Consider the following 72,089-nt stretch of genomic DNA (forward strand, 5'->3'; position numbering starts at 1 on the left):
TGGTAATCTACAATCTCTGGGTGGTGTCTCAGCCTTTCTTTAGCAGGTATCCTAGGTTGCTTGTTATGCCGATGACTTCTATTGATTTTTGGAGATTATAGGATGGTGGTCACGAGTCAACACTAGGGTCACAAGTCAACACCAAAGCTTGATAGTTTCAAAAAGGGAATATAGAAATCAATCACTATGTGGAGTCTCTATTTGGAATCATTTGATTGGTTTGAGAAAGTTTCATGGAGTCTAGTAGTATGGAAAGCATTAAATATCACATATTTTGACTTGTATGATTGTAAGATTGCTTCATTTTTGTGTAATTTAAGCAATAATATTTTCACCTACTAATACTTTCCAACTTGGTTGAAAGTACTCTCAAAAGTGTGGCATTATTGTATTGAAGATTTTGGTGAAGATAGATCTCAATTCCAACCTCTATGGATTGACTTGTGCTTAGAAAACTATAAACACATGGTCAAATTTGGATTATAATAAGGAGGACGTATAATGTGAAATTGATGGCCTTTGGGATCATAAAAGTTCTAAAAATACAAATTTTGTGTGTGTGAATTTGAGAATAATTTGGTGTCTAAATGACCAAGACATGACCTCTGCAAGTTGGGTCAAGTTTGCATCCAATCTCCAAAAAAGAATACCTTGGGGAATAAACCTAACTACAATCGGGTTACTAAATGACAAATACGTTTGGTCAAGGTTAGGTTTTGGGTTTGGTCATTTTGGAATAAGAGGAGTTAGGTAGGGGAAAGGGGAAAAGTTGCCATCTGCCCCCCCTACCCCCATTTCCTTCCATCACTAGTAGAGTGAAGGGGGACAGGGAGGAGAATGTGATGAGGAGGCCAAAAGGAAGACCACAGAGGAATGTGTGAGGGGTGGGTGAGGAAAATATGTGGGGAAAGGAAAGGAGCTATGAAGGGGAGGGCAGAAGCTATCACCACAAAGGAGTGTGTGAGGGACGGGTGAGGAAAGGAGCTATAAAGAGGAGGTAGGTAGAGTCTAGTATCAAAGAAGTCAGTAGTAGTAAAGGAGTAACAAGGAGGAGTGTGGGGTGGTATGATGGTGATAGCATAAGGGAGTGAATGGAGGGAGGAAAATGTGAAGGGGAGAGGGACGAGCTGCCCCTACCCTATGATGTTCACTCTATTTAACATGTACCAAAGTAGACTCATTAATGGAAGGGGATTTTTTATTTTAGGGGACTTATGGGCCACTTATTGGCAAGAAAGGTTTAAAAAATACTTATGGAATATAATTATGGTATGTAGATATAAGGAGTGGATTTTGGAAATCAAATTTACAAACATGTATATGCATGGAAGAGGGAAAAACAAATATTAAAAATTTTTAAATATTTATATATAAGGGGTATAGTAAATGTGTGCTTGTTTGTACAAGTTGCATAGTTTTTAATGGAGTGGCCACCCTTGGGAAGTTGCAACAAGAACGAGAGTAGAGTTTGTCATTGATAACAACGAAAATGGGGGAGTCAAGGGGGAGGAGGAGAGGTGGCAACAATGCAAGTGAAGAGAGGCAGACGAAAATGCGAGAGGAAGGACAGGAAGTTTGCCACCATCTCCACAGTTTGTGTGGAAGTGAAATCGATGTGGGGAGAATGCAAAATGGGGGGTTGTGTGTGTTGGGGGTGGTTTGGGGGGAGTGGGAGGAATGATAGGAGGTCTTGAAGGGAGGGGGAGGAGATGGAAGGGGTTGGAGGTGGAGTTTGGTATTGACTTAATTCACAGATTGATAGGTTCAACATAAGTCCCACATTGCTTGTCGAGTATAAAAATCCCTAGAGTGGCAAGTGTCCTGCAGTGTTCTCATGGGTAGACTCTCTACATGGGTATGACTCTAGCATAGAGGACTCACCTTTGGCATGGATTCACATCACAGTTCATGACACACTAATCATAACTCTTAATGAGATCAGTAAGTGGAAAGAGAACCTTCTCCGACTATTCATTGCAAACTTGGGTCGACATACGAATCTAACTTGGAGCTCATTGGTCTTGAGAATTGTACACATATGCATCATATGCTAGAATGGATGAGCCCACAATTTCTAATTAGTAATCATGCACACTTGACAATAAGATATTACCGAGCTATTCACATCACACAGTTGATGATGCACACTAGTCATGACTCCTGATGAGATTCGTAAGTAGAAAGAGAACCTTCTTTGGGTCAAAAGTTTGTACAAAATGATGAGGTGGCATGTGGGTGATGTGAAGGCTTGTGCATTGATTGAAGCAAGGGCCTACGCCTTAACAAGTAAGGGATTTCACTCTCTCACAGTGGATTGAGCATGGGTGGCTCTAATACCATGTTGATGGATCAAAAGAAGACAGTGGATTGCACAATATAGGAAACTCTACACTACATTGTATTGATCATAAACATGAATAGATACATGAGAACCCCTTAGGATTAGGGTGAGGTTTTCCCCCTATGCCCTTTTGTCAATGGTGCAATTTACACCGTATAGAACAAGGATATAAATTCCATTTCCTTAGAGATGGATACCAACAATAACGTAACTGTGAGGTGGGGGGGATAAGATTACAAAGATCTCCTCGCTATTTAAGGATCTATGTGGGTGTTTTGATAAGCTAAGAAAATTTAAGGCCGTGTTACTATTGTGAGTGAGAAGAAACTGAACGTAGTGTTGCTTCAAGAGCTCAAGTGTAGGGATGGGTTAGTCTTTGGTCCTCCTTTAGCGGTGTTGCTGTATTGCCCTATCGCGGGAAGGGCCCCCAAGCCATTCTAGTCACAAGCCTCCTAGATGTCAAGGAGGTATTTCGAAGGCCGATATATTGTTGCGACTATTTCAGTTGATGGCTTTGAGTTCAATGTAGCTATTGTTTACACTCCAAACAGCCCTTAAGAGAATAGGGAGAGTTGGAGACAATAGAGTTCCAAGTTGATTGGTAACAACTGGTTTCCAAAACACGATTGGAAAATGACACATGTGATTGGAATATGATGGAGAGCCTTGAGGATAGATTCTACCCAAGAGAAATCCTTGTCGAGGTTGGAGCTAGAAGCACGAGAAGAGCTAAGCCAGATCGGGCACTAATAGACTGTGTTGTTTATCCAAAGGGGTTTGGGGGTTTTCTTTGGAGCAATCAAAGAAAGGGGGATAGCTTTAGAGTGGATAGGATTGATAGGTTTTACTCCTCAAATGAGTGGTGGTGGATGCATGCTTTGATTGGAGGAGAATATGTGATGAAGACTAGTCTTTCTAATCATACCCCATTGGTGTGGAGATTCTATGTGCCACTTGGGGTCAGTAGGGCTTTGGATGTCCTGTTTAAATTCAATAAGAAATACCTGGTGTGTGAAATTCCCTGCAGGGTGATTTGATATTCGTGGAAGGAGTACAATGCAAGCCTTGAGGATGCTTGTTTGAGGTGGGATGCACACATTCTAGGGGTATTGGAGAAGGCAAGGATGTGGGATACTTAGAGCAAGGGTCATAGACCAAAGGTGGATGGCCTGCTTTCTCATGTGAGGGTTACCTGAGGGCAGTGCTGGAATTGACTCCAAGTGACCCAATTCTTTCAATGCTATTGGTGGAAGTAGAGATAGCCATGCAAACTATTGGAATAGAGGATGCTGAGCATACACACATTAAGAGTAGGTAGTTATGGCTTGTGGTTGGGGACTACCCATCCAAGATTATTTTTCAAGCTATTAAAAGGAAGCAACTTCAAGGAGTAGATCCATTGATGAATACATGGTGATTGAATACTGGCATGTGGCAAAGGTTTTAGATTAGAGTTGAGTGAGATGGTAATAAGAATGGTGCAGGATGCGGATCGTCAACAAGAAAATATTGATGCATTGCTTGTGGGTGTTGATGATAGGGTGTTGTTTGTGCAAAGACTCATCGGTCTAGACTGGCCTTTCATGAGTAAAGAGACGCAGTGAGTGTCATGGAAGGGATAGATCATTGCATCTTGATGGACTCATAGTAGAGTTCTTTATGGCATTTTGGGATGTCCTTAAGCAAGATCTAGTGGTAATGGCCAATGCAGCAGCAAACACCTGGGGTATTTGTTAAAAAATGTGAATGCAGGGTTGGTTAAGCTATTTCCAAAGCGTTGGAATAGCTTAAGGTGGGCAATTGGAGGACCATAACTATGCGTAAACTTCCTACAAGATCATTATAAAAGCTTTGGCACTTAGGATTTGAGAGATGTACATCAATCGTTGATCTCGAGGTGAATGGGTCGATTAAGGCACGGGATATCTACGAAAATATTCTCAATTATCTACTGTGTTGGATCATGCATGTTCTACTAGGCAGCAATGCCTCCTCTATGGGTTTGATTTGAATAAAATGTATGATAGGATTAGGTGAGATTCCAATTTGGTAGTATTGGATCGGTGTTGGGGTTTTGTAGGATGGTGTTGGCATTTTGGTAATACATTTGCAATTTTCTGTTTGAATGGTGTAGTAGTTGGCAGATTCGAGTTGAGGCCTTCAGTTCGTCGGCAAGACTATCCTATTGCTCCACTGCTTTTTGCCTATGCTTTATGCCATCAAACAATTGTATACATATAAGTTATTTTGTTGTCATCATGCAAGGTTATGTTGAAAGCATACTCTTTGAGCTACCCTTTGGAAGCTCCTCCCTTCTTTTTTGATTAGTGTGCTTAATGCTCAACACCTTGACTCAACCTTGGATGCTAAGCTAGCTCATTGCTAAGATATGCTCAATCACTATGCTTTGGTAGGATTGGGCTACAAGCCGAAGTTACTAAGCCCATCTCGTATGATTTGATATGCTTCGATTCCAAAATAAAACATGTGCTAGGTGGCATGATAATCACAAGTTCAAACTAGGTCAAGAGAAAGTATTTTTATGCCAAATGTTATGTCTAATAGGCCAACAAAATCATGCACTGTATCCCTTAGTTTAAATCATGCTCTGTATCCGTTAGTTTAATCATGCCCTTTCCCTCTTCCTTTGTCACTCCTCTTCTCTTCTCCACAACTAATTAATGGTGGGAATTTCCCATTGTTCAATGTACGAGTGCTGAACCCGTGCTTTGCACGGGCAAAGATGCATGACCACGTCCTCAACCACTCCCCATCTGAAAGTGGATCTTTGATTCTTAAATTGCTAATCAATTCACCTTGCATACTTGCATTGGATTTTGAAATTTGGCTAAGTCTTAATCCATGGCTCTGAGACCTTCCATCTCCTCCTTTCATTCCATTAACCTTCCATCTCCTCCTTTCTCCCGAAGGTGACCTTCCATCTCCTCCATTCCATTGACCTTCTATCTCCTCCTTGCCCCTAAAGCTACCTCTTGTCTTTCCACCTCCTCCCCAAAGCGTGCCTCTTGTCTTTCCACCTCCTACCCCCTCCAAGCCTCCATCCAAAAGCTCCTTCTTTGTGACATGTGGAAGGCTCTTCTCCTCCAAGCTGCCACATGTCCTCTCTTTTTTTTTTGGGTGTCCGTGATTAAGAGGTTAAAGAAAGATGGGGGGAAATAATCTGTAGCAACATGTGATTGCTCGAGACAACCAAAAGCACCTCATCTAACTAAGGATATCAAAGAAAAGTGTTCTTTGTGTGGTTGATTACGTCCATTCCAAAAGCTAATGGACATGAGATCTAGAAAAGGGTGACGTGGCAAAACACGTGATTATACAGAGGTTGTCTTTTCCAGTGTTTCTTGCGATGGTTCGTGGTTGTCTGTTGGCGATGGCGATGGCGATGGCGATGCCTCCTCTCTGATCCTCTCATCTCTTCAGATTTCTCCCCTCTCCTTTATCCACTCCTCGATTTCCAACTTGTCATGGGACGCCGCAGATCTCACCATCGGGTCTGTTCTCTCTCCTCCCTCTTTGCTTTATGTCTCTACCACCGCGTTGGACGTTTCTTTGGCGTGTCTTTTGATATGCCCAATTTCCAGACGACGGATGTTCTTCTCTCTGCCATTACGTAAGGCCATTCTAGCATCGGAAGATGACTAATGTCCAAAGTTTTGTGAGAATCGTTTATTGAAACCATGCTTTCGCTCCGCCTTTACCGAAAGGCTAATCCTCCTCTGTATGTCTTCCGTGTTATTATTTTACCCCAGTGCTTGAAGTCTACCCTCTGTTTTTATTTCATGGAGGCATTCTGCGTTGCTTGTCGTGTTCTGATCGAAGGCAGCCCCTTGGTTCAGGAACTTTTCCATCTGTGACAAGCAGCGGAATATAATTAGAGAATTATGGGCTCTTGGTTTGGGCCGCCCTGGTACGCCGAGGAGATGGGCCGACCAGCTTGGGTAGCCGACCTACGATGTTAGGCTAGTCGACAAGCCTTGAGGTCTCCAAATTCCAGGAGATGCCGAGTCAATATTATTCGTCACACTATCGCCTCACATGGAAGTTAATGATTGTCCAGGTCGAATCCCCTAAAAAACAGAAGCTGTGAGAATCACAGTTTAAGGGCACTCATGCACCTTCCAGGGGTGATCTACAGGCAGCTATTGACCTGTTTATTGGAAAATTTAGTGGTGAATTTCGTCAGTCAAATATGCCAGGGGCAAATCAAGGCTGAAACAGGGGAATGCATTTCTGATGGACATTCATGAGTCTTCGGACTTTTATGAAGCTATTCATCATTGTCAAAATGATGAACTCTGCTAAGTCAGCTAAGTGAGATGCGGGGCAGATCATAAGATGCTTATTGGCAACGACCTATTACAGTCCATCAAGTCGGTGCACCACCTATGCATCTACTTGTCTACACCCTTCACTTAATTGTACAACATTTCACGAGCGTCAATGCTAAGTATGCCGTTGATACTATTGTCTTTGCCAAAACTGTAAGAGGTTTTAATGAAGAGCGTTCATATAAGACAGCTTCTAGGCTACCAGAAAATAATTATTAAATTATCAACAAGAGGACGTTCCCCTTTAAACTGCTCGAGTGTTATTTTTTCTTTAAAACGCTATATCCCTTTCTTGACTTAATCATTTTCTTTGGAGTGTGGGGTCTGGGCCATACTTTGAAAGGAAGGATCTCAAGCTTTGCAGTCCACTCAATGCATTGTCTGAGGCTCAGGAGACTCTCCTCGTAGAATGACCTTATGACATTTTGAGGATATAAAATTATTCGTGAAGGGATCGCTATATCGAATAGGAAAATAGGATAAGTTAGTGGGGTCAGCACTAATTGTCATTTTTACAAGGAAGGGCGAATTGGAGATGTGAGGGAGCCTCAGACCCTACTTATTGTGGGCATGATATGATTTGGCACCTCACTCCCTCTTAATGTGCTACCCTTTCAGTCTCTACCCCTCTCTCTCCCCCTCTCTCTCCCCCCCCTGCGCCCCTTTCCTCCTCCTCCTCTTCCTCTCTCTCTGTCTCTTTCTCCCCATCTCTCCACACGTCCCCTTCTGCGACTCTATTCTCTTCTTCCCTCTAGCTCATGGCTTTCCCACACTTTATTTATATTTTAAATACATAATGTCCATCATGAGCGATAATTTGCTGCAAAAAAAGCAGTATATATCTATTATCATGACTAGCAATATCCAATTTGTAGGTAGATACCACATAGGGAAGGCCAAGGCCTCAAGAGGAGGATAGTTTGAGATAGAGTGACAAGTCAGTACACTATTGTGTAGGTAACTTAAAACTTGTTTCTTTTTCGGGGGGGTAGTCTGTGTCTGTGGAGCTGGCTGGCTGGCTGCTGCACGCACTTAATGTTTCAAAATGATTAAATATTTCATTGCAACACTGGCTAACAAATATCGTCATTCAAGTAGATTCATTCAAATTGCTGTATCTGTATACGCACATTTGTGTATTGATGCATTTTTGAGCAATATTTTCTGTACGAGTGTGTTTGATGCTGCACTGGCAATCACTTCTAATATCTGTATTTTCTGTTGATAAGCTTTTGTTTGCTTTTTCAGGTTTCTGATGAGACAGGTAGTCAGGAAGGTGGCCATAAGGCGTCTCACAGGAAATTGTTCAAATCCAAGTGTGTGCATGCTGGTGACAAGGATGATGATCGTGATGCTGAGGTGCATGAGAGGAGCAAGGAAGTAAAGAGGGAGCATAAAAGGAAGAGAGAAGACAGGAATGGTGTATCCAGGAAGCGGCATAAAGAACGATCGAAATCAAAAGATCTACCTGGTAGCACCAAAATTTCAAACAAGTGTAAAACTAAACAAAGGTTTAGCAGGTGGAAGAGTTCTAGGGACCCTGAAAATGATCATTCTAGTTGTCGTGGCAGTGATAAAAGCATGTGTTTTACAAGCGTCAACAACAGTAGTTGCTACAGCAGCGGCGATGACAGTAGTGGCATTAATCGAAAGATTAGGGGACACAGCAGAAAGAAATCTAAAGGGTATCCCTCTGAAAATGCCCAAGTTGTTGAGACTATTATCAAAGGTTACAGAGGGAGCACGAATTGTTCTGAAGAAATAAGTGATGTTTTCAGATTAAAATCCTTATTGGGAGATGAGCATCAAGAACATTGTGAAAATAACTCAAAAATAACGTGTGAGAATTTGGTGGAGGGAAACGACTGCTTTAAAGAAGGGCGAAATAGTGAGTTTATAGATGGCCAGGGGCACAAGGCTAGCATATCAAGAGCCGTTGAACAAGAAAAAGGGCAGCTGAATATTGATATGATTGGAGAGGAAGCAGGGTTGAACAATAGTGCAATAAAAGCAGAACTTTTGGAAATCGAGCTGCGACAAAAGGCCTTGGCAAATCTTATGAGACACCAGGATGCTATTGGCGTAAGGAATGAGTGTAAGGAAATTGACAATCCAACTTTGTCTGTCAAAGATAAAAATGAGGGACATGGTACTGTAGAAGAGGTCACTGTAAGGAAGAATCAACTAGGCAACATGGATGCCGGAAAGGAGATGGATTTTCCTGGGACGAGCCATTTGCCAACTTTCAGTGATGTGGTGGGTGTAGATGACATTAGTGTAGATGGAGATCGCTGGCCACTTTTAACTGACGTACAAATTACAGATAGCCTAGAGCCACACAAAAACATTCTAGAGGAAAGCGCTTCACAAAGTTGTATGGCTATAAAACTAGAGCATGCCGTGGATTCAGAAGTAGGGATAGAATATAACATCGAGGAAGGAGAGATTAGTAGAGAGAGTACAGGTGAGCATCCTGGAATTAGGGATAGTGAACTTAAGAGCTCTCACTTATCAGAAGATGAAGTTCAATTTGAAGTAAATGACAATTCTGAAAACAGGGATTCACACGCAGTTCCTCCTGGGGAAGAAAAAAACCTACCAATGTCTCATTCCATATCTCTGATCAAACCTGGGGATTCAAAAACGGAAACAGGAACTTCCAACTTGAGGAAGACAAATGCTGTTGAGGATTCTGTAAGTAAGGATTTGCACCATGAGGAGTTGCACTCACACGTAGAACAAACAAACAAAGTGGTAACTGATACAATCAAGTCTCTTGAGAGCAAAAAAATGCATGCCGGCCTTTGTGGAGAGAAGAATGCCACTGATGATTCATTTAAAGCTGGTTCAAGTGTGGAGTTGCAGAGTGGAATAATGTTATCTGATTCCTCCAAAGATTGTGCAAAAGTTAACTCCCAGTGCGCTTCAAAACCTGAAGTAGATCCTGGCAAGGAGGAGAATGGTTCATCCATGTTCGAGCAGAAAACCATGTCTGTTATGCGTGGGGGGGAACGTGTGCAGGTAACAATATATAACATTTATTTGATTCTGACATTTATCTCCTTTACCTCCTTACATGCTAAGGGGTTGCTCAATAGCATGGGAACAGATTGATACTTTGGAAATTAGAAATTATACAAATTGGTAGGTTGCCGTTTCTTTTTTTATAAAGTTAAACAATCACCTGAAGGTTTGACTAGGAAACCTTTTGTTTTCCAAATAATTTGTATTGGCTTAGTGTATCTAATGTTAATTGTTACCTACATGAAAGCCGGCCCCTAGAGAGAAGACCAAGAACGAGCAGGTTGAAGAGGTAAGGAATATGAGATTTCATGGATGAGTTTGGGGGGGAGAGGAACAGAGAGAAAGAGTTGTACAAGTGATATGAAAGACGAGAAATATGAACTTTTAACACATGTAAGCATAGCCTTAAGGCAATGACTTTCTATGACCACAATGTTGCTAACGTGTCGTTGGATGAGGTGTGTTAGGGTGTTGAGATGTATGAGGCCTTGTTCCATAAACTATCTTTCTTTTTCCCCTTCTCATTGGGGTGTGTTGTTTTTTGGGGAAGGGGGGGGTCTGGATCCTCCACTCCAACTGCTTTGGATATGTCACTATGACACAAGGCTCTATGTCATTTGCATGGACCGTATCTGACGTGTGCTTTAGGCAAACAAGACTAGCTCCGGTAGCCTGGGGAGGCTAGGGGCTAGGCAGGCGATTCTCAGGTTGAGTTGCAAGAGCAACGAATGAGTTAGGGCTTCTGCTATTTTTGGCAGCACTGGGCTTGAGCCTATATAAGGAGCCCAGGGGTTTAGTTTCCAGTCATTCAAGTCAGATCAAGCTTAGCTCTTCCTTGCAGGTCTGGATCTTGGATCATGTTGTGGACGTGTACTTGCTTTCTAGAGTAGCCTGAGGCCCAGCAGTAGATCTAGGGCCCTTGTGGCACCACCTGGTGGTATGGGACACCAGGCTGGTTGGGATCTAGTTGGAGATGTGCCAGTGTGCCAGCAGCTCAGCCTGTGGCTCGGAGGGGACATCCGGGACCTGGATATTGTGGTTGGGTGGTGAGCATGCCTACGATTTCCATTGTCGTTCTATGGTTGCTTTTCTGTGTTTGTTTGCAGGTCCGGGTTCTCAGGAGCGCTGGGGTCGTGTCAGTTGGTATCAGAGCCAACACATGAGGTATGAATCTGTGTAGAGAGAAGGTGTGAACAGAATTTTCTCCAGGTATGGCTCAAATTCGAGATTTGTTTTGGATCCCGGAATCAGCTTGCCTCTGTCTCGATCATCTACCTTGCTGATTCATCTCTTTTCTCTTCTCTTTGGCAGTTCTCCTAACTTGCTCACTCAATAGCTTAGCTGATTTTGCTTCTCTATGCTGAAATTTCGTTTCATTTTCAGCCTCCTACACTCAGCCTCTTCTTTTCTCTGCCACGACACCCTCATAGCAGATATGACTAATCCCAAGCTTCCCGAGGGGGAGGATGATATGGATTTTCAAGGAGGGGACGACCAGGGTCTTTATGATGATCTGGTTACAAAGGAAGCTTTCAGGACTGCTCTCAATGCGAAGTTTGATCTGGTTAATGCGAATCACTCGGAGTTGACATGGCAACTTCAAGCGATTCAGACTTTTGTTACTCTTTTGACCAGCACCATTCAAGTACTCACTCACGTGGATGCTTTAGCTTGAGTGTTGGGTCCGAATATTACACCAGATCCCTATCCTGGAGATAAAAAATCCAGGACGAAGGAATTGGTTGACACTAGGTTGGCAAGTGCTCTTCCAGTTCCATCCTTATTCTGACGATAAGAAAATTCAACTCGCAGCAGGGTATTTATCTGGAAAAGCTTACTTTGGTGGAAGGACTTGACGTCAAAACTCTCCACCTGGACCAAATTTGAAGAAGTCTGCAGGAAAGAGTTCCTAAAAAAAGAGGAGGGTGATGATATTGTAGGGAAATTCAAAGCCCTAGATATGTCCAAACAGAATCTCACCTTCGAACAACAAAAATTCTAAATTTGTATGATTGGACTTATTCTAGTCTTACAAAGGTATATAGAATCTCACCTTCGAAATCCATCTTCATAAATTCAGGGATTTGTAGACTAGAGCCACAAAGATGGATCCAGTGACTATTGGGTTTCTTTGTGGACGGGTTACCTAATTCATGTAAATTGCAGGTCAAGAACAACAAATGCACTTCTTTGCAAGAGGCCATGAATTACGTGCGTATCTATGATGGCACAATGGCCACAACAAAGGGTGCATCCGCCACAGAGACTAGTGGGAAGAACAAGCGAAAGTTCTTCCAATCTTCTACTGGCATCAGGGAGAAGTCTTCGGACAACATCTTCAAGAAGAAACTGAATTCGACTCAGATTGGCAAAGCACGCTTCCTCCGTACCTTGAAGCTGAAAAAGGAAGGTCGCTGTTTCATTTGTGAGGAGCGTGGCCACACGAAGGCAGATTGTACTAAGCGCAAGAACCCTACAGCTGCTCTAGGACCACAGCTTGCTTAACTAAAGCCAAAGGGTCTACCGAGACGATGATGACATGTATTTTTGTGAATGTAGCCCTCTTTCTTGTAATTGCACTTTTAATAACTTATCATTTGGAACCTGTGACCTTTTCCCAGCTTACGGGAAGGTCAGGGATACCCAGATTCACATTCTCTTTGACCCAGGCAGCTCTCAGAGCTTTATCAACTATAAACTTTTGTAGAAGCTGGACCTACCTGCGACACCTAGCGATCACACCAATGAGGTGCAGCTCCCTGCTGGGAAGCAGTTTTGGTATCGCAAGGTCGAGAATCTTCGACTGTAGCTTCAAGGCTACACGGACATTTTGACATGCTACCTAGACCATGTAGACTTTTTGTTAGGAATAGAGTGGTTTAAAACCCACGATGTTCATGTAGGGTGGAAGGATCATACTCTTTCTTTTTTGGACAAAGGCACTCCTATTTGTATTCATTGTGATGCTATTCTCTCTTCTCAAGGACCTATTGTATTTGCGATGCAGCTTCAGAATATATTAAAAACATCTTCTTATGATGTGTATTAGTCATTTGTTGTTTAAAGATGACTTAGTGTGTATGAACACCAAGAATTAAAGTAGTTGTTGAATGAATTTCCTAACCAACTACCTGAGGGGTTACCTCCCGAAAGGGCCGTAGATCATTGAATTGACTTAGTCCCTGGAGCTCAACCCATTAGTATTCCACCTTAGAGGATGAGCCAGTTCGAGGAGGATGAGTTCGCCAGACAACTTCAGGATTACCTGAAGATGAGCTATATATGTCCGAGTAAATCACCTTGGGTTGCACCTGTCCTTTTGAGAAAGAAAAAGGAAGGTTCATGGAGAATGTGTAGACTATAAACATTTGAATAAAGTGACAATTAAGAATAGAGACCATCTTTCCCACTCATATGATCTGATAGACAGATTGGCAGGAGCGAAGAATCTTACAAAGATTGATTTGCGTACCGATTATCATGAAATAGGCATCTATGTCAAACACATAGAATGAATTGTTTTTGCACTAGGTATGGCCATTACTAGTTTCTCGTATTACCTTCGGTTTGACCAATGCTCCGGTTGCAAATGATGAACGACTTGTTTCCAGATTATTTGGGTAAGTTTGTTGTTGTGTTCTTAAATGACATCTTAATATATAGCAAGACGTTAGAGGATCATGTTGGCCACCTCAGGATTGTCTTAATTCTATGAAGACAGCATAAGCTATATGCCAAGATGAGTAAACATGAAGGAGGTCATTTACTTAGGACACAAGATTTCTAGGGAAGGTATTAGCATTGATCTCAATCGTATTTAAAAGGTTTTAGGCGGGCTAGTACCTGTGAGACAACTGTTGGAAAGATCACCTCCCCATCTGTAAGCCCCCATATGAGGAGAGCATGGGGGAGGGAAACCTAGGGCAGAACCCAACAGAAAAAGAGAGAAAGGGGCTGCCACATAGACAGCATCATGGCTGTCATGTGGGCAGCACATCTAGGACTGTTATGTGCAGGACAGAGGGCCAGAAAAGTACAGAAGCATGGCTGGGACAGATTGCGATGGATCTAGACAGGAGGCGCACTGTCTGCAGTAGGTTTTGGGGGGGCTGGACCCTGTATTTATAGGGCATCTGCCCTTGAAAGGTGGGCCAAGGGCCCTTGTAATGAGTGCCCCAAAAGGGCAGCCCACAGTCCCATAAATGGGGAATTGTGGGGTCGGTTTTTTGTACAGACTGAGTCGGTTTTCATACAGACTGAGTCGGTTTTTTTGGCCGGGCCCTTGAGGGCTATATAAGGGGGCCATTCAGGTCTCATTTCAATATCACTTGCAGCAGCAGATCCAGAGCAGAAAGGAGCAGCAGGTAGCCACCTTCTGGACCTACATTCAGGAGGATAGAGAGGTGCTAGCAGGGCTGCAGACTTAGCCAGGAAGCTGCCCACCTAGACTGGTTTCCAGACAGCAAGGTGGAGAGGATCATTCTGGACGGAAAGTCTACTTACGCTCGAGGTGGAGCACGTGGACTCTAGTCTAGAGATAGCCAGCAGATAGGAGGAGGACTTTGTGGTAAGATCAGAGGACCACACCATTGGTGGGACTCTGGATCTGTCTCTCTTGTATTGTGTCCATAGTTGTGGACGGAAATATATTTTATGGTGGTTTCTCTATCTAGTTTGGTTCATTGTCTATTGATGAGTCTGCACACCTATTGAATGCACATAAGTAAAGAAGTTTGTGATTCCACACCCACACTGCACACTGTGTGAGCTCGTGGGCATTATTTCCGCTGCGTGTACCCTCTGTTGGGTCATTTCTAACAACAACTTCGTTCTTTCCTAGGATTTACTGTCTTTCTCAAGAAGTTCGTCCGAGATTATTTCAAGATCATAGTCCCTCTGACCAACATATTGAAAGGTTGTGGACGTAAGTCCAACCAGCCTATCTCGTAGATGACGATTTGAACAAGGCTTTTGACACATTAAAACTCGTGTCCAGGAAGCACCTGTTCTTGCACTGCTTGAGCCTACCTGGCCTTATGTTTAGAGGCTAATGCAAATGATTATGCGATTGGGGGAGCATTATTCCAAGAGGGTTGATGTGTAGCTTTTGAGAGCAAAAAGTTGGATGATACTCAATACCGTGGGCCCATGATGGAAAAAGAACTTTATGTTGTAGTGTATGCTCTCAAGGTTTGGAGACACTATCTCTATGGCTCTAAGTTTGTCACCTGTCAATTAAGTATGTCTATGATTGTTCGGACTTGAAGTGAAGTAAGGCTAGATGGGTTGAGCTAATGCAAGATTTTGACTTTGAAGTACGTTATCGTAAAGGTTCCTTGAATAGCATGGCTGATGTGTTAAGTCGAATCAAGTTTGTAAATGCTTTGTTATTTATTGAGATATCCTCCGACCTATTCCAATCCTTGAGAGGGCTTTTCCCGACTAATAGTCATTTCAGTCAATATTGGTAGAAGGTCCAGGATGGGAGCTCAATGATTGACCAAGACTCGTGGATTATGTCCATCGCCACCTACTATACATGTGGTAGAGGGTCAATGGATGATTCGAAATGGCGTGTTGTTCCGAAATGGTAAAATTTGTATACCAGATCTGTCGGATCTTTGATCCAAGTTTCGCAGAAAGTGTCATGATGCACCTAGTGCAGGTCATCGTGGAGTACGTAGGACTCTGTCTCTTGTGGAACATACCTTTTATTGGCCTAAGATGTGAGAATTTGTTCAAAGCTATGTAGTAGGTTACCCAACTTGTCAAGTGACGAAGTTTGAACGCCTTTGAAGCGCGGGGTTATTACAACCCTCAAGAACTGATGGAGGTTGAAGATTTAACCTTTGTACCACACGAACCCGAATTGGATTTCGTGAACATCAAGTTAGAAATAGGATGATCACCAAATACAAGATTAAGTGGAAGGATTGTGTGGAGGAGGATTTCACATGGGTGATATTGACTAACCTTCAGAGAGAGTTTCCGGACTTTCTTATGAACTAAGGATTGAATTCTTAGAGAAAAGGGAGCCTGTCATGTGCATGGACCGTATTTGACGTGTGCTTTAGGCACACAAGACTAGCTCAGGTAGCCTGGGGAGGCTAGGGCTAGGCGGGCGATTCTCAAGTTGAGTTGCAAGGCAACGAACGAGTTAGGGTTTTTGCTATTTTCAGCAGAATTGGACTCGTGCCTATATAAGGAGCCTAGGGGTTGAGTTTTCAATCATGCAAGTTAGAGCAAGCTTAGCTCTTCCTTGTAGGTCTGGTTCTTGGATTGTGTTGAGGACTCGCATTTGCTTTCTAGATCCAGGGCCCCTGCGGGCGCCAGGCTGGTTGGGATCTAGTTGGGAGAGCAGTTGAGCCTATGGCTTGGCAGTGACATCCTGGACCTAGGTGTGGTGGTTGGATGGTTGTGTCACTCTATGTAGCTTAAATGAACGATCAATTGGTGAAGACATCTAATGCATGCTTTCATTCTCTTGAGATTTACGGAATTTGTGATCCAAAAATGATTCCATGTTGAGAAATGAACTTTTGAATGTTGATCATGTGCCGTACTTCTAGCCTGTTTGGTGTCTTCAGGTTTTTTAATTAATCTAATTTAAAATACTCCCAATAACACTTTGATTGAGCCACAAAGCCATTATTCTTAACTCCACTACTGGACCATCTAGACCTGGATTTTACTTTTAGGCATCCTCAAATTGGAATTCTTTTTCTTAGGAAGGATCTTTTACACCTCACTCACTTTAGGAGTTGTTGTATCAACAACAAAAGAGCTAAGCTCTTATGCATCCTAAATTTGGGCACTTGTGAGTGGCTTGGATATCTCACAAAGATAGGTCAAGGTGGTGTAGCCAAGTTTACAAGTTCCCAATTTGGTGGAGTGAATAGTTACAAAGACTCCAGTTGGGTTCACACAAGAGGGTTTTCTACTACAAGACTGCTAGCTTTATAAGGAGTTAGAGAAGCCATAAGATGGACATGTGCTAATCAGAGAAAATTCATCCAATAGGTGCCCACAACGTTGGAAAAATGGGTATTTGTATTAGTAGGAGGGATGCAATGCTGGATTAACATAAGGTTTCTAAGAGATTTAGCTCGATGCCCGATTAAGCTAGAGAGAATGAGGCAGACTAATCGAAGCTTCTGGGTGCCTCTCGACTCTATTGCCTCTGCACGCTTATACATCCCCCTCCTCTCTCCCTTGCTTTGCGTCCCTCCCGAGTAGCAGGATCCGGGTGGACAGATGAGATCATGAGTACCATCGGGGTCAAACAAGGGTGTCCTTTGTCGCCTACCTTGTTTGGCCTCTACATTGACGAGCTTGAGACAGTAATGCAAACACAGGGGGGTGTAGGTTGCTCTCTTGTGGGCAAGCTGATCTAGATTTTGCTCTATGCAGATGATGTGGCTCTCTTGTCTTCCTCAACAGAGGGGCTTCAGAGACACCTAGACGCACTATAGTCCTTTTGTGAGTCTCATGATTTGAAGGTCAACCTGGGTAAAACCAAGGTCACGATCTTCAATACATCTCGAGCCATCATGCATCAGGAGCAGTTCACATTTGCGGGGTCATCTGTTGAGATAGTTTCATCATACACTCATCTTGGGTTTATCTTCTCTGGACCGAGCTTCACTATGAGACTTTGATGCAGGCACGCTTGAGTAGAGGGTATGTCTCATTGGCCAAGCTAGAGAGGCAGTGCTTCCGCTCACACTTTCAAGATCCATGCACCAAGGGGTTGCTTTTTGAATCCTTGGCTTGTGAGCGGGGATGTACGGCAGCCCTTGTTGGGGGCCAGACTTGTCGGATACAAAGTGGGCCCGTGTGGAGCAGCTACAGGTTCTCATGCTATCACGGATGATTCGTGGTAAGCCATCCCTTCCTCATTAGATCATTCAGGCTGAGTTTGGGTCACCCCCTTTACAGCTAGATGCTGCATTTCAGGTCATCACATATTTGTAACGAGTTAGGGAATATGGGGATTATACCTCGGGGCGAAGCAGGCTACCATGGATAGCTCTATCCTCTTCTATGGCACTTGCAGCAAGAGGAGATCAGAGGTGCTGGTATGCACGTACAGAGAGATGGTTTGAGCGACTGGGGCTCCACATGGATAGACTACCTCCCTTCCAGTATAGCATGGATGCTCCATTCTCTCCCCTCTTATCACACGAGGTCAACGAGGTTATCCGTGAGGATCTACTACAGCTACACACTTTTCGGACCTGGTTGGAACCGAGTGAACTCCCAGTGAAGCTTAGCTTCTACAGAGATCGCTTTTACAGAGATCGCTTCTTACATATCACAGCGGAGGGTTTCATTGACCCACCAAGATACACACAGATTCACCTACCCCACTCGATGAGGATCTCTCTTGGGCAGTTCCGGGTCTCTTCACACAGACTTCGCATCGAGAGCGGCAGAGCATAGTGACTACCCAGGGAGCGGCGCATATGCACACTATGTGACATACAGGAGGTTGAGACAGAGGAGCGTTTCATCTTCAGGTGTCCTGTGTACTATGAGATCCGAGGACGTTTCCACTGCCTCTTCAGGGATAGTTATGGGATTTTAGCCCGTTTCCTCTCCTACCCAGACCAGCGGTGTTTGGCAGGTTTCATTCATGAGGCACTTAGACAATACGAGAGGATACTCCGAGCGCGGAGACAGGAGCAGACTTCTTCCTCGGTTGATCCCCCTCAGAGCTCTATCACAGAGTTCTTTTAGCTAGATCACATGGATCCCAACGAGACGAGGCCTCGACATGACCGTGACCTGGAGCCCGTGACCCGACAACTCAGACAGAGGGTCGACACACAGATCACACTTGGAGACATCCCCTCCTTGTTTAGAGTTGGAGCCCGACCGACGGGGATCACAGTAGCCCTGGTTAGACGTAGAGCTATGACCAGGAGACGTGCCAGGACCGCACCTCTGAGTGGCCGACAGCACTCTATTGCCGACTTCATGCCTCTATTGCCTCATCCATCCTGATATCTTGCTGTTGCTGGGGATGATGATGATATTGATGATGATGCTGAGATTGATATATAGTCGACCATCGACATGACTATGTTGTACTTAGGACTTAGTACTGCCATTCTGCATTTTTGCATTTTTTGCATTTTGCATTTTGCATTGGTATGGATGCTCGTTTAGTAGCTCCACTACCACAGCTCGTTGTATCAGGATTTTCACAGTCTCATGGACCCATCGGTCTTTCGAAGACTTTAATAAACTTTCTTTCTTTCTTTCTTTCTCTCTCTCTCCAAGCTTCTTTCTCCAGGCTGCTTTCTCACACACTCTCTCTCTTTCTCTCTTGCATCATCTACCGTAGCCCTGTTAGAGACTCACTGTTCCCACCTGTGAGCCCCCGTTTTGTGGCGACAAGGGGCAGTGAGGGTAAGATGGGATGGGAAAGAGAGACTCAGCAAACAGCAGCATTTTGGGGGGGGCTCCATGCCTTCCTAGAGGCAAAGGACTGGCTGCACAGGGTGCCCTTTTATAGGGCCCTGTTGCAGGACCAGTTGGTCCAACCAGGGCCACCGACCAGGGCCGACCCTGGTCGGTTTTACTGACTGACCTGGTCGGTCCCCAGTCAGGGAACCGACCCTGCTGGTCGGTCAGACCAACAGGCCTGGGCAGTGCCTATAAAAGGCCCACACTTCCCTTCATTTCAGTCATCCAGTGCAGGACAGAAAGCCTCTGATTTGGGCTGTGCTGTGCACTCAGATTTGGCATCTTCTGACAGAGAGAATTTCTGCAGTTTGTCTCAACACTTGGCTGAGTTTTGTATTGCTCTCCTGGAGCCAGTTTTCTGCCCACCATCCGGTGGATGAATATATTCTCTCTCTGCCTAAGTTTTCTCTGAGTGAGTATTGTATCTGTGATCAGTTATCTGAGTTGAGTGTTGCTAGAGTGGGAGAGGTCTTGGCTGGAGGTTAGAGTGATTCTTTCCTTCTGTTTTCTAACATGGTATCAGAGCCATAGGCTCCCGACTCTTCCTCATCAATATCACTCTCTGAAGGAAGGAGTTCCTTGGCTGTAAGGCAACTCTGTTTTCAGCTCAGTTCAGTACAGAAGGTCAGTTCATTTATTTCTGTTTCAGTTTTTAAAGTTCTGTAGCTATTCACCGAGATGGATCAGCGATCAGAAGCCTCTACATCCATTGCTCGTCCTTCCTCCTTCTCCAGTCATCTTCCTTCTTCATTTATCCCTAATTTCGGTGAAGCTGGAAAGCTTGATGGTACAAACTTTCCAATCTGGAAAGTCAAGATCCGAAGCCATCTGTTGGCACGGAGGTTGTGGAAGATTGTCATTGGTACTGAAGAAAAGCCGGAGGATATTGTGGACAAGAGAGGTGAAGTTCTAGCTGAAGCAGATGCAGATGAACTCTGTGCATGGGAGGAGAGGGATGCTCAGGCCTTAGCAATGCTTATAGGCACGACAGCAGATTCTGTTATTCCTCATATCCAGTTGGCAGAAACGTCTTCAGAGGCGTGGACCATACTGAAGGAGTTGTATGAAACCGATAATACAGCTCGTATCATCACATTGCAACATCAGCTTCATAACCTTGATATGAATGAGGGTGATAGTGTTCATGATCATCTGACGAAGGTGAAAGTTGTGCGGGACCAGCTCGCAGCGGTTGGTCAGAAGGTGGACTCAAGTCAATTAGCATTACTCACACTCCACAAGTTGCCACGGAGTCTCAAAAGTTTTGTGACTACGGTCACTGCGGGTCAACGGACAAAGCCAATCAACTTTGAGGAGCTTTGTCCACTCCTACTTCAGGAGGAGGCCCGAGAGAAACTCTTTACGCAAACCGACGAAAAGGCATTGGTTGCCAAAGACAAGCCTGGCAAAGGCAAGTCAAAGGATTCCAAGAAATCAGAGGACGCTGAACGTAAGAAGAAAATGAAGTGCTTTTATTGTGAAAAGCTTGGCCACTCTGCCAAAGAATGCCAGAAGAAGAAGGCGGATTAAAAGCGGAAAAGAGAAGCCAAAAACAAGGAAGAGCCTAAGAGTGATTCTGCCAATGTGACAACTGGTCAGTTATTCTTACTCAGTGAACATTGTTCAGCTTATGCAGTTAGTGAAGGAAAAGAAGGTTGGTATGTTGACAGCGGTGCTTCTAAGCACATGTCCAACAGAAGGACGTCAAAACCATGGACAGTACACACCCGGATTCCAAAGTTTCTGTTGGGGATAGCCGGACATGTCCTGTGAAGGGCATAGGTAGCATTCCTTTCATTACCACGGCGGGTGAGGAGAAGGATATCTCTGGAGTACTTTATGTACCCGACCTTTGCAAGAATTTACTATCTGTAAGTCAGATGGACAAAAACAACATGGCAGTTCTTTTCCAAGATGGCAAGGTCACCGTGACATCCAAAGGGAGTGGGCAAGTGGTAGCACAGGGTGTTGAAGAGAATGGACTGTACCGTCTCAGTGCAATGTTGGTTCATGATGATCACGGAAAGTCCAAACTTTGGCATGAGCGCTTCGGTCATGTCAGCTATGGAATCTTGGCTGAAATGTCAAAGTCAAAGATGGTGGATGGACTTCCACCAATTACAGGCAAGGATGATGTCTGTAGGGCTTGTCTTGAAGGCAAGCAACATAGGGATAAGTTCCCACAAGAAGCTTCGTTTCGGGCCAGCAAACCACTTGAGTTGGTTCACGCCGACATTTGTGGTCCAATGTCTACTGCATCATGGGCAGGATCCAGGTATTCACTTCTCTTTGTGGATGATTTCAGTAGAATGACTTGGATATATTGTTTGGCTAAAAAGTCTCAGGCTTTTGAGAAATTCAAAGACTGGAAGGCTAGAGTTGAAAAGGAGACAGGGGAAGATGTCAAGACATTTCGCACAGACAGGGGGGGAGAATTCACCTCAAGTGAGTTTAATACATTTTGTCGCAAGCATGGGATCAAGCGACAACTCACCACGGCACATACTTCTCAGCAAAACGGGGTAGCCGAGAGAAAGCATAGAACCACCACTGAGACAGGGCTTGCTATGCTCCGAGGGAGAAATCTTTCTAAAGCCTATTGGAGTGAAGCTATCAATACAGCGGTACACATTCTCAACCGTACCAAGACGAAGGCCGTCAAGGACAAGACTCCATATGAGGCATTTTATGGTAAGAAGCCCTCTATTTCTCATCTCCGCATTTTTGGTTCTAACGCGTGGGTGCATGTGCCCAAGGAAGATAGGACCAAGCTTGATTCCCGAAGCAGACCATGTATCTTTGTTGGATATAGTGAAGAATCAAAGGCCTACCGCCTCTTCGATCCAGTAAAGAAGCAAATACTCATCAGTCGTGATGTTGTCTTCGCGGAAAAAGAACCTGAACCCCAGGAGGAGCCTCAGATTGAGGAGGAGGAGATTGTTCAACCCCCGATCCCACCCTGTCCCAGATTGACCATTCAAGAGGTTACCCAATCAAAAGCTGATATTCCACTCGATACACAGGAAGAGCAGGATGTTCCCGCAGAGGTTCCCGTTCCTCCTCCCACAGAGAAGCAGAAAAAGTTGCCCCAATTGTACCTCCGGACATTGGAAGAGTCTCGTGTCACCTCATTACCTGAGAGTAGCAGTTCCGGATTGCGTCGGTCTCAACGTCTTCAAAAGACCCCATCCGTGAATGTTGCTTTGGTGGCTCAGATTGTTGAGCCAAGAACCTTCGCGGAGGCGAAAGACAATCCCGAATGGCAGGCTGCCATGCAGGCAGAGATGGATGCTATTCTGAAGAACCATACATGGGACTTAGTGGCCAGGCCCCTTCGACGGAAAGTCATCGGCACTAAGTGGGTATACAAACTCAAATACAAATCTGACGGCAGCTTGGATAAGTATAAAGCCAGGTTGGTTGTGAAAGGTTTTGCTCAAACTGAAGGCATGGATTTTGATGAAACTTTTGCTCCCACAGCCCGCATGGTTACTATCGGGACAGTGATTGCCCTTGCTGCCCATTTCCAGTGGCCTATTTTTCAAATGGATGTGAAGTCCGCATTCCTTAATGGAACCCTGGAGGAGGAGGTATATGTGGAGCAGCCACCGGGCTTTCAGGATCCAGTGTCCCCATTAAAGGTCTGCAGGTTGAAGAAGGCGTTATACGGGCTGAAACAGGCCCCTAGAGCTTGGTACCAAAGGATTTGACACATCCCAGCACTCCTGAAACCCCTGATCTGCAAAATAACCACACACAACATCAGAACTGAGCAGGCTGCTCACCACCCAACCGTGACATCTACGGGATGTGATCCCGAATCAGAAGATGTCCCCCCGAGCCACGAGCTGAGCTACTGGCACGAACTCCCAATCAGATCCCAAACCAGCCTGGTGTCCCATACCACCAGGTGGCGCTGTGAAGCCCTGGATCTGCCACTGGGCCTTGGGCTACGCTAAGATGCAGGCGCGCGTCCGCGACACAATCCAGGATCAGACCTAGCACCTGGGAACGAGACTTGCTCCCAACTGCACACTGAGAACTGAACCCCCTGGGCCTCTTTTATAGACTCGGGCCCCGGCGCCAAAAATAGCGAAGACCTATAAATAGTTCGTACCCTTGCCACTCAACCCGAGAATCAAGCCTGCCTAGCTCTAAGCCTCCCCAGGCTAACCTGAGCTAGTTCTGTGTACCTAGTACACGTCAGATACCAATCCGTGCACATGACATACTCCCCCTCCTCTAAGAACTCACTCCTGAGTTCGCTAAGAAATCCGGAAATGTTCTTTGGAGGTTTTGTAATGTCTCCCATGTTGCATCCTCCTCAACACGATCCTTCCACTTAATCTTGTATTCCGTGATAGTACGATTTCGAATCTGTCTTTCACGGAATTCAAGAATAGATTCAGGTTCGTGAGGAATAAAAGTTAAATCTGTAACTTCTATAATCTCATGAGGAGAAACAATTTGATCATCTGCACCCAATACTTCTTTCAGTCTACTGACATGAAAGACTGGATGTACTTTAACATCAGGAGGCAATGCTAGTCGATATGCAACTGGTCCAATTCTTTTAATGACCTTGAATGGGCCACAATATCTGGGGGATAATTTCGGAACCAAACCAGTACTTAGGCTCTTGGATTCCTTAGGAATTCTCAAATATACCATCGTTCCTTCAGAGAACTCTCTAGGTGAACGATGTCTATTAGCATAAAATCGGTCCCGATCTTGGGCACTTCTAATAGACTCCTTGGCAAACTGCAACATTTCCTGCATGTCTTGCAAGAAGTTCTTAGCAGCATCATTTTGAATCCCTTTTAATCCAACCATAACTGGTGACTTAGGTTGAAACCCGTACATAAGCATAAAAGGACTATAACCTGTACTAGAATGCTTTGCACTGTTGTAAGCAAATTCAATCATGGGTAGATAATCTTCCCACGAAGACTGTCTCTTAGATACATATGCCCGAAGCATGTCTTCAACCAACTGGTTGACCTTCTCTGTACTGCCATCGGATTGTGCATGATCCGAGGAACTCATACTTAGAGTAGTTTCTAACTTCTCAAATACAAGTGTCCAAAAGTTACTTGTAAACTTTGAGTCCCTGTCACTGACTATGTCAGATGGCAAACCATACAGCTTGAACAAGTGGTCCACAAACTCGTGAGCCAGCTGAACAGCTGAAATAGTTGTTCTTGTAGGTAAGAATCTAGCCATTTTTGTCAAACGGTCGACTATGACCCAAATAGAGTCATGACCCTTGCGCGTACGAGGCAAACCAGTAATAAAATCCATGGAAATACTTTCCCACTTATTACCAGGAATCTGTAATGGCTGTAATAAGCCCGCGCTCCTAAGGCGTTCAGCCTTAGTAACCTGACAAACTCGGCAACCTACCACATAGTTCTCTACAAATGCACGCATCTTAGGCCAATAAAAGGTATGCTTCACAAGAGACAGAGTCCTATGTATACCTGGATGTCCCGCACTAGGAGCATCATGACACTCCCAGAGAATCTTGGATTTTAGGTCCAGAACATCAGGTACACAAATCTTTTCATTCCGGAACAGCAAGCCGTTCCTAATCATCCACTGACCTCCCGCCGCCTGTATCCTAGGTGGCACAATCCCTGAGTCCTGGTCAACCATGGAGCTCCCATCCTGGACTCTCTGCCAATAAGAACTGAAATGACTATCAGTTGCGTATAGCCCTCTCAAGGATTGAAATAGGTCTGAGGATATTTCCGTAAATGACAAAGCATTTACAAACTTAACTCGACTTAAGGCATCCGCCACACTATTCAACGAACCCTTACGATAACGTATTTCGAAATCAAAATCCTGCATTAGCTCTGCCCATCTTGCTTTCCTTCCTCTCAATTCTGATCCATCACACACATACTTGATTGACTGGTGATCAGTCAATACAAGGAACTTTGAACCATACAAGTAGTGTCTCCAAACCTTGAGAGCATACACTACCGCATAAAGTTCCTTCTCAAGTGTGGGCCAACGATACTGAGTGTCGTCTAGCTTCTTACTCTCAAAAGCTACAGGTCTGCCCTCTTGGAATAGAGCGGCCCCAATCGCATAATCACTTGCATCGGCCTCTAAAACATAAGGCCGGGTAGGATCGGGTAATGCAAGAACGGGTGCTTCCTTGATAGATAACTTCAAGGTTTCAAAAGCCTTGTTCATTGCATCATTCCAAGGGATCGGTTGAGTAGACCTGCGTCCACGACCTTTCAATATGTTGGTCAAGGGTACCGTGATTTGTGAATAATCACGGACTGACTTCCGAAGAAATACCGTAAATCCTAGGAAAGAACGAAGTTGTTTCACAGTCTGAGGGATAGGCCATTCTAAAACCTTCTGGATACGATCCAGATCAATGCTAATACCTTCAGAAGAAATCTTGTGTCCTAAGTAAATGATCTCCTTCATAAAGAAGTCACATTTACTCATCTTGGCATAAAGCTTATGCTGTCTTAGAACAAATAAGACAACCCGGAGGTGTCCTATATGATCCTCAAGCGTTTTACTATATACTAAGATATCATCTAAGAACACGACAACAAATTTGCCCAGATAATCCCTGAACAAATCGTTCATCATCTGCTGAAAAGTAGCAGGAGCATTGGTCAAACCAAAAGGTAATACGAGGAACTCGTAATGACCATACCTAGTCCGGAATGCGGTCCTATCTATGTGTTTAGCATAGATACGGATTTGGTGATAACCCGTACGCAAATCAATCTTAGTGAAATACTTCGCTCCGGCCAAACGGTCTATCAAATCATCAGAACGAGGTAAAGGATAGCGATTCTTAATTGTAACTTTATTAAGTCGTTTATAATCTATACACATCCTCCAGGAAGAATCCTTCTTCTTTCTCAAGAGGACAGGTGCACCCCAAGGAGATTTACTTGGGCGGATATAGCCCATATTCAGGTAATCCTGAAGCTGGATAGCTAACTCATCCTCCTCTACCTGGCTCATCCTATACGGTGGTACACTGATAGGTTGAGCCCCTGGGACTAAGTCTATGCGATGATCTACTGCCCTTTCTGGAGGTAACCCTTCCGGCAGTTGAGCTGGAAATACGTCCTTAAAATTATCTAACAACGTTCTCAATTCTCGGTGTTCAAACACACTTAATTCATTTTTGTTAATTACCGAAACAATAAATGAAGAAAGTGGAATCAAAACACACTGATAGACATCATAATGAGAAGTGTTCAATATATTCCGAAGCTGCATCGCAGATACAATAGGCCCCTGAGAAGGGATAATCTTATCACACTGAATACAAAATTGGGTGCCTTTGTCTTCAAAAGAAAGGGTATGCTCCGTCCATCCGATCTGGATATTGTGGGTTTTAAACCACTCTATCCCGATCAACAAGTCTACATGCTCTAAATGCATAACGTAACATGTGAGAGCTCCCGTGTAGGCTTGAATCCGGATGGGAAGCGCTTCAACCTTGCGATCCCAAAACTGCTTCCCGGCTGGAAGCTGCACCTCGTAGGTGTGGTCGCTAGGTACTGTGGACAGCCCCATCTTCTGCACAAATTTGTAATTAACAAAATTGTGAGAGCTGCCCGGATCAAAGAGAATGTGAACCCGTTGGTCCCTAACTTCTCCATAAACTCGGAAAAGATCATGGGAACCAAATAACGAAGTATTAAAGGTACAATTACAAGAAAGGGGGCAAGTAATGACATTTACTGAAATACCTGTCATCGTAACCTGGTTGGCTCCCTTGGCTGCGGTACGCTGACCTGCCTGGAGCTTCGGTCCTAGCACCAATTTCTGGTTCTTCCGCTTAGGACACTCATTCTTCGTGTGGCCCCGCTCCTCGCAATAAAAACACCGGCCCTCTTTCTTGAGCTGTAGAGTGCGAAGGAAACGGGCCTTACCATTCTTCGCAGGAGTTAAGCTTTTCCTGGAGGCGTTGTCCGTAGACTTCGTCTCCCCAATACCAGTCGCATGCTGAAAGAACTTGCGTTTGTTCTTTCCGCTGGTCTCGGTAACTGTGGTTGCCTTGGTTCCGGCCATGGTATCATCATATATGCGCGCATATGTCATGGCCTCCTGCAATGTTGTGCACTTGTTATTCTTAATCTGTAACTTATAGGAGTCTGGCAAACCATCCACGAAAAAACCTAACAAGGTTACAGGATCCATTTTGGTGGCCCTGGTTTGCAGATCCCTAAATCTCTGAAGATACACTTCAAAAGTTAAATTCAACTTTGACATATCGAGGGCTTTGAGCTTGCCGACGATATCATAATCATCTTCCTTCTTCAGGAACTCCTTCCTGAAGATACCCTCAAATTCTGTCCAAGTGTCAGGCTTAGGCTGGAGTTCTTTCCACCAAAGCAAGGCTTTACCTGACATAAACCCTGCTGCTAGCTGAATCTTTTTCTCGTCTGGATAGGGGTGAAATTGGAAGTGAACTTGCCACTTGTGCAGCCAAGTGTCAACCACCTCCTTTGTTCTTGATTTCTGGTCACCTGGAAAGGGATCCGGAGTGATATTCGGGCCTAGCACGGAGGCCATGGCATCCACATGCGTGAGTGCCTGAACCGTGCTAGCCAGAAGAGTCAAGGTAGCTTGTATCCCTTGGAGTTGCTGTGTCAACCCCGATTGATTAGCGTTGACCTGCTCAAATTTACCATCTAGAGCAGTCGTGAACTCACTGAAGGCTTTCTTAGTGATCAGGTCGTCATAGAGACCCTGATCATCCTCCCCCACTGGAGTGTAATCTAATTCCTGCTCTCCCATAGTGAACTCGGGATTCGGAGCATCAGACATGGCTGAATACTAACTCGATTACAGGCTGAGAGAAATAGCTGGGAGAATCGAAACTGGAAGGAGAAGAGTAGAGGAAAGAAACCGTCCCTCCAAGATATGGCGAAATCAGAGAAGCTGACTGGAACCAGAAGATATCGTGCACGAACGATCAGCGCGCGTAGGAGATGAGGTCCTGTTGCAGGTCCGCTGCTGGCCGTACAGTACGGAACAGCTGCTACTATTGCAGCCGTTTCGTGGAGGCAGATCGCAAGCAGAGGCAGGTCGCAGGGCTGCTGCTGCTGTTGCAGCCGAACTAGATGGCGGAATTCTGGTAAGGGCAGGCTGCTGTTGCGCTGTCAGGCTTGAGGCGATGGCTGGACTTGAAGTCTCGCCAGTCTTTATAGAAGATAGCCCAGCTATTCTGGAGGCTGTGCTTCCAAGGAAAGCCCAGCCACGCTTTCCAGAAAAGCTGGCTTCCCAAAATTGGAGCTTGGGCTAAAATTAGCATGCACACCCTCCAATCTTGGAGGGTCGATGCTTTTTCCTGCGCCACCTTCCAAGCTTGGAAGGTGGTGCTTTTTCGCACCTCAGCCACCCCTAGATGCCATCGACCACTCCCTGCTCAGCTTGACGCACCCCCTGCCTGGGCCGCTTTCTGCACCAACAGATGGCGCAACCCCTCAGCCTCTCCTACCAGCCGCACTTACCTCTGCGCAGCCCTGACCAGCATCTCGATTCCATCGCCTACTGATCAACCCTGTTTCGCCTCTCTTCCACACTCTCCTAGCTAGTATCTCACTCCCTCTCTCACGTAGACTCTTCAGTAATTTCGTAATCAGGTCTCTCCTTCTTCCTGCCTTTTCCAGATATCTCTTCACCCCTCCTTCTCCAGGTAAACAGCAAAACACGCAGCAAGAAATCTCGAATTTCAGGGCATACCTGGAAGAGAAATCCGTCAAATTTCTCGTATCAGAAGTTCCTACCTCAGGAGTTGGCTCTGATACCAACTGACACATCCCAGCACTCCTGAAACCCCTGATCTGCAAAATAACCACACACAACATCAGAACTGAGCAGGCTGCTCACCACCCAACCGTGACATCTACGGGATGTGATCCCGAATCAGAAGATGTCCCCCCGAGCCACGAGCTGAGCTACTGGCACGAACTCCCAATCAGATCCCAAACCAGCCTGGTGTCCCATACCACCAGGTGGCGCTGTGAAGCCCTGGATCTGCCACTGGGCCTTGGGCTACGCTAAGATGCAGGCGCGCGTCCGCGACACAATCCAGGATCAGACCTAGCACCTGGGAACGAGACTTGCTCCCAACTGCACACTGAGAACTGAACCCCCTGGGCCTCTTTTATAGACTCGGGCCCCGGCGCCAAAAATAGCGAAGACCTATAAATAGTTCGTACCCTTGCCACTCAACCCGAGAATCAAGCCTGCCTAGCTCTAAGCCTCCCCAGGCTAACCTGAGCTAGTTCTGTGTACCTAGTACACGTCAGATACCAATCCGTGCACATGACAGGATTGATATATTCTTTCAGAAGATTGGGCTCAGTCGGAGTCCTTCTGAGGCAAACCTTTACTTGTTCATTGAGAAGGAATTGCGATTGGTACTCATCCTCTATGTTGATGATCTTATCTTGATAGGTGATCATGTCAAGAAGATTTCACAGGTCAAGGAGCTACTCATGTCTGAGTTTGAGATGACTGACCTTGGGTTATTACATTACTTCCTTGGGATTGAAGTAAAGCAGGCTAAAGACAGGATTTTCATTTCCCAGGAGAAATACTGCAGAGAAATTCTGAAGAGATTTCAGATGGAGGATTGCAGAACAGCATTAACTCCCATGGAGGTCGGGCTGAAGCTAAGTGTTCACGACACATCTCAGCTGGTTGATACTCTTTTGTATCGACGATTGGTCGGAAGTTTGCTTTACCTTACCAATACGCGCTCGGATATTTGCTATGCAGTTGGGTTATTATGTCAGTTTTCTGCTTCTCCCAGGAAGAATCATTGGAATGCAGGTTTACGTGTGCTGAGGTATCTGAAGGGTACTTGCACCTTTGGGATCAGCTACACCAAAGGCATTGAACTAGGCGGGTTCTGTGACAGTGATTGGGCAGGTGATGTGGACACCAGAAGGTCGACGACAGGATATTGTTTCTTACTTGCATCTGGAGCCATCTCTTGGCTAAGTAAGAAGCAACCCACAGTATCCCTTTCATCTACAGAGGCAGAGTACAGAGCCGCGTGTACAGCCGCTTGTGAGACATTGTGGTTGTGGTGGATTCTGGAGGACATGGATGTGTGTCAGGAGGATGCGACAGTGTTGATGTGCGACAATCAGAGTTGCATAGCTATTGCAAAGAATCCAGTGTACCATGCGCGGACCAAGCACATCGAAGTTGATTATCATTTTGTTCGAGAGCTCATCATCGACGACGTGATCGAGCTTATCTACTGCCTGACCGCCGACAATTTGTCCGACCTTTTCACAAAGGCACTCCCTCGAGAATAGATGAAGCACCTCATCAAAGGCATAGGGATTGGCCCACAGTTGTGACATTGAGGGGGGGTGTTAGAGACTCACTGTTCCCACCTGTGAGCCCCCGTTTTGTGGGGACAAGGGGCAGTGAGGGTAAGATGGGATGGGAAAGAGAGACTCAGCAAACAGCAGCATTTTGGGGGGGGCTCCATGCCTTCCTAGAGGCAAAGGACTGGCTGCACAGGGCGCCCTTTTATAGGGCCCTGTTGCAGGACCAGTCGGTCCAACCAGGGCCACCGACCAGGGCCGACCCTGGTCGGTTTTACTGACTGACCTGGTCGGTCCCCAGTCAGGGAACAGACCCTGCTGGTCGGTCAGACCAACAGGCCTGGGCAGTGCCTATAAAAGGCCCACACTTCCTTCATTTCAGTCATCCAGTGCAGGACAGAAAGCCTCTGATTTGGGCTGTGCTGTGCGCTCAGATTTGGCATCTTCTGACAGAGAGAATTTCTGCAGTTTGTCTCAGCACTTGGCTGAGTTTTGTATTGCTCTCTTGGAGCCAGATTTCTGCCCACCATCCGGTGGATGAATATATTCTCTCTCTGCCTAAGTTTTCTCTGAGTGAGTATTGTATCTGTGATCAGTTATCTGAGTTGAGTGTTGCTAGAGTGGGAGAGGTCTTGGCTGGAGGTTAGAGTGATTCTTTCCTTCTATTTTCTAACAAGCCCACCTTCAAAAGCAATCGCTTGAACAGTGGCAACAGGCTTATCACTTCCAAGGCTTCTCCTCCTTCCTCAAATCTGCAGCTCGATCTCTACATCCTCCTCCTCTTGCTCCATTTCGATCCTCTCGCCATGGTTGACATCGCAGTCCTCACCACTGTCATCTTTCGCCTCTGAACTGATGATAAATTAAGTTTAATCAAACCTCTGTACCTAAACAATGCAAACAAGTAAACTTCTTGCCTTCCTCTCAAGCAGCATCTCATTCAAACCTCTCCACCCAAACATGCAGCTGGGAATTTTCTATGTAAAATTACATTCAATCTGCAAGTGGTTCTTTGTGGAAATAGTGTTTAGATTGTAAGTTCAGAATTTTTGAAATCAGAAGAGCCATCCATTAGTCTGAAACATGGAATGGTTCTCTAATTGATCATTTATAGAAATAGCACATGGTTGTGAAAGCTGGAAGTGTCGAACGGATTGTGTGAATGCGAGATTCCCAAATTTGACTGTTTGTTACTGCTACTATTGTGATTTATAATTTAGGAACATTCAAAGGTTTTAAGGTATTACACTAGCTCCAAAGGTAACTTAGCCCTTACTTTGATCAACATAATTGCAGAAGAAGCCTCCCATGGACAGAAAATAGCAACGAAATTAATGTTTGATGGAAATGCATGAACGAAAATTTCATCCTTGGACTGATAGAAATTTGCTTTTTGCCTAACTTTGACTTTCAAAGTTACACTTGCAACATATATATCTTTGCAACATATATATCCTTGAGGCTTACCTGGAATAATAAAGAAATATTTAGGAATTATAAATAAGCAACTGTATATTTGATGAGGAAGACTTCTTAGCGGACGGCTTCCTCAAAGAAATTTGCCTTTTGAAAGAAAGTAGTTCTTCAAAGAAGAACTTTCTAGGATGGTCGTAAAAGGTTAAAAATTAATCTTGCAAATTTGCTGAAACCATAGGATTTGAAAAGAGCCATGAAAGAAAGGCTCATACTGGGAAGGATCGTACTGGGGCCATTATATGCCTCAAACCAATGGCATAGACAAGTATGATAGGGGGGAAGAAGAGTGGAGTGGAAGAGAGCAAGAGAGTGAGAGTGAGACACTCTAGTGCGGGTGTGAAGTCCAATGTGAGCCACACCACAAACTCACTTATGTTTTATTAGGATTAGGTTTGCCCTATGACTGTCTTAAGACAGTCATAGGTGTCCTATCTTTTAATGAAGGGTTGGCAATGTGCCTTTACCCCAACAACCTCCCACCTAAAGGCCAATGTGCCTAAAGGGGAGAAAAGAATAAAAAATTACAGCAATATACAGTTACTGTATACAAGACCATAAAGTAAGAATGGTCTCATCCTAATCCCATGATGTGGCGGCAAAGTGCAAACCGCTCTGTAGGCAAGCTCTTAGTGAGCAAATCTGCAGGATTATCATCAGTATGCACTTTCACAAGCTCAAGTCGCTTGTCTTCCAGTACCTCCCTGATGAAATGATATTTCACCTCTATGTGCTTGGTCTTCTGATGAAAGACCGGATTCTTTGCCAACATGATAGCACTCTGACTATCACAATGCAAAACTGGCATATCTCCTGTAATGCCCAAATCTCCCACCAGCCGAGTAAGCCATATTGCTTCCTTGCAAGCCTCAGTGGCTGCAACATATTCAGCTTCTGTGGTTGACAGTGCAACGCATTTCTGCAACCGAGACACCCATGATATAGCACCTCCTGCAAATGTAAAAATATAACCGGTAGTAGACTTCCGGTTATCAGCATTCCCTGCATAGTCTGAATTTGTAAAACCATGCACCAATGCATCCTGCCTACCATAGCATATGCACAAGTCTTTGGTACCCTTGAGATACCTCAAGACACCTTTCACTGCTTCCCAGTGCCGCTTGCCTGGATTTGCCATATACCTGCTGATGACTCCCACCGCAAAAGCAATATCCGGACGAGTGGCAACCATGGCATACATCAAAGATCCAACTGCAGATGCATACGGAACCTTGGCCATTTCAGCCTTATCATCATCTGATCTGGGGCTGTCCTTACTGCTGAGTTTTAAATGTGGAGGCAACGGGGTACTAATGGACTTCCCCCCTTCCATTTTAAAGCGCTGCAGTACTTTGTCAATGTACTCTTTCTGTGACAGAAACAAAAGTCCCTTGGACCTGTCACGAGTAATACGCATGCCAAGAATATGATTTGCATCACCCAAGTCTTTCATGTCAAAAGACTTATGCAGTTGTTTCTTCAAAGCATTAATCTCATGCTGAGATTTACTGGCAATAAGCATGTCATCCACATACAGAATGAGTAGCATCAAACTGCCATCCTTTGCCCGTTTGGTGTATAAGCAATGATCGGTCTCACACCGATGATACCCTTGGGACTGCATGAAGGCATCAAACTTCTTGTACCATTCTCTTGGTGCCTGCTTGAGTCCATACAAGCTCCTTTTGAGCTTACACACAAGCTGCTCTTTCCCTTTAACAGCATATCCCTCTGGCTGACTCATATAGATCTCATCATGGAGATCTCCGTGAAGAAAAGCTGTCTTCACATCCATCTGACATAAATCCATGTCATCATGAGCAACAAGAGCTAATACTGCTCTCAAAGTAGTCATCTTGACTACAGGGGAAAAGATCTCATCAAAGTCAATGCCCTTCTCCTGCTTAAATCCCTTGGCAACCAATCTGGCCTTATACCGAGGTAAAGCATTTGAATCCACTTTGACTTTGTAAACCCACTTGCATGGCAAAACCTTTCTGCCTGCAGGTAACTGCACCAAGTCCCATGTATCATTCTGAAGTAGGGAGTCCATTTCAGATTGCATGGCTTTCTCCCACTTCTTTTTCTCTGTTCTTCCCATAGCTTCCTTGAAGCTGGAAGGCTCACCACAATCAGTCAGCATGATAAAATCAGCCACATTATTGGCTCTTGGAACAAACCTGGCAGGAGGCCGTTGTGCACGGGAGCTTCTCCTAACAAAATGTTCCGCATTAGGCTGCTGTCCAGCCTGTTGTTCATGCATGACGGGTGGCTGTACCACCATATCTGGCTGTTCTACAGCCCCATCTGTTGGCACATCCAGTGGTGCATCATTGGCAAAATTATCTGGCTGATTTTCAGCCTGTATACCCTCTTGAACAGGGTGATCTGCAGCAGCCTGCTGCTGCATATAAATGGGCATTCTTTGCTGTCCAACATCATCATAAATAACCCTCCTGTATTCCACAGGTTGCACGGGTTCCTTGTGTACACTATCCTCTTTAAAGATGACATCATTGCTGCGTATAATCTTCCGTTTAACGGGATCCCATAACCTGTACCCCATTTCACCTTCGTCACCATAACCCATAAAGATGCATCTGATAGACTTTGGATCTAGTTTGGTGCGTAGTTCTTTGCGTACATGAGCAAAGCACTCGCAGCCAAATACACGTAAGTGCTTGTATGAGGGTGGCTTGCCAGACCACACCTCCTCTGGCACTTTCAACTCCAAAGCCTTGTTTGGCGACCTGTTAATAATGTGAACTGCTGTTTGCACGGCTTCTGCCCAAAAGCCATGGGGTAATGCAGCATAAGACAACATACATCGAACCTTTTCCTGAATAGTTCGATTCATCCGCTCACTTGCACCATTTTGAGATGCATTATGAGGGGCTGTGAGTTCCTGTTTGATGCCCTTAGCTTGGCAAAACTGCACAAAAGCATGTGACACATACTCACCCCCATTATCGGATCTGAGGCATTTCAGCCTACGACCTGTCCGATTCTCTACCTGAGCGACAAATTTCTTGAAAGCATCTAAGGCATCTCCCTTATGCTTCAAGAAATAGACCCACACCTTACGTGTGGCATCATCAATGAAAGTAATAAAATATTTTGCACCCCCTAGTGATAACTGTGGCATCTCACACAAATCAGTGTGCACTAGATCAAGTGGTGCTCTATTCTGGGGAGATCTCCTCTTATGAGGAGTCACAGAATGCTTGCCAAAAATACAATGATCACAAGTAGGCAAATCTGAAAAAGAGAGAGGCGGCAGATAACCCAAACGTGACAGTTCTTGCATTCCTTTAACAGACATGTGTCCCAACCGGCTATGCCACAATGAAACCTTTGGCAGCTCGGTTATGGCAACAACATGATTACCCACACTGGAAACATTAAGAGGGTACAAGGTATCACTCTTAAAACCCTCAGCCACTACAGTCTGGCCATCAGTAATCACCCATTTGGAATCCCCAAATGTGGTGTGGTAACCACTGTCATCCAATAAGCCAGTGCTAATCAGATTTTTCTTGATTTGCGGCACATGGCGGACACCATCAAGCATGAATGTGCGTCCATCAGGAAATACTATCTGTATACTGCCAATCCCTGCAATCTGACATGCATAGTTGTTCCCAAGATGAACAACTCCATGAGTACCTGTGTAGGAAGTAAACCACTCCCTATGAGGAGTAACATGAAAAGAGGCACCTGAATCCAAGAGCCAGGTGTGCATGTCATGGCCATCAATAACCAAAGCATGTGCTATTACAGCAGAAGAGCATAAAACATCATGTATGTCATTGTCACTGTCCTCTGCTGCAACATTCACTGCATCCAAGTCATCTGCCTTGGCCTTGCCTTTGCCTTTGCTTTCATTTCCTGCATCCTTTGTTTCAGCCTTCTTGGCTTTCTGATCCCGTATGAACTTGAAGCACTTCGACTTCACATGTCCCTTCTTGCCACAATAAAAGCATTCAATGTCCTTTTTGCCACGGGACTGACTGCGGGATTTGGACTTGCTAGCAGATCTCCCCTTCTGCTGAGTCCTGCCTCTGTCCTGTACCTGCAAAGCATTTGAAGACTTGCTGCCCGCATTATTCTTCCTGCTCATCTCCTCCATAAGGAGAGAGCTCTCTACATCAGCATAAATAAGAGTGGCATTCGAGTTTGACAAGGTGGTCTTGAAAGTGTCCCAACTCTCGGGGAGGGTACACAGCAAGAAAGTAGCCTTGAACTTTTCATCAAGGTTCAACCCCTGTGCAATCAGCTGTGTAAAGATAGCATTGAACTCACTCAAGTGTGAGGTCATAGTTGTACCTTCCTTCATGCGAAGATCAACCAGCTTCTTCAGCCAATAAACCTTACTGGCTGAGCTCTTTTGGGCATATAATTCTTCTAGTCTTTGCCATAGACCATAAGAGGTCTTTTCAGCCTGTACATTGAACACAAGAGTGTCTGAAATAGTGAGCATGATAGCTGCCCTCGCGGACAAGTCAAGCTCTTCCCAGTCATCAGCTGACATATCAGATGGCTTGACACCCTTCACCCTTATGGGCTTAGCAATCTTCTTTAACAGAAGTACATTCAAGCATTGTTCTGCCCATAATGGATAGTTGTGTGCTCCTTCCAGTTTCTTTATGTTCAGAATAGAAGCATCACTTCCCCCTGATGCCATATCAGATGAGGAAAGTACCTGACACCCTGGAAGTAAAAAGACTGAATAAAAGTTCTGATTTCTCAGAAAAAAAAAAACTGCTCTATTCAAGAGCCAGAAGCACTCTCAATGGTGCTGTTTTTACTGTCAGTAAAATCTGCAGCAAAACAGTAAATGACCCTGCAAAAACTGTACCTTCTGACACACTGTTCTGAGCTCAAAGAGGCATAAAAGAACAGTAATTTCAGACTGCTGCTGCTCAACAAGTGCTTAACAGTGCATAATCATCTGACAAAATCACCAACACTGCTGTAAACACTGCTGTACTGACTGTACTGATCACTTCAAGTGCTTAACAGTGCATAATCATCTGACAAAATCACCAACACTGCTGTACTGACTGTACTGATCACTTCTCCCACCTCAGATGAGGTCTTGCACTGAGTTAAATTGCAGAAACCACTTGACTAACATACAAAAAAAAAGTAAATGATCCTTCAGCCTGTTACAAAGCCTGCAACAGAAAATGGGATAAATCCCAAGCAATCACCCTTATACCAAGGGGAGAAAATGCATCTGAAGATCTCTGTCAGTATCCCAAGTGCTGTCAAACAAAGTTTGGGCAAAAGCCCCTTGATCTGACAACTGAATCAAGTGGAGAACACCTCAACACTGAGGTAGCATGCAACATGAAAATCTCTCTGACAAAAATATCCACCAGTGTAATGCATATACTGCCCTGTGTAGAAATGACATACACAGATCCCAACGTACAAACACTCAATGAGGAACCTTTTGAGCACTGTCAACGATGGACAGTTAGGGACCGAGTAAACTCGATGCGCCCTGGCCAAGCGTGGCTCAACTGAAGTTCTCTGAGTGTTGCACAAGAAATGTGACCTGCAAGTAAATGTCACCTCGACACTGCGGAAATCAAGACAAAAGTGTGCTCTCTGGCACCACACTGCCTCAAGGCATACAATGCATCACCTTCCGTGCAAAAGCCCTATGATCTGCTCACCTGTAAACTGAGATTCAACCCAGTAAAAGCATATGTCCTCTTGCAAAATCAAGGCATTACATTCCCAGAACAGAATAACTGTGCAATCAACCACGCACTGTGGTTCCTTCACCTCAAGCACGAGATGAATGAAAGTACTGGCTGTACTTTCAAGATAAGACAGTTTTTGTGAACTGAAAAATGACCTTGAATCAAGAGAAATGAAGAGCAGAATGCTCTTTCTCCTCTCTTTCTTTCCCCAAAAAAAAAGGCTGGACCTGCTGTACTTTAGTACCTGTGTACCTGTGCAGGGTACAGATGTACCTACTGTACCTGTGCAGGGTACAAATCCAAGGAGAAATGTACTCCTCTGACGCAGATTTAGAAAAAACGATGTCTTCCTGTCGAAAGTCCCTGACACAGCTCCCGAAAAACCGAAAAATGTACCTCCCTGCTGCACAAAAAACGAAAAAAACAGCTCCCTGTAGGTATGGCAGTACGGCAGTACGGACGTACGGCCACCGTACAACTGTACGGTCGTACAGATGTACGGCGCACGAAAGAGGCCTGCACCTGCGCGATGCGCCGCCTTGCTGCCCGCAGATCTGCTGCTGCCCTGTGTACGAAGTGCGCCCGCAGATCTGCTGCTGCCCTGTGTACGAAGTGCGCCGCCCTGCGCGCGAAATGCACCTGCAGGCAGCTGTATAGCTGCTTGATGCAGCTCCGCCTTGCAGCTATGTAGCTGCTGTACAGCCCGCGATCTGCGACCACGCCTGTGACCACGCCCGCTACCACACTCTGCACTGCTGCGCCGCCTGCGCACTGTGCTGCTGCGCTGTCGCAGTCCGTCCGTACGACTGTACGGACGAAGTGCGGTCGTACGGTACGGTCCGTACGTCCGTACGGAAAAGGTTAGGCTAGGGAGAGGAAGCTAGGGAGAGGAGGCAAGGGAAAAGGAGGCTCTGATACCAGTTGATAGGGGGGAAGAAGAGTGGAGTGGAAGAGAGCAAGAGAGTGAGAGTGAGACACTCTAGTGCGGGTGTGAAGTCCAATGTGAGCCACACCATAAACTCACTTATGTTTTATTAGGATTAGGTTTGCCCTATGACTGTCTTAAGACAGTCATAGGTGTCCTATCTTTTAATGAAGGGTTGGCAATGTGCCTTTACCCCAACAAAGTACACATAATACAAACCTCATCCCTGCATGATATCGCTAAATATAAAAAGGTATAAGTGTATCACGATACCCATATATGTTCTCTCTCTTTTGCTGTGGTGCAGCCTACATTTGCTCCACATGATTTGTTATGGATGCATGGAGAAATTAATGGTAGCCATGTACGAATGATGATCTGTCTTTTGCTATGTGGAAGCCTTTATTTGCTCCACAGAATTTGGTATGGATGCATGGAAAAAATCATGTTAGCATGATAGATGACAAAGTCCAGGCATGGATGATGCAGAGATAGATTTGGAGCAGCTGCCAACAAATTAGTTTAAACATTCCACTACTGGCTATAGTCCATTTGGGTTAATGTAAGGATTTCAAACTAGAGCACTGGTGTTTATAGGGCTTGATAGGGAAAGGGTACAAGCTGAGAAAGACTCTTTTGAAGATATGAAGAAAATGTTAAATCATGTCAACGATAGTATCAAAAGAGCTCAAGATGATGCTGAAGGTCATGTGAATTGCTGAAGGTTGTGTTAATTTACATAGAAGGAACATAAATCTTAACGAAGGTGAGAGTCTATTCAGAGCACCTCCAAAACCTTAAAGTCCAATTAGTATCCTAAAGTGCTTTCAAGATATTGTGGGCATTATCATTCGTATAGAGTAAGGTCAATATTTCATGTTAGCTGGTTAAGAAATGGCTACTTGAAAGTGGTATTTTGAAAGGGGAAGAGAGTATCATTGCTTTGATTGAAACATCAGCTCTTCCATACGCGAGAGAGAGAGAGAGAGAGAGAGAGAGAGAGAGAGAGAGAGTTTTCTTGATAGATGGAATCATCAATGGTAATTCAAGAATATTTAGTGACGTGGAAGACATCTACATGGGAAAGTATAATCAAACTGAAGAGAGGCTGTTCAGATATTGTTTTCGAGGATGTAAATAAATGTTAAGGAGAAGGGAATGTTACATTTCCTATAATGATATGATGATGGTGGTACCCTTAGGGAGGTTGTTATGCCCTAGGAATGGGACCTAGGAGTACTGAACCAAGGGCTAGACCTATGGCTAAAAGTTAACATAGGAGTGCTAAATCATACCCTTGGTGAACATTGAATAGAAATGTAGAATTACCTTAGGAAGGGGACTGCTAGGGGGGGGAAGTACCCTTAGTAGAGGGTTACCTAGGCCTAAGTTTGGTACAATTAGCTCATTGGGCTAGGGGGGGTGTGAGGTGGCAAGCAGCAACCTTGCATTCTAGAGCATTCCTCCATGTGGTTTTGAAAGAGGGCTCCTGTAAAGTTTCTATACATACAAAGGTTGGGAGGAGAACTAGGGTGGCTGCTCATCTAGGTACAATATAGTGTGAGTTGTTGGAGTTGTAACATGCTTTTAACCCATCCAACATCAGTTAGATTATAGATTGTGAGATTGAGCCACCTAAAGCACAGATCACCCTTCTACACATGTTGGTGTTACTTAGTGCCATCAGTGTGTGTGCACACACTCACATATACATATGTATGTACATGTATATATACATGTGTGTGTGTGTGTGTGTGTGTGTGTGTGATGACGTTTTCTGATTTATTAGCATGTTCTGTAATATAAAGTTTATGGATTTCACCCAAAAAAAGTGTGTACACTCACTCTTTTTTTTGTGAAACCATTGATTCAATTAATTAATGCAATTTACAGTCGCTACCACCAAGCGTGGCAGCTAGAAGCAGTGGGAACACACTTCCAAAAGATGTAGAGAAATATCACGCATATGATAAGCATCATGTATTGATGTATCCACAGAATGCTTGAAGAATGCATATGTATCAAAAGGGGCATGAGAGGACATGCGATGGTTTATATCATGCCAGATGGTCCAATATGCAGTAAATCTAACCCATGAAAACAATGGGTTATAGTCAGCACGAGAGGAGAAAACTCGCCTAGAAGTTCTTGGAAAAAGTATGTGAAGGGAAGCGAATCGGAAGGCTGGCCGATAGGGTCGCAAGGAGACCCTTGGTTGCTGAACAAGTCCATAAGAGATGTGGAATTGTTTCTCGTGAACAAGAGCAACGCAAGCAATGCACAGGTGCAATACGGCAGCGGGAAGTGTGGTCCTCACCGGTAAAACCTGCAGCGCCTAAAGGCCTTTTGCTTTAGCGGAAGCCCATTCCTTTAAATGATACGTAGGCATCTTGTCCACCATTGAAACTGTACTGTGTTGTGTTTTCAGAGCATGAATTTGGCATGTTCCTGGATTCATTCAAATGTATTAGACAATGGATGCTATTATCATCATGGCAGGGAGACCTGTCTCCCTGACTGTTCCTTCACAAGATGGGTCGATAATGCAGCCACCCAACTCGATGAATGATGTACTAATGATGTCCTTCTGGTGAAGTTTACTGCATTATTTGCTGCATGACTACTTGTTTTGTTCGGAGGATAAATGTATGTCTTGCAGGACTGATCTTTAAATAAAATAGTAGCTTTTAAAATCAGACATCACCTAGGAGGGTGTTAAAGCTTCTTCTATTGAAGTCTTTAACTTCTAAATCAGAATAGCATTTGGTGTCAGAATAAATTCACTAAATTCCAAGATAGTTCTGGTATGCTTACCATACGGATTTTTTCGTATGGTGCAGTACGGTACATGTACCAAAAGTTTTTTTTTTTGGGGGGGGGGGCATGTGGTTTAAAAATTAAATTCTAAAAAATGGGGTGTGGTTCAAATGTGTCCCTTTCCTTTAACAATCCCTTTACTGCTGTAAATCAATTTGGCACTTGTTTGTGTACACTTGCCACCTCTACCCTTCTCATTCTACCATGGTAAAATTTTTTCTTTGAGCTTTGTCATGGACTATGCTTGTTGATGTTTATGATCCCAGGTCTTATTCAATATTACTCTCATGGATCCTTATTATTTTAACATTTCAATTAATTGGACAGGTGAGTTACAAAGTATACATACCAAAAAGAGCTGCAGAACTTGCAAAGCGAAGACTTCAGCGATGAGTTGTAATGCTAAGGGTAAAGGTGGGGTATTGAACGTTGGCTCATAGTACAGAGGTCGGTTGGCTATCATGGTTTGCTTTTCCTGAACCTCTTCCTTACTCTGTTGGAGTGACATTTGGTGCTGTGTTTCTCATTGTATACTAGGCCTCAAATTCTATTCTTTAGATTGTTGGAGACATTGATTGGATAACTTAACTGTACATGAGTATTTGTCGCTTTGCCATCCCTTGCAACAGTTACTTTCCTGGCTAATTCATGTAGCTTGGTATTTAGATGTCCATGGGGTGAGTGTACAGCAATACTCCTGTTGATGAATTCAGTTTACGTCTTCTTTGGAATTGCAATCTTACTGTGGTGTCCAGGGGATGCTGTCCAGGCCTTCTAAGTTAGTTGATGTGTGCATGTGTCCGTGCTTGAGCCCTCATGAGCTCACACTGTGTTGTGCAGATCAAAGAAAGAGAGAGTGCAATTTTCATTTGGTTTCATTTAGCATGTATATTGCAAACTGTCTTAGAGGCAATGCATGCACGTGTGCGCTTGACTGCTTGTGAGATCTGCCTCTGTTTAACTTGTATTCTTCTCGGCAGTGCTTTGTGAGTTTGGAAAGCTCCCGTCATGCCATTTATGTCATCTCAAATGTGTTCGTGAGAAGACAAGTTGCTAGGACAACGAAATTTTTTATGTTGGAAAACTTAACAGTGACTTACAAAATGGAGATTGAAGGAGAAGTGAAGGCATGTTGTATACACAGCAAGGCATGATTGTGTGCAAAATGTGGCCCTTTGTCTTTGAGTGATTTGAAATGTGGCTGAAAACAATTGTGGAAAATATCACATCAACCTTATCTTAAATTTACGTGAAGTGAAGACTACACATGTTCGGCTTGTGTTGGTGATGCTTTAGGAAGGCCTAAATTTTCTCACATGATATTCTGTTCCTGGAATGTAATTGAACCATAAAATATTCTGGAGACATGCTATGATCCATGTAGAGTCTCTGGAGACACAACGTTTCTAGAAGCTGATTGCATTTTTCTTTTGGAAAACGGGTGTCTGCAAAACGCATCAGATACATACTATCTGGAGATGACAGCTTTTCTGGCAGCTTGATTGGAGTCAAAGACAAACCTTTGAAATGACCTAAAAAATCAGTTTTTTGCCAGCATGGTATGATGGGAGGCAATGGCCAGCATGAAATCCATAAGGCTATGATTAAACTTGGATAGCTGAAGCTAGATTTTTCTTCTTCCTTACAGAGTTTGTAATAAGTGTGTTGGAAGACAGGTTACATTACAGAGTTCTGTGGTGTGGTTGATTTTGTGACCATTGAAATGGCTAATATTCAATAAGGCTGAATCACATCTTTTTAATGGTGACTAAACTTGTCCCGTGTAGGCAGGAGTCTTAAGAATTCACAATCCTTAGATGAACTGTTATTTTGACCTTTCAAATCAAGCTATCCAAGCTATGAATAAGAGGGGCTTTCTATCTACTACGAAGTTAATGATGGTTATGGGAGGAACCTAGATTTTTGGAACACAGTGACAAACCATTAACAATGTCAAAGTTGGCATTGCCTATTGAGCACACCAATTCAATATTCTCATGGTTTGTTCTTGACATAACATAGTCAGATGTAATTACACATGCTCAAGTTACTCAAATACTAATTACCTCAAAGTGCCAATGGCATGCAAAAAGATATGATTGGCAGCGAAACTTGAGAATGGGTCGTTTCATTGCCTTCACGACTTGCCTGCTTAATCGCTCAAACTCCTTTAATTGCTCAATTCTATATGGTCATTCTTAGATGCACAATAAGTTTATTTTCTAGCTCCAATTAGTATGTCCGAGAAGACTACATAGTTAATTGCAAGATGATATTTTTTATTCAACGATCATGGGTTCTTATTATATTGAATTGATGCTACTAGGAAGAGATAGAAGCCTCAACAAGTGCAAAATTGATGAAAAATCGTCTAGTTGATACTTTTGACTTGATTTTGTAATTTGAAAGCCTTTGATACTTCATTACTTATATACCAGATGTTTCATTGACTTGTAATTAAGTTCTTATCTTAATCTTCTAAAGTATGGACATAAGCTAACAATTCATTTCACCTTGTGAAAGCTATTGATGCCAAGTACGTAAAGATGCATATAAAGCTTTATTTTATGCATGATGGTGTACTGTCAACTTTTGACACGGTCTCTAGCATCTTTATGAACTTCTAGCTTTTTTGAAATTGATTGATTTTGCTTTTTAAATGTGTAAGAGACTCGGTAATTGATTGTGGTTCCCATGATTCTTTTCTTTGCATTGCCATCCCTGTAGTAGAGTTAGAGAAGGGGGAGCACCTCCACTCTCTAAAGAACACAGCCCTTAGCAAAAGCTTGTGGTTCCCTTCCCATGGTATTGAACTCATATGAACTTGTATTCAACATGGTGTTACTCTTTAGGTATTGACTCTTTTAACGAGTGTCTTTTTCAAATTATCCTTTGATCGTTTGATGTTACCTCTTTTTCAAATTATCCTTTGAACATTTGAAGTTATCTAGAGATCTTATTTATATGGAAGATCCATTTGAGTTTGGAGACATCATGGTTAAATATGATGAAGATATATTACATTTCCAAATGTTAGTTGGGACCATCTGTGTGTGTACGTTGTTGCACACATGCACCCGACGTCGTTTGCATATGTGTGCATAGGCATTCATACATACATACATCAGGTTCCACCTAATCTCTTATTATTTTATACAATCTTCAATGACACCTAGGTTGGAAAAACACTCGAGAGAGGATAAACTATGCTAATTGTGCAAGGCATGAAGACAAACACTTGATAGCAAGTACTAGCTTTAGGGGAATAGGCTATTCAAATATGAAAGAGTAGATGAGATTCTATAGAGCAATATCCAGGAGCAATAGGGTTGACTAATGGTCCTTATTCTTCGATTTTCTTGATGAAAGAGTAGATGAGATTCTATAGAGCAATATCCAAGAGCAATAGGGTTGACTTATGGTCCTACTTCTTTGATTTTCTTGATGGATTTTGCTTCTGTGATGATAACTATGAAAGCTTGGGCAATTGGGGAAGAGGTTGGCAAATTATTTCATATCCTCAAAATTTTAAATTTGCATGCCAATTGTAATATTGTACACATGGCGTTTGGCATTAGGGTATTAGGTTTTCTATTCCTTTTTCAAAATAATAATGTCTTAATTGCCTTCACATGCAAACTTCTATCAAGCAAATAAGCATGATTTTTTTTAAACAAAGGAAGATAATTTATTTAATAGTACATAGAACAAATTTATACATTGCATGACTTTTCTTTGGCAATGTGGCCATGTTGTAGAATACATTTCAACTTAATTAAATGACTTGAGTGTTGGAATTACCTAAGATCATATAATACCCAAGTTGTCAGAATGCAAGGACTATTGGGATTCTTGTACCATAAGTTGGCATGTAGACATATGGCTTGCCATTGATCATGCTTCAACACACCTCCTCAAGCCATATGTGATCTTGTGCATGCTTACATGGTGTTTCTACATATAGAGGAGAGAGAGGGAGGGGGGGGGGCGGGGGCACCATAGGCTACTTGATGTTGCCTACAGCTTGTTTAACTACCACCACTCATGCTATTGTAACCAATGTTTTTCAAAAAATAAATAATTGCAAATCAGGTTGTGAAATGGAAAAAAAAGGTTATGAAAAGCTCTTTTAAAATAATAATTAGGCCTAAAGTTATTAAAATTTTAGTATTTTGAGCATTGAGAATCCCTAAGCCACTCTTTTATGAGGTTAACACAATTATATTGACCTACAAGGGATAAGAGATAATAGTATGCAATAATACCAAATATTTTGATGAGAGCATATGCCTAATCATACATCACATATCATGCCTATTCATTGAATACATGATCATTAAGATTGAAAATATAAAATTTATCCTTATTAATTAGGTTAACTATACCCATCACCCAAGGTCTTTTATTATACCACATAGGATGATTAGAATCTTGCTTTGATTGCATGAAGATATGTGGAAACCTCAATTGGATCATGTGTCATCGGGCTATTGATGGTGCCCTCCTGCCATCCCCCAGCCACCCTAGGCAGAGCATCATTCCCAAAAATAAATCTAGGAATATGTGCTCTCCTCACTCTTGGGTTGTTTATGCTTCCAACCCATCTCATATAGCTTTATAAAGAATAATGCTACTTGGCCTAGTCCACGGCACACATACCTTGCGCAATTTATCATACTTTTCAATTGTTGGCTTGATGAGCTTACAGCTCTAATTGTTTACATGCCAATTATATAGAATAGGCAAGGATCATGCTAACATCTATACAGTGCTAATACATACGATGATACTGTGATATTGTCTACTTTGACATCTTTGTGTCTATATAAGGCAACAAAATATGGACACGTCATTCCTTCTTGCCCAATTAGAAGCCATTGTATGTAATGGGCTTGTGATTTCTTTCATGTGCATTTGCTTCATGCTCTCCTAGGTTAAGGATTGATCACCTTGAGTTATATGCTGTCTTTTCTACTTGGTTGACTTTGGACGAGAGATGGGGAACTCGTTAGTTGTGTTGTTTCTAAGTGGAGTGGGCTTTGCCTTGTAAATGGGGATTTAGGTTGAGAGTATGACTTCTTTGCTAGTGTGTGTTTACTTCGTGGGGGTTAAGACTACCAATCTTGCTTCATGCTATGCCTAATGGAGGGAGAGTACCATGAAGGTGTGATGTTGCTTGTCTTATGAGTGAGGATTGGGGTTGAGAGTGACCTTTCTTTCATGCAAGAAAGGGTAGTATGCATCTTGTGACTTACATGGAGTGAGTTCACTTTCATTCCCATTATATGTGTTTCCCTTTTATTTAACTTGAGTTAGTAAGAGTGGCTTGAGGGGTATACCTTATAGCTATCGATAAGAGTGGCTTCAGGGGTATGATATCACACTTCATCTTTTTTTGATGCTCCACCTTGGAAGTCTATAGCAAGGGTTAACAGCTTATTCATACCATTGGGACAAAACACTTGGTGAATTCATGCAAAGGAATGACAATGTGCAAAAGAGACCTATACAAGGGTTAAGGCTTTCTATAAACTCGTGGTATTTTGACAAACCTAGAGTACTACTTTCCAAATTCGTGAATGATACTCTTAGTGATAGTTCTGGGTCTTACCATGAGATAAACAAGTAGCACAACCACTAAGTTTTTGTATTAAAAAAATGTAAAATAACAAAATTTGACAGTAAAATAAGATCTTCCAATAACATAGCAAAGGAAACGACCACATGAGTAAATTGGGAGAGGTAAAAGCCAGCGAAAGTAAAATACATATGGGGGGAGGAAGATGAATGAAAAGGGAGGAGGAGAGAGGTGAAAGCAGGGGAAGGGATAATAAATGTAGGGTGACCATGGAATGGAACTCGTTGTATATTTAAAAAAAGCCGATGAAAGAGGAGATTAATAAGCTAGTTCAGGTGGGTTTTATCTATTCGGTGGATGAGGTCACATGGCTATCACCAATAGTCATTGTTCTAAAGAAGAATGGCCAACTACGAGTATGTGTGGAATATGGTAAATTGAATGTAGCCATAGTAACCAACCCATTCCTTCTATCGTTCTATGACACCATGCTGGATGCAGTTTTTCGGCACAAAATTTACAACTTTTTGGATGGATTCAGTGGATATAGGAAGATAAGGCCAAAACAGCTTTTGTGATGGAACAGGGATTGTTTGCATACAATGTCATGAATTCTAGGCTGAGAAATGCACCACCTACATTCCAAGGGTGGATACAAAAAGTATTTGCTCCACTTTTCATAGCTTTAACGTGGATATTCTTCCCCCCCCCCCCCCCCCCCCGCTCTCTCTCTCTCTCTCTTTGGTCTTTGGCAATTGTACACGGCATGTGGTTTGTGAACTCAAAATCCTTGCATGATGGGTTTTGCAATCATTGGCCAAATAATAATGAAGATTTAGGATATGTGTTCCAGTTTTGTGTAAGAAGAAGAAACCATAAAGAACAACAATACTTCTATGAAAGAAGAACAAGCAATGCATTCAAGTCCATGCTAATCACACATTTTTTTGGTGAATCGAACCCAACATTACAAAGGACACAATACTCCAAATTTCTCCATGATATTGGTGCTATCAGCGCCTTGTGTAGAACAAATCCTCTCATCTCTAGGGAGTTTAGTGAGATTTGTTCCACGAGCTACTGGCCATACTTGCGCAACTCTAGAAGAGGAATTGTTGATCGAGGACCATATATTCCAGGTATGATCCACGTTGTCATTGCAGAACCACATGTATTGCCTTCATGAGCCCGCTTGATTGCTTGGTTTCCCTTGCGAGGTGGACCACTCAATCATCCCCCAAAAGGATGAGCTGGCACTCCTATTGCTGTGTTCTTAAATATTTTTCTTGCACTTTCCTTGTTGTGCCCCTAGCCATCCTTTACATTGCACTCTGCTGCATGGCGGAATCCTTCTAATTGCCCATATGGTATTGTAAAAATCGAGGACCATATATTCCAGGTATGATCCACGTTGTCATTGCAGAACCACATGTATTGCCTTCATGAGCCCGCTTGATTGCTTGGTTTCCCTTGCGAGGTGGACCACTCAATCATCCCCCAAAAGGATGAGCTGGCACTCCTATTGCTGTGTTCTTAAATATTTTTCTTGCACTTTCCTTGTTGTGCCCCTAGCCATCCTTTACATTGCACTCTGCTGCATGGCGGAATCCTTCTAATTGCCCATATGGTATTGTAAACTTCAGTCTCCACCTTCTCCAGAGATGTATCGACTATCGAGGGCTCCGTTTCCACTTGTTCCACTATGCTTTCAAAGTTGAGTTGTCTTGCTCCTTTCTTGCGAGGCTGGTTTGTTGCCACAAATTTTGGCCTATGAGTGGCATTTTCCGAGTCCTCTGTTGTGACCTTATTGATGCTTTAACGCTTATTTATTACGAGGCTTCGATAGCTAGCCAACTTGCATGTACAAGCTTAACAAGGTTTGTCGTGGGCACGTGCGATATGTCCTCCACGTCCTATCAAGAATGAAGTACAGTGAGTGGTTCATTTGCAAAATTTGGTGGGAAAACAAAATTTTGTATTAGTGAATGGATACTCATATCAACAAAGTGCTTCCGCTAGCACGGATATCGAACATGCCACCAGCTCAACCAACAATCCATCACAGGAATGTTTGAATCAAAAACCTTCCTTGTGGCCCACCAAGCCCGGATGTACTTTGCTGCGTGGCTGCGTCCTCCTCTATAGATGCACATCTCCACAATTGGCACAAGCATTTATGCTCGTCTTGGAAGCTCCTATGCATGTACTAGGAGGTGTGTATCTGTAGGATTTTCTCCCAATGGAAAAGGCCTGACCTTTCCTGGCCATGCATCACGTTCTCTGGTCCATTATTGAAGATTGTTCATACTGCCCTCTAGTTTGCGCCAGCCTCGTCTGCCACATGAAGCCCTTAAAGTCCACAGTGGGGTGCCCACACTTCTCCATGACATCATTTAGCTTCAACCAGAATAGAATATGAGCCTTAGTGTCCTGTTTCATCTCACACACAGCAACAATCATCAACTCTTGGATGCTACATCATACAAACTAAAGTTAGGCATAAACATCATCCTTTCAGTGCTGGAGGGAATGTGGGAACACTAGCATTTTCCTTACCTCAGATCATATATGTGAGTAGCCATAGTTGTCCACTTGCATACACGACGCACATGGTCAAAACAGATCTTGCTATTTTGTAGATATCCACCACTAGTGCGGCACATACGGTTCACTAGATCTACCCCCGAAGCAGGCCTTGTTGTTGACATCTTGAAGATAAAGTATTTGCGTTCATCATCGACCACTTGATCGGGGAAGAGACTCCCATGGAAAAATCTATAAACACATCTTTGCTTTAGCTTCAAGAGTATGGACTACATGCCTTCATCACTTTCAGTGCGAGCACCATGTAACATATGCTTGAACCTGAGCCAGGTTGTCCATTCAACTACGCATTATGTTGGTTGTTAGAATGCAAAGAAAACACATTTGCATGTACTTGCCATTGGGTTGGCCCTGTATAGTTTACTTGTGCCTTTGGACAAGAGGCTTTGACTCTTCAAGCATTGCCATCAACTTATTATCCGTAAGGGAGACACCCGAGTTGCGGATGAGGACACTTGAGACTAATTTTTTTGCGACTACCATTTCTAGGTGTCTGGGACTTGCCGCACTAAAGTCCTTCACCATCTCTTTGACCATGCACCTAAGGTCTTTTACGTGGGCTCTACACGTACCTCTTTGCACCTCATGATTGTGCGTGCCCACATGGAAAAAGAGTATCATCATTTCAGGCCGCGCCATCACGTAGTATGCCACACATTTGCATTGCTTCAAAAGAATGGTGGACCTTTTGCAAAAGAAACATGCCAAGGTTCCTAAGCCACTAGCATACATTCCAATAGCCGGAATGTTGTTGTTCATTTTTCCTACACTAAACGAGAGAAGATTATAACGTGCAATCAAAGAGGCATAGTCAATGTTCTTTAACTCAATTTCTTGGCAATGGGTGTGCTATGGACCGACCTATCCATGCAGTGTGGTTCGAGAATCCGTTAATTGACATGTCGGAGCAAAGGGGGTTTGTACACTCTAGTTCCCCCACACACCTATTGCGATGAACTTTGCCAGGAAATGTCATTTTTGACAACATTGCTTTCGTCTAGCAATGGCCGTCATACTTTTGCTCCATGCCATCCGTTGCACTCACTCCATGTGGCATGGGTGGCAGTTCGGACGCAACATTCCTGTTGTACATTGTTGGAACTTCCATCAACTTCTCCACTGTGGTTGAATTGTGCAACAGTTGGTGAAGCAGTTGATGATGTCCCCTAGAAGACCTGATGTACAACGACATGCTAATTATTGCTTTTGGACCCTCCATTGCCGCAATTGTGTCATTGTCATCATCGATCAACACTGTGCCATGGCCTCCTAATGGTTGTTCAATATGGCTTGAACTTGGCCTTGAGCTCGGGCTTCTTGGGCTAGCCGTGAGATCTATTGTGGGTGTAGCTTGTGCAATGGCTGTCTTCCCTCGCACTCGGAATGATTGGTCCAACTCGCATGGTCTTTGCCTCAAATTGGCTGTGCTTTGAGTAAGATCTATTGTGGGTGGAGCATGGGTAGGTGGTCTCTTTCCCAGCACATAGTCACGTGACAACTCTGTGTTCAGCATGTACAACTGTCCCAATCCACTCGCCTGAATGGCTTCCACTTGCGTAGTCTGTAGGTAGCCATTCGCATGTGTGATGGCTATCACACGGATGTGCTTGCCTATCACAAGGTCATCCTCACTTAGCGTAATGGTTCCACTGTTTTGCATATCGTATCATTGGCTCAGACGAGAGGGAGTTCAAATAGATGCGCACTTCGTTGAGGTTGCTAGACCCTGCACCAGTTGGGTCAGCCATTTTAAGAGGGATGAGAGAGAGAGAGAGAGAGAGAGAGAGAGAGAGAGAGAGAGAGAGAGAGAGAGAGAGAGAGAGGTGTAAGATAGGGGGGGAGAGAGACAGACAAAGAGCGAGGGTATGGAGGAGGAGTTGAGAGAGATCGAGGGGGGGGGGCGGTAGCTTTTCCCAAAAGCTTGTATTAAAAAAAAAGTGGGGGTAAAATTCCCCCAAAAAAGGGCAAAGTTGGCGCCCAAAGGAGGGCGTCGACACCCTCCTCTAGGTGCCAACTTTGCCCTTTTTTTGGGGATTTTTTGTATTTAAAAAAATTGAAAAATTTTGAAATCTTTTCTTGGGGAAAAAAGGGCAAAGTTGGCGCCCTCTTGTGGGCACCAACTTTGCCCTTTTTTTTAATATATTTTTTTCCCAAAAAAATTCTAGAAAATTCCAAAAATAAATAAATTCGCAACCTGTTGTGATATTGTTCCATATGCCATATTGTCCCAACATTCTCTAAAGGCCTTCTTAATTCCTTCCTCATTCTCAATGGTGTTGCTCCTCTCTCTCTCTCTCTCTCTCTCTCTCTCTCTCTCTCCCCCCCTTCCCTTCCTCCCTTGCTCCCTCCCTCTCTCTCTCTCTTTGTGTCTCTCTCTCTCTCGCTCTTCACGCACACACACATATTGTCCTAACATTCTCTAAAGACCTTCCTAATTCCTTCCTCATTCTCAATGGTGTTGCTCCTCTCTCTCTCTCTCTCTCCGTCTCCGTCTCTCTCTCTCTCTCTCTCTCTCTCTCTCTCGATCTTCACACACACACACACACACACACACACACACACATATACACACACACACACACATGCACGCGCACACGCACACAAAGAGTTGGCCACATATAATACACATATTCATATAGTTTTAAAATTTTAAGAGTTATCAATTTGTCATTCAACCCATAGAGTCTACAAGTACTACTGATTAAATATAGTCTTAACAATCAATGAAAGATCGCTTTATATTATTTGTAACATCCATTCATACATTTAGCAATGCCTCCTGAATAAGTGCATTGTTAAAATGCTGAGGATAAAAGACCTAGATATTATTAATCTCCAATCTTTGGGACAAAAAGATGGACCATGGCAATCACGTCTCTATTATCTCTAGATTATGTGAGGGACAACAATTCTTACGAGGATGTTTGTCTCATCCCTATATCTAACTTTGTGATTATCGAGTCTAAAATAATAGTCTTGGGGAGGGCTTCATGTTGCCAAATGGTTGCCGACTCCATTTCTTCTCTGATAAACTACATGATCCACCCCTCTTCTAGTTCTAGCATTAGATCCAGATGTCCTTGCCAAGAAATGAATACCTCGACAATCGGGCTATGAGTCCCATCATGCAAATCATGATCCATCACTTCCCATTGCATCTTTTTCCATCTAAACCTTGTATATGTGAAAAACAAGTAAATATTTCACCTTCCAATGGAATACCTTTAAAAATTTGAAATCTATCAACAATAATAGTAGCTTGTAGCATTTCATTTTTCATACAAACAAGAATTGTTTGATACAATTACCAAAATGTGACATTTGAAGTGTTCAATCGACATTAGCAAGTCTTCACTAAGGCATGTTCTTGTTGTTGATCCATTGTCAGATAATTCACACAACCAGTCTAGTGCTAAGCTTTCAAGCATATGTTATATTTGTTTTCCTCAATTGTCTACAATTAGCAAAGAAATCAACAAAGAATGGGAATGGAAGAAACCAACTCAGCCTAGCATTTCATCCAACCAGTAGTTGGCTTCATAGCATTTTTGACATCATTAAACATTCTAATTCTATATGATTTGTTGAGCTCTGTGGTTGGAAGCAGCCACTTTGGACTATCAAAGGAAGGCAAGGAAAGAGATAATAATCTTCCATATTGACCTTCGTGACTAGCATGATGAACATTAAGTCATAAAAGAAGGTTCCATCCTTCTTCAACTCTGATAGTGTGCGACCTTCATACTGAAGACTACCGATCTCAACATGAAGGACATGCAACTGCCTAGTTATGGATGTTGAAGGCTCCCACTCTTTGTGATTGGATGGATACAGATTTGTCAAACAAAGCAAGGATTGTCAATGTTTGTAGCTAAATGTAAAAAATTTAAAGCATGACCCTAATACACAGTGAAATACTTACGATTGGGCCGACGTTATGGAAGGCCTACATCCAAATGCACATATATGTCTGCATTGGTAAAGACATGTTGAATTTGCAAGTGATTGTCTTGTTGCTGAGAGACATTTTGAAATCCATGATTCTTCCTTTCCAATGTTTGGAGATGTCCTCTGCATACTTTTGAGACACTTGATAACACCCACGATTAGTGGGTTGCATCATGATACAAGAATGTTTCTTGAAGCCACGAAATCCATTTCTCATGCTCATCCTTAATGTTTTTTAGTACAATAGATGGTAACGGACCTCAATATCTAGTATTTCCCATCGGCGTAGTCCTTGCTCCAATACCATATGATTAACAACAGCTCTCATCCTCTCTCTCCTCACCCATAAACATATCTCCGTCAAAATTCACAATGTCTATCTCCAAACTCTCCCTCCTCCCCCCCCCCTCTCTCTCTCTCCCTCCCTCCTTGTCTTCTCCAAACTCTCTCTCTTTCTTTTTATTTCTCTCTCTCTTTGTCTTTCTCTAAAGCTATCTTCCTATGTCCTCTCTTTATTTACCTCTCTTTCCCTCTCTCCTTTAACCTAAGCCCTTACATAAACAAACTAACAAATATTTCAAAATACGTCAACATGATCTTTAGTCAAGAGTGAAATGAAAATAGTTTGAAACTTGTAGAAAGTGGTAAGAATACATTTTGGGAGTGCTTAGAGGAGGTAAAACATTTTGGAGAAGAGAGAGGAAGGAGAGTGGTTTGGAAGTCAAAGGGCTGAGCCAAATGACTGAACTAGAAGGAAATGTAAGTATAGTTCTAGTTAGGGAATATATGGATGGGAGGAAAACAAGGATGCCTAACATGGTCAAGCTAGGCTTGTCGAAGGTAATATTTTAATGTGAATCACCAATGATGTTTTGTAGGTATTTTGGGAAAAAAGTCAAATTTCTCCTAGATTTGGGAAGCCTCTATTACAGTTTCATCCACATGGCATAATCTCTTTGATGGATTCTATATTCCCTTGTCCATTCTATATGGGCCATGGGGTCAAGGGAGGAGGTGAGTACAAAAGCTGCACAAATCTAGGTTTTCCAAATAGGCAATTAAATTTGGGCCACTGATCTTTGCATGTTGATCTCCACCATCCAAAATGCACTTGCATCCTAGCTCTCCAAATAGGCACTTCCATCCGAGCTATTGATCTTAGATTTAAATCAAGGTTGCACATTGAAAGCGCCTTATCCCTCTTAATGAGGCCTCCCCAAGTCAAATTTTATAGTTTGGAGCCCATCAAAGGCCATCCACATCCACCAAAGACATCCTAGTGTTGGGGTAAAGGCCAATGGTCCAGTATATACCCCTTTGTACTATACATACATAATAAGAGCTTACCTTGATCTAGGTGAGTGAGCACCCACCATTTTCGTGTGTTCTCCCTTTCTTTGTTGCTCTACGATAAGACCTCCTCTCCATCAACTGGTATCAGAGCTTGGTTGAGCAAAGCCAACAAGGAGATTGTAGCATTGTGGTGTTGCTGTGCCAAGAGCCTAAACTTGCTGCGTGGAGTCTCCTACTGCCCGTGGGCTACCCCTAGGAGCTGTATTTTGACATATACTAGCTCGTTTTTATTGTTTCAACCTTATATATCAAGTTGCCTCGACTGTTCCAACAGTCTATTGCCTTGTTTGAGTAGGGGAGAAGGAATATTATCCATCTATGGTAAAAAACGACCTACTGCTTTGCAATTCCAACCATTGGAAGTTGCTTTTTTAGGGCGTGAAAGCAAAAACGTCTTTTGCTTGTGGCAGACTCCAGTTGATCAAAGGCGGCTGGTACATTTAGATTTCAGTTGAGTTTATGCCTTGAAGTTGATGCATATCAAGCCAAAGGTTGGCTGAAAGTGATTACTTACAATTGATGCATTTTGAGCCTTTGTTTGGCTGAGAAAGTGAACATAAGTGGACAGTGTTTTTCTGAAGTTGTTTTGTATCCCAAGAAGGGACTATTTTTGAGTGCAATACTCTTCCCACTAAGGGAATTTTTTGGACAACAATTTTCAGAATTGTTGAGCTATTTCATTGGAGTTTATGCCTCAAATGCTTCAAAAAAAGTTGGTGATTGGTAGTTTGTAGTCTTGTGACAGCAGTAAAAAGTAAGCAGGTGGCTGTTTTCAGATGTGAATATCAGAGAATCCATGAGGAATTGTCTTCTGAGTTGAACTAAGAAGTTTTAGTTTTTTGAACAATCTACAATCTTGTTTTTAAAAGCATTTCAATTCGAGATTTGGAGAAAAAGATATGATGCTTGGTATGCCCATGATTTACAAGTTTTACAGTTCATGACAGCAGCTAGAAAAAGTGAGTAGGGGGCTGCATTCAACAGTGAATATCAAAAAATCCATAATGAATTTGGACGTGAAGTAAACTAGAAGTTTGTAGATCTATTAGTTGTCTACAACTTTGGCATTTACAACAACAAAGGCAAACGAGTTACGGTTGGGAAGATATTGATAGTTCAAAATAGGCCAAAATGGTTGCAGATTGTTATTACAGCAGTAAAAGTTTGCAGGTGGTGGTTTCCAACAGTAGATATAAGGAAATCTGTAAGGATTTTGGACATGTTGTAAACTGAGAAGCTGTAGAGTTTCCTACAAGGCTGCTACATTTCTTCTGTTTACACTTTTTGAATCGGAGCTACCATGCAAAAGCTATTGGCTAGTTTTGGGATGCCCTGAGGTCGCTTACATCAGAACATTTATTTGTGACAATGATAGTGTGGCTGTTGTCATTGTAGTTGATATTTTTTGAGCTTGAGTTTGGTACATTGGTGTAGTGTATCATGGTTGTTCTGTCATCCATTGTGATGGCTTCGGCATCAAAGAATGCATTGTTTAACATTGAGAAGTTGGATGGCACAAAATTATCCTATTGGAAGGAGCAAATCTACAATGTTCTAGTGCAGAAGAAGCAATTAAAGCTTATAAAATGCAAAGGCACAAAGCCAGAGGACTGGGAGGATGATGAAGAGTGGAAGGAATTGGATGAGCTTGTATGCTCCATGATCATGCTCACACTTTCAAAATCGGTGTATTTCAATGTGAAAGATACTACAGGTGGTGCCTATGGTGTGTGGACAAAGTTGCATGACCTTTATGAGAAGTAGAGTGCTGCTTATCAAGTGTATTGGCTAAAAAAACTCATAGATCTTCGCATGGAAGAAGGGACTTCAATGTCTAGCCATTTAAATGAGTTTAACACAATTTTCAGTCAACTTTCAGCTCAGAAAATTGCCTTTGATGACTTAGTTAAGGCAATTTTCTTATTGGTCACCCTCCCTGAAAGTTGGGACACTTTTAGGACTGCTATAAGTAATTTAGCCCGTGCAGGAGGCTTGACAAGCAGTGATGTTGAGAGTAGCCTTCTCACTGAGGAGGTGAATAGAAAGAACAATGTTGGAACTAAACGTTCAAGTGCTCTCAATGTAAGAGGGAGGTCATATTCCAGGGGGAAATACCAGGACAGAAATACAAGCAAATCTAGAGGAAAATCCCATGCCAAAAAGGATTTAGAATGCATCACCTCTTATCCTGATGCTATTACCTCTATTTGAGTGTTTTGTAAAGGACAACACTCAATTTTGCTTCTTTTTAAATGTTAAAAACAAGAATATTTTAGTATTTTTTTCTATGCACTCTTCAATTTCATCTTAGGTGAAGCTTTGTCCACATGTTTGGATTTTGCTCATTCTTATTGGTAAAATATGTTTATGTACTGACCCTCTATGTATATCCACCCGTCTAGATTTTGCTCTTTCTTATTGGTAAAATATGTTTTCTTTGTTCTTGCATGTCACACTTTATATGCAAGAGCAAAGAAATGAGGAGTGTGTGGGTCAACGTTGAGATCCAACGAGGCGTGGGGGTGGATGGAGATGTCGGAAGACCAAGCCAAAGTTTTGTGGGAGTGATGCACTGAAAGATTAGCATTATGCAAAGAGAGAAAGAAGTTGTACTATGAAACATGGTTGTGGTGGTTCGTAAAATCAAAGATCTTTGCCATACGAGTTGGCAGCAATGTGGGGGTTGGAGGGGACATACTAGTTTCATCTCTATGAATGTCATGGGGTCATACTAGTTTCATTTTAAAGGAAGGTGCATAACCAACTAGAGAACTAATATATAATTGCTAGTCTTAAGATTAAAGAGCTCAAGAGGAGCTCAAGGCGAATGATCATAACAATGAGGCTCTACTCCAAGATGTACATATACACTAGTTGATCACCCTGCAGTTCTTTCGAATCTCGCCGCTCGACCCTGTGAGAGGACCTATGTTGCCCATATTCACCATCGATTTCTTGAAGTTCTCAAAGAAATCAGGCTGGCTGTTCGCAAAGTCTTTCGTCAACTGTATCGTCGAGCTCCCTGCTGTCGTATACAGCACCTCATCCGAATTCAGAAGCCCTTTTGCTATCTCCAAGTTGATGTAATACTGATTATTGAAGAGGGTCGGGCTGAAGAGATCCAGTGGAGCTAAATTGTTGTCTCCCCCGCTCTGTGGGCAGATTGCCTTCAGTTGCTGCGTGTATGTTGCATCCAAGGTCGGGTCTTGTTTGCCGCTGTTGGCTTGGTTGTAAAGCCTTTGCCTGAATTGAACGCAGCGAGACTGGCCGATAGTGTGAGCTCCTGTTTCACAGATCAAAGACGATTTCTTATTATACAAAAACGAAGCAGACGAAATTACTAAATCCATACAAGATTTTTGCCTTGCGGGACCTCCCACCGCGTTAGCAGGAGATCATTGGCCGTTTGTCCCTGTGCGAAATGCTCACCTGATAAGGTCACCAGATCGAGAGTGGAAAGACCTTGAGCCGAAAACTTAGTCATGAGGGTGCTGAGCGTCGAGTTTGGAGCTGGAATGTTGTTATTTGCTCCACTCAAACTCGCGGTTGATGAATCTCTTCTTCCTAGAAGTACCTCCCAGGTCGGACCTTCCGACTGCATTCATAAAACTCAACCTCACGTATAATGAATCCCTGAACCGTAAAATTTATGCCAGATTCCCGAAGACAGTTTAGACACAGAATTCAACGTCGGATAAATGGAAATCGATTCCTTCCGGCTGCGTGATGAACTCTGCTCTTCATCGAAACTGACGGACAAATGGAAGTTTACCAGGACAACGCCGTCGCGAGAGGCTAAAGCTAGAATGTCGGCGCACGAAACGACCCCGGGGCAAGCGGCCTCCACTTGTGCTTTGATGCTGTCGATAACCTCGAAGCCTCTAACAGAATTATTATTGGGTCGTGCGGTCTTCTCACCCGTAAAGGTTGGTGTGTCATCCAGTAAGAGCGACGCATCGCAACCCTGCAAACAATTCAAACGATGAGCAACCGGAAACAAGTAATGCACCCAATTCAAACGATGAGAAACAAGTAAGCGCCAAATACATGAATGCTAATCTACAACTTGTGTTCCAACTCCTGCATTATGGTTTGAATGCTGTTAGATTGCCAATCAAATTTCTGCTTCGATTCATCATTGGAAAAAAAATCTCTATATGCTGGTTCCAATGCTAGCAGAATCTTCGTACTCAGAAATATATTGAGATAAGGCCGCAACGATTGGGCTCAAATTCCTTCGTTGCCTTCCAAAACTGTTGATGTTTTTCTCACAGGGCATCAATAGGCACCGATGGTATACGACATCAGACGAGCATCTATGTACGCACCTTATATATGATATACTACATCATACCAATACATTACAACCATGTCCCAGACCACCATAGTAGTGATCCTTGAAACGGGAAATGCAGAGATAAAGACATCTCGGGAGGGAACACGACAGGCCTTTAAAGGCTCAACAAAGGCACGGATGGTTGATGAGTAACCTGAACAAAGCAGTCATGAAAAAACAAGCGCAGGATAGACGCTGCCATACGGGCCTCCTTCTGTACTGCCTTCTGCATGCCACTGAACACAATATCCTCCACTTCTGGGCACGTCGCCGAGTAGAATCCAGGAGTAAGTTGACAAGAGACTACGTTGCATAAATACAGCGATGTGAGTGCTAATATGAGGCGAGTAAGTTGCGCCATCTCCGGCGAGTTGTGGGGAAGCTCTTTCAGAGGATCAAAGAGGTCACTGGAAGAAGGTGGTGTGCAAAGGCAGGAATGCTCGTTCTAAGCCTAAATACCTCGCCCAGTTCAAGCTGTGAAAGAAGCGGCTCCATACGAAGCTCTTATAGAAGGAGCTTCATTTTATATTGTTTGTGCGCTTGTTTCACGAGAGAATCCCAAAAATATTTGCAATGAAATTGCAGACATCTTGCTACGAAAATTTTGAGTTGAAGGATCCTTAAGACTATGTTGGTGGTCTGTCTTAGTTACATAAACGGTCCTTTGAATGTGAAGCACATGATCTGCCCGCTCATTAACTTGGCAGCGCATCAACGACAGACATTTTGATCAAATTGGTTTCGGGTGCTTCGCTTTTTCCACCATCGTATTCGAGCATTCGCTGCAGTGTCTCTATCTGCCAACGTGCAATATATCGCTGAAACATCAAAAATATGCTGGAGGATATGAAGAGTAAGTCGTAAACCAGACGGCTTTGTAGCGCGAACGTAGCATCAACAGCAGCCATCTAGGATGTAGCGAACCCAGATCTAAGACTTATTTTCAGACGCTGATACCTTTCGCTGAGCATTCCTATCGCCAATGGAAAAGTTTGTACGAAAAGTGACCTTTCAGACTGGTGTCTACATGTCAAAGGCTGACATTATCTACCAGCAAACGTACTCAAATTGCAAGTATAAACAATCGATGAAATCGGCATCCGACGATCTTTTGTTGGTTAGAGAATTCAACCGTGACATGGGTTAGGAGCTGAAACGTGATGGGAACGGAGAATGATCTTCATGGAACAATGCAACGATGGAGGCGGTAAAAAACGGTCAATTTTGCAGAAAGCTAATTGGGTGGAATAATGTGGTACGTGGTACATTCAAGGCAAGGCTCCCCCCCGTCTCTCTCTCTTCTCTCTTATCCTTGCTGCACAACCAAGTCCTCTCTCTCTCTCTCTTCCAAGCTGCACATATGAGGCAGGCCTTATGAATGCTTTATGAGCATTCAAACCTTCTTTCCACACAATAAGAAGACCAAAAACCTTCAATTCTAGAACTATGCCTTTTGAAACTTTTAACAAGCAAATTTAAAGTTTCAAAGCCTAAGAAAGAGAAGGGATCCTCTAGTCACCCCTTTGTACTGATTGACTCCATAAAGGTTTGAAGACCTCAACGATACCTCGACCAGCAAGCATCATTGGTTTGAGCTCATTCTCACTAGTCTACAAAGGGCAAACTTCTTCCTCTTGTGGAGTTACACCTACACAAGGTAGAGTCAATAATCATACCATAATTTTGACCTAGTAGTCTCTGTAGTGGGCTATTGATCTTAATCATTATTTGTTTAGAAATGCCTACTACATAGTATCCATTCTGCATCCTAAGCCTAAACCTACATCCCATGGGCCTGTGACGTAGTTTCTTGTACTAGAATTAGAAAATTACAAATATTTTTATATAATTCAAATGCCTTAATTTCTTTCAAGTATCACGCTAAAATAATCTTCACTTTCTTTATAAAATTAAAAAAACCATATCCTAAAACTTGCAATTCATGAAACTTGTACTTTATTTTTCAAGGTCAATTCTCAAAATCTACCATTCACATGATATTAGACCTTGGGTTTTCGTTAACATTGGGTACAAGGGGAATAGGCTATGATGCAAGATGATGATCCTTTGCAAGAGTATGTAAAATTGGAATGTTAAATTCACTAATATAGATTGAGATAGGTTGAATTGAATAATTATAACAGAATCAAATTATTAAAAGAATGGTGATGGGCTTCAAGATAGTGATAGGAACATGGATGGTAGGCATGGCGATGGAATAATGAGTTGAAGGAGATGATGGGTAGCAACTAGTATTAGAATAATGCATTGAAGGAGATGATGGGTAGCAACTAGTATTAGAATAATGCGTTGAAGGAGATGATGGGTAGCAACTGGTATTAGAATTGAGCAACTTGGTACACATGAGATGATGCTTGTAATCACATCATTACTAGTTGGATAGTTTTGGACACTAAAGCTTGATTAAGTCATAAGCAACATGATATAAGAAGAGGTTGTGTTTAGAGTCTAGACAAACATGCACATTCTCGTCTATAGATTCCTTCACAATACTAGGGTTTGATAGTTTCACAATTAGGGATGATTAAGAAATCAATCACGATGTGGGAGTCTCTATTTGAAATGATTGAGCAATTTGAAGAATTTTCATGGAAAGCACTTTGAAAAACATCAAATACCACATATTTTGACTTGTCTTTTGAAATTACACAAAAATGAAAATACCACATATTTTTAATTACAATAAAAATACCACATATTTTTGCTCTTAGAAGTGTCCCATTATGGTCAAAATTGTATTTTAATTAGAACCATTAACAATGTTAAACTTGATGGCCTTTGGCCTCAAAAAATTTCTAAAAACATAAATTTTGTGTGTACAAATTCAGGTTCTAATAGGGTTCAATTAAGTGTCCAAATGGCAGACATGGCCTTTGCAAGTTGGGCCAAGTTTGGGCCTCTAAAATTGGGTCAAGTTTGAGTCCAATTTTTTCACAAAAGAAGTCATTTTTTTTGGTTGAGCCGATTGAAGGGGAGGATAGCACTATGAGGGGGAAGGGGGTTGAGCTACAAGAGGAAGGGTGGTGAAATTGTTCAAAGTTTGTTGCCATTATCAATATCAGTGGGGGAGTGAAGGGGTATAGGGAGGAAAATGACAGTGGCATGAGGGGAAGGGGGGGAAAGATGTAAGAGAGAGGAGCTACAAGGGGAAGGGGAAGAGTGTGCCACCGCCCCCCTAATCACTATTAGTGGTGGAGTGAAGGGGGACAAGGAGGAGAATGTGAAGGGGAGGGGAGAAGGTGGCATAGGGGAGAGGAAAGGGGAAAAAAATGTGAAGTGGTGAAAGAAATATGAGGGGGAAGTAAAGGAGCAATGAAGGGGAGAGGGTAGAGTCTACTATCAAAGGCATCGTTAAGCAAAGGAGTGATAGTGAGAGTGTGAGGTAGTGGGATGGTGGTAGCATAGGGAGGAAAGAACGTGTGAAGGGTAGAGGGATGAACTACCTTGGGGTAGTCACTTTATTTAACGTATAGGCTCATTAATGAATGGGGATTTTGTAGTTTAGGGGACTTATGGGCCACTTACAAATAAGAGAGGGTTCAATACAATTTACTTATCTAATGTAATTTGTACGTGTGTGGAGCAGATTTTGAAATGCAAATTTACAACATATATAGGTATGGAAGAGGGGAAGACAATTATACAAAGAATTCTAAATTATATATATACGGGGGCCAATGCATGATTGGGTGTATCCATTGTGTGAACTTGAGGGAAGATATGGCATATGGATCCCATATGGATCACTTTCTCAATTTGTAACTTATATATTTGTCAATGGAATTTGACAAACTTGTCATCTAAGCTATCTACACATTTTGAGCTTGAATTTGAGAAAAATACATTACACATTTGACATTTTCAGTAAAATCATTAAACTATTTAAATGTTGTAATGCCTATCAAGCATGCATCTTGGACGATGTAAGATACCTAAAACATTTATTAAACATCAAATATTTGTTCTACACATATATCCAAGCAATTGTATTTGAAATTGGACTATTTGAGCTTTCCACAAATCAAAGGAGGCAACAAATTGAGAACCTTTACTATGGTTTAGGGGGTGTCCAATATTGTGCTGCAATTGTGCGCATATACTTCAAGAGGGCATGCTCAATAACCTTTTCTAATTTGGTTGGAAAGGAAAACTTTGGGGGGGGGAAAGCACTCTAGATTTATGGATCTACTAGTAGCTATAAAGAGAGCAACATTAGCTATCTTATTGTCCTTTGAAACAAATAAGAAATGGCTTGGGTGCACAATGTCAAACATGTTATCCAGGACCAAGGTGATTCCAACAGTTGGCCATCAAGTGGAACTGATGCAACCCAATGTTATAAGCCAATGTACATGAAATCAGTGCAATAAAAGGAAAGATAGCCTAAGTGAGGAAGTCATCTTCAAAGTGATATTTTGGCATAATAACACAAGCGTTTCTCCAAACAAGGATGTCTCTCTAGGCTTGGGCGGGGATGCAAGCAGTATAAGGAGCACATCATATACATGCTTGACACAATGTAGGTCAGTATTTAGAATTTCAATGCTATTACTTGCTATCTTTTCTTCTCGAAAATTGTTATGCTCATAAATTTTCATTTACATCTCATGGAATTTTGGGAGAGAGAGAGTATTTAGACTTCCAAAGCTATTAGCTGCTACCTTTTTTCTCACAAATCATTATGCTGGTTTATTTTCATTTGCATCTTATGAACAAAGAGGGAGAGAGAGTATTCTTTTGCAAGCCTAGTGGTTGAAATAACAGCCACACCGTGCTAGTCCTACCTGATAACCTACCTGAGAAGGCCAATTGTGTCATTGCACAATCAGATCTAGCCATGAGTAGGTATACTAAAATAATATATATAGCTTTAGTACGCACATACATGGTGCTACATGGCTCATACAATGTGGGAGCAATGTGGTAATGGCACATGGTGTGTAATGTAGCACATTTAGTGCGATACGTCTTTGAATGTGCAATGTGTGTAGTGCAATATGATTGATGGTCTTAGTGCTCTAAATTCCTAATCCTTGCACATAAAAAGAAACCCCAGACCTAGCCACAATGGCAAATCGATTATGTTGCACATTGGCCTTTGATGACATTATAGTTATGCTGATGCCACGTCTAATAGAACAAGATCAATACCCGCTGTGAAATCTCCAAATTGGAATGGGTGATATTTATAAATACATAGAAGGCCAATCCAACCCATTTCAATTTTATTGAAACTAAGTTGAGTGCTCCTTTTCGTGTATCAAATTTCATGCAATGATGTGAAAAATGTTGCCTATACCACTGTTATATGCTAGTTACCAATCTTGACTATGCATAATAATGCTTTTATACCAAGGTTCAATGCATGATTGGGTTAGCCATTTTTTATAAAGGTCATGGTGATGATGAGATCCAATATTGATTTGCCAGTTTCAACCACCATATTTCCAAAATATTGTATGTTAAATCCGTGAGGCTACAACTTGTTGGGGAGGCTTGTAAGAGAGGGAGTTGCTTAGTATTTTCTAAAAGGTTGAGGGTCAGTCAAAGAAATCGATTGATTTTCAGGTGCACTTTATGAAATTGAGGATACGAGGGGGGCGGGGGGAGAGAGAGAGAGAGAGAGAGAGAGAGAGAGAGAGAGAGAGAGAGAGAGAATATTCTTTTACAAAAGAAAAATACTGTGGTTGAAATAATAAGCATCGTGCCAATTGCATCCAATATGCTAGTTTTCTACTACTATTATGATGGTTAATTTTCATTTACATATTATGAAACTTGGAGAGAGAGAGAGAGAGAGCCTAGTGGTTGAAATAACAGCCACACCGTGCTAGTCCTACTTGATAACCTACCTGAGAAGGCCAATAGTGTCATTGCACAATCAGATCTAGCCATGAGTAGGTATACTAAAATAATATATATAGCTTTAGTATGCACATACATGGTGCTACATGGCTCATACAATGTGGTAATGGCACATGGTGTGTAATGTAGCACATTTAGTGCGATACGTCTTTGAATGTGCGATGTGTGTAGTGCAATATGATTGATGGTCTTAGTGCTCTAAATTCCTAATCCTTGCACATAAAAAGAAACCACAGACCTAGCCACAATGGCAAATCGATTGTGTTGCACATTGGCCTTTGATGACATTATAGTTATGCTGATGCCACGTCTAATAGAACAAGATCAATACCCGCTGTGAAATCTCCAAATTGGAATGGGTGATATTTATAAATCCATAGAAGGCCAATCCAACCCATTTCAATTTTATTGAAACCAAGTTGAGTGCTCCTTTTCGTGTATCAAATTTCATGCAATGATGTGAAAAATGTTGCCTATACCACTGTTATATGCTAGTTACCAATCTTGACTATGCATAATAATGCTTTTATACCAAGGTTCAATGCATGATTGGGTTAGCCATTTTTTATAAAGTTCGTGGTGATGATGAGATCCAATATTGATTTGCCAGTTTCAACCACCATGTTGGTTGTGTCAATTTCTAGAATATTGTATGTTAAATCCATGAGGCTACAACTTCTTGGGGAGGCTTATAAGAGAGGGAGTTGCTTAGTATTTTCTAAAAGGTTGAGGGTGAGTCAAAGAAATTGATTGATTTTCAGGTGCACTTTATGAAATTGAGGATACGAGGGGGGCGGGGAGAGAGAGAGAGAGAGAGAGAGAGAGAGAGAGAGAGAGCAAGCGAGTGAGTGACACGGAGAGAGAGAGAGAGAGAGAGAGAGAGAGAGAGAGAGAGAGAGAGAGAGAGAGAGAGAGAGAGAGAGAGAGAGTATTCTTTTACAAAAGAAAAACACTGTGGTGGAAATAATAAGCATCGTGCCAATTGCATCCAATATGCTAGTTTTCTACTACTATTATGATGGTTAATTTTCATTTACATATTATGAAACTTGGAGAGAGAGAGAGAGAGAGAGAGAGAGAGAGAGAGAGAGAATATTCTTTTGCAAGAGACCATCATTTTGGTTGCAACCACTATGTTGGTAGAGTATTGTGAGAGTACTTTTAGTAATGTTGAGAACTTTTCAGGACATTTTTTCTTTTTGCCATAGTTTATTACGTTGTCCACTTTTGGCACTTTTTAGCACTTGTTAGCACTTTTAAAGCTCTTGTCTTTGAAATTTGGGGGGGTTGTGAGAGAAGGGGGGGAGAGAGAGAGAGAGAGAGAGAGAGAGAGAGAGAGAGAGAAGCACTATTTTTGCAAGCAAAAACCACCATGCTAGTTGTAAGTGCTAGTATTTTTTTAACTCTCAAATCATAATGCTAGTTGATTTCCTTTTTCATCTTATGAAATTGGGGGCTAGAGAGAGAGAGAGAGAGAGAGAGAGAGAGAGAGAGAGAATTATTTTACAAGTGACTATCACGATGGTTGAAATAATAACCACCATCGTGTTAGTGGTCGCAACTTATAAACACCATGTTGCTACATAGGTTTTCAAAGTACTCTTTATAATTTCTTAGATGAGCAGACAGAGCTGTACTTGAGATGTGGTCATACTCGAGCACTGCATCATGGAGGTAGATGTTTCATGGACATAGATGCCCATGTCTCACAGTTACATGTCTCATCTATCAATCACTTAAATCCTCATCATGTGTTGCAACATTAGGGGAGATTTGGGGTCTTAAAAGAGCCTCATAAGGAATGGATTCAGTTAATTGGAAGGGAACCCATGGGTTAAGGGCCCCTTAGCAATGACTCAAGCGACTTATTTTGAAATTGGGCAAGCCTTTCAATAGAGGTGGATGGTTGATAGATCAAGGGCCTAGGATGTCTTTGGTGGATGTGGATGGCCTTTGGTGGGCTCCAAACTACAAAATTTGACTTTGGGGAGGCCTCATTAAGAGGGATAAGGCACTTTCAATGTGCAACCTTGATTTAAATCTAAGATCAATAGCTAGGATGGAAGTGCCTATTTGGAGAGCTAGGATGCAAGTGCATTTTGGATGGTGGAGATCAACATGCAAAGATCAGTGGCCCAAATTTAATTGCCTATTTGGACAACCTAGATTTGTGCAGCTTTTGTACTCACCTCCTCCCTTGACCCCATGGCCCATATAGAATCGGTTCTTTCATTGCAAAAATTTTCACTCAAAAAGAGACCCTTTAGCAAATTATTAAAATATTAGAGGCTTGGACAAGGGAATATAGAATCCATCAAAGAGATTATGCCATGTGGATGTTTCTGTAATAGAGGCTTCCCAAATCTAGGAGAAATTTGACTTTTTCCCCAAAATACCTACAAAAACATCATTGGTGATTCACATTAAAATATTACCTTCGACAAGCCTAGCCTGACCATGTTAGGCCTCCTTGTTTTCCTCCCATCCATCTATCCCCTAACTAGCTAGAACTATACTTACATTTCCTTCTAGTTCAACTATTTGGCTCAACCCTTTGACTTCCAAACCACTCTCCTTCATCTCTCTTCTCCAAAATGTTTTACCTCCTCCAAGCACTCCCAAAATGTATTCCTGCCACTTTCTAGAAGTTTCAAACTATCTTCATTTCACTCAACTAAAGATAATGTTGACGTATTTTGAAATATTTGTTAGTTTGTTTATGTAAGGGCTTAGGTTAAAGGAGAGAGGGAAAGAGGGGTAAATAAAGAGAGGGACAAAGGAAGATAGCTTTAGAGAAAGATAGAGAGAGAGAAATAAAAAGAGAGAGAGAGAGTTTGGAGAAGAGAGAGAGAGACAGAGAGAGAGAGAGAGAGAGGGGGGGGGAGGGAGAGTTTGGAGATAGACATTGTGAATTTTGAGGGAGATATGTTTATGGGTGAGGAGAGAGAGGATGAGAGCTTACATAGATTTTCAAAGTACTCTTTATAATTTCTTAGATGAGCAAATAGAGCTGTACTTGAGATGTGGTCATACTCGAGCACTGCATCATGGAGGTAGATGTTTCATGGACATAGATGCCCATGTCTCATAGGTAAATGTCTCATCTATCAATCACTTAGATCCTCATCATGTGTTGCAACATTGGTCTTAAAAGAGCCTCATAAGGAATGGATTCAGTTAATTGGAAGGGAACTCATGGGTTAAGGGCCCCTTAGCAATGACTCAAGCAACTTATTTTGAAATTGGGCAACTTTGGCCTTTCAATGGAGGTGGATGGTTGATAGATCAAGGGCCTAAGTGTGATGGAGAGGAGGTCTTATCATAGAGCAACAAAGAAAGGGAGAACACACAAAAATGGTGGGTGCTCACTCACCTAGATCAAGGTAAGCTCTTATTATGTATGTATGGTACAAAGGGTATATACAGCCATTGGCCTTTACCCCAACAACCTCAAAGGCCAATGTGCCTTTAAGGTAGAAGATGGGCATCCTAATGTTATTCGATACCCATTGATGAACACTCTGCAATGTGCAAACCGCTCTGAGGAAAGACTCTTTGTACGAAGATCTGTAGGGTTCTCATCTGTGTGAACCTTGACAAGGTGGATGCGGTTGTCCTCAATCACCTGGCATTAGAAAGCATGCCTATATTCCTTTCTTGAATAGTTCTATTCATCTTCTCAGCAACCCTATTCTGAGAAGGATTCTCAGGAGTAGTCAACTCCTGTTTGATGCCATGTAGCTCACAAAAATTCTTAAATGCATGAAATGTATACTCTCCTCCATTATTAGTGTGCAAGCATTTGAGCTTCTTGCCTGACTGATTTTTAGCAAATGCTAAGAACTTTTGAAATGCATTAAAGACATCACTCTTCTTCCGAAGAGGATAGAACCACACTTTCCATGTAGCATCATCAATGAAAGTAGCAAAGGAAGAAGCACCACCCAATGAGACAGTAGACATAGGTGTACACACATCATTGTCAACCAACTCCAATGGTTCAAGCCTCTTCTTGCCCAAAGATTTTTTATGTAAAGACCGTGTTTGCTTTCCATACATGCAATGCTCACACATGCTAAAATCTGAAAAATTAAACATGGGAACATACTGCAAACCAGAAAGTATCTTCATTCCTATCATGCTCATGTGTCCCAACCGACAATGCCACAAAGAGACAAATGGTTGCTCGATCACATTGATTACATTATCTCTTATACCTGACACATGTATTGAGTATAGCGTTCCATGCTTGGAACCTCTAGCAATCACAAGTGACCCTTTGCTAATTTTCCATGTATTATTGCCAAAAAACACATGATAGTCATCATCATCAAGCTGTCCCATACTTATCAAGCTTTTTTTAAGATTTGGAACATGCCTAACATTCTTGAGTACAAATGTAGAACCATTAGGAAGAGACAAGTGTTTTTCCAAGTCTCACGGTTCCTTTCCTTCCTGCATCATAAATGGTAAACCACTCCCTATGTGGAGTGACATGGAAAGACGCTCCTGAGTCTAGTATCCAATTCCTTGACAATGCATCATCACTAGTCACGAGAAAAGCATGCTCAAACATAGAGGCATAAAGAATGTCACCCTCATCACTATTGTTGCTTATGGCATTCACTTCCTTTATATTGACCGTGGATTTCTCTTTCTTCTTGGGCTGCACATTAGCTTTGCCTTTGCTTTTATCGTTCTTCCATTTGTAGCAATCGTTTTTGAAATGGCCTTTCTTCCCCCTACTAGTAGCGAGGGTAGTGGAAATACCAAACTCCACGTCCATCCCCTTCCATATCCTCCTCCTCCCTTCACGACCTCGTATTGTTCCTCCCGCCTCCCCAAACCATCCCCAACACACACGACCCCCCATTTTGCATTCTCCACACATTGACTTCACTTCCCCACAAACTGTGGAGATGGTGCAAAACTTTCCGTCCTTCCTCTCACATTTTCCTCCACACCCTTCACTTGCATTATTTCCACCTCTCCTCCTTCCACTCTATGTCTTCCCCCTTGACTCCCCCATTTTCATTGTTATCAATGACAAACTCTACCCTCCTTCTTGTTGCAACTCCCCAAGGGTGGCCACTCTATTAAAAACCATGAAACTTGTGCAAACAAGCACACATTTACTATACCCCTATATATAAGTATTTAAAAAATTTTAATATTTGTTTTCCCCTCTTCCATGCATATACATGTTTGTAAATTTGAATTTCAAAATCCACTCCTTATATGTACATACCATAATTATATTCCATAAGTATTTTTAGACCTTTCTTGTCCATAAGTGGCCCATAAGTCCCCTGAAATAAAAACTCCCCTTCCATTAATGAGTCTACTTTGGTACATGTTAAATAGTCTAGTGACTATCATAGGGTAGGGGCAGCTCGTCCCTCTCCCCTTCACATTTTCCTCCCTCCCCTCACTCCCTTATGCTATCACCATCCTGCCACCCCACACTCCTCCTTGTTACTCCTCTACTACTACTAACTTCTTTGATAGTAGACTCTACCTACCTCCTCTTTATCGCTCCTTTCCTTACCCGCCCCTCACACACTCCTCTGTGGTGGTAATACCTTCTTCCCTCCCCTTCATAGCTCCTTTCCTTGCCCCTCACATTTTCCTCACCCACCCCTCACACATTCCTTTATGGTGTTGCCTTTTGCCCTCCTCATCACATTCTCCTCCTTGTCCCCCTTCACTCTACTAGTGATGGAAGGGAAGGGAGGAGGGGGGGAGATGGCAAACTTTTCCCCTTTCCCCTTATAGCTCCTCTCCATTGCATTTCCCTCCCCCTCATGCCAATGTCAAACCCTCCCCCTTGCATTTTCCCCTCCCACCAATAGCAATGATGGCAACAAACTTTGTTGCCCTTCCCCTTGTAGCTCATCCCCCTTCTCCTTACATTCTCCCTTGTTGCTACCGTCCCCCTTCACTCCACCATGGCCATCCCTACCAGTCATGAAATTTACCTCCATTTTCCTTACAGCTCCTTTCCTTCCCGGTCAAAGTAAATTGTCCTCTCCTTTACTACCCTAAGCCACTCTTGTGTCCCTCCATAGTATTCTCTACCCCCTTCCTTAACTCCTTGTCTTGCTCCCCTCTACACTCTACTTTGCTCCCCAAGCTTCACTACCTCACCATTGCCGTCATCAACAATAGTGAACTCTACACCCTCCCCCTTGTAGCTCCTTTGAGCAACAGCCCTCTCATATTTTCCTTCACTTGCCTTCAATCCATTGTATTGTTGTTGCCCCTCTCCCTTACATTCTCCTCCCTATGCTTCACTCACCTACTCTTAAACTCTGCCACACTCCCCCTTGCATTGTCTTCCCTCCTCTAATTCCCTATTACCATTGCCAAAGTCTGGACACCCATCTCAAAGTCCTCTCCTTGTTGCCTCACCTAACTCCCCTTATCCCAAAATGACCAAACCCAAAACCTATCCTTGAACAAATTTATTTGTCATTTAGTAACCCAATCGTAGTTAGGTTTATTCCCCAAGGTATTCTTTTTTGGAGATTGGATGCAAACTTGACCCAAATTTCAAAGGCCCAAACTTGACCCAACTTGCAAAGGCCATGTCTTGGTCATTTAGACACAAAATTATTCTCAAATTTACACACACAAAATTTGTTTTTTAGAACTTTTTTGATCCCAAAGGCCATCAATTTCACATCATAAGTCCTCCTCATTATAATCGAAATAGACCATGTGTTTATAGTTTTCTAAGCACAAGTCAATCTATAGAGGTTGGAATTGAGATCTATCTTCACCAAAATCTTCAATACAATAATGCCACACTTTTGAAAGTATTTTCAACCAAGTTGGAAAGTATTAGGAGGTGAAAATATTATTGCTTAAATTACACAAAAATGAAGCAATCTTACAATCGTCCAAGTCAAAATATGTGATATTT

General features: G+C 42.8%; 2 protein-coding genes and 1 pseudogene across 2 annotated transcripts; 1 reads left to right on the plus strand and 2 right to left on the minus strand.

Moving 5' to 3' along the window:
• Positions 1–5,690: 5,690 nt before the first annotated feature.
• LOC147890851 (uncharacterized) lies at positions 5,691–43,467 on the plus strand. The gene is made up of 3 exons (XM_087389599.1): positions 5,691–5,853; positions 7,939–9,711; positions 41,787–43,467. Exons 1-3 carry the CDS (start codon positions 5,827–5,829, stop codon positions 41,850–41,852), a joined length of 1,866 nt encoding a protein of 621 aa, XP_087245725.1. The 5' UTR covers positions 5,691–5,826; the 3' UTR covers positions 41,853–43,467.
• Positions 43,468–49,308: 5,841 nt separating this feature from the next.
• LOC147890852 (uncharacterized) lies at positions 49,309–51,389 on the minus strand (annotated as a pseudogene).
• A 6,228-nt stretch (positions 51,390–57,617) lies between these two features.
• On the minus strand, positions 57,618–59,795 carry LOC147890853 (peroxidase 4-like). Its single transcript, XM_087389484.1, has 4 exons — positions 59,433–59,795; positions 58,715–58,906; positions 58,372–58,537; positions 57,618–58,225 (listed from the first exon to the last, which is right to left on the minus strand). The coding sequence occupies exons 1-4, from the start codon at positions 59,637–59,639 to the stop codon at positions 57,813–57,815; spliced, it is 978 nt and encodes a 325-aa protein (XP_087245610.1). The 5' UTR covers positions 59,640–59,795; the 3' UTR covers positions 57,618–57,812.
• Positions 59,796–72,089: the final 12,294 nt, after the last annotated feature.

The sequence above is a fragment of the Dipteris shenzhenensis genome, chromosome 18, assembly GCF_047967505.1.
Source record: "Dipteris shenzhenensis isolate YYH24624 ecotype China chromosome 18, Dip_SZ_1.0, whole genome shotgun sequence".
NCBI classification, from domain to species: domain Eukaryota; kingdom Viridiplantae; phylum Streptophyta; class Polypodiopsida; order Gleicheniales; family Dipteridaceae; genus Dipteris; species Dipteris shenzhenensis.

What these genes read in the sequence shown, in the direction of transcription:
- LOC147890853 (XM_087389484.1), bottom strand. Translation starts at nt 59,639, where the DNA reads ATGGCGCAACTTACTCGCCTCATATTAGCACTCACATCGCTGTATTTA. An exon ending in TTCATGACTGCTTTGTTCAG is followed by an intron (nt 58,907 to 59,432) that starts GTTACTCATCAA and finishes AATTGTTTGCAG; the next exon opens with GGTTGCGATGCGTCGCTCTT. An exon ending in CGATCTGGTGACCTTATCAG is followed by an intron (nt 58,226 to 58,371) that starts GTGAGCATTTCG and finishes TCTGTGAAACAG; the next exon opens with GAGCTCACACTATCGGCCAG.
- LOC147890851 (XM_087389599.1), top strand. Translation starts at nt 5,827, where the DNA reads ATGGGACGCCGCAGATCTCACCATCGG. An exon ending in GCCGCAGATCTCACCATCGG is followed by an intron (nt 5,854 to 7,938) that starts GTCTGTTCTCTC and finishes TTGCTTTTTCAG; the next exon opens with GTTTCTGATGAGACAGGTAG. An exon ending in GTGGGGGGGAACGTGTGCAG is followed by an intron (nt 9,712 to 41,786) that starts GTAACAATATAT and finishes TTAATTGGACAG; the next exon opens with GTGAGTTACAAAGTATACAT.